Consider the following 53,177-nt stretch of genomic DNA (forward strand, 5'->3'; position numbering starts at 1 on the left):
GGGGAAAAGGGGTTTTGGGGTGTTTTTCTTGGGGGGGAAGGTTTTTCTTTGGGGGGGGAGTTTTAAAAGTGTTTTTGGGGGGGATTTTTTTTTTCAAGGGGGGTTAAAAGGGTATTTTTGGGGGGGGGAAGTTTGGTTTTTTAGAGGGAGAAGTTTTAAAAGGGTTTTTTTTTTGGGGGGGGGGAAAAGGGGTTTGGGGTTTTTTTTGGGGGGGTTAAAAAGGTTTTCTTTGGGGGAAGTTTTTTTTGGGGGGGGAAGGTTTTTGGGGGGTTGAAAGATTTTTTTTTTGGGGGGGAAGGTTTTCTTGGGGGGGTTAAAGGGTTTTGGGGGGGGGAAAAGGGGTTTTGGGGTGGTTTTGGGGGGGGAAGTTTAGAAAAAGGTTTTTTTTGGGGGGGGAAAGGGGGTTTTGGGGTTTTCTTCTTGGGGGGTTAAAAGGGTTTTTTTTTTTTGGGGGAAAAAAGAGGGTTTGGGGGGTTTTCTTCCCGGGGGGGGGGAGGAGGGGGGAAATTGAGTCGGGAAAATGGAAATGAGCAAAAATTAAAAAAAAAAAAAAAATTAAAAAATAATAATAAAAAAATAATTTGAGGCCCAAAAAGGGGGTTTTGGGGTTTATTCTTGGGGGGGGGGAGAAAAGGCTGGAAAATTGAGGGGGGGGGGGAGAAATTGAGGGGAAAAAAGGGCGTTTTGGGATTTTCTCCTCGGGGGGGACGACGGGGGGGGGAGGCTGGAAAATGGAGCCCAAAAGTCCCAAAATTGAGGGAAAAACCTAAAAAAAAAAAGAAGCGGCAAAAGCGACAAAAACCGGAGGCAAAAATGAAAAATGAAAAAAAAGCGGAGCGAAAAATTATAAAAAAAAGAGGCAAAAAATGAAAAATTTAAGGCAAAAAAAAAAAAAAAAAAAAAAGTTGTTTTGGGTTTTTTCCGCCGCCCCGGGGCAGCGCCGGGGGGGGGTTGTGTGTGGATTTTTGCCCTTTTTCAGCCTTTTTCACCCCAAAAAAAGAGCGGGGGGGGCCGGGGGGGGTCGCCGCCGGCGGCCGAAGCCGTTTGTTGCGGTTTTTTTCTTCCTTTTTCCCCCTTTTTTCGGGTGTTTTTACGGGAGGGGAAAAAAAAAAAAATAATAAAAAAAAAATCAAACCCGGCCCGTCCCGGGGCGGTGGCCGGGGGGGCGGGGCGTGGTCCTCATTAGCATTAATTAGCATAAAATTAGCATAACGCCGCATAAATTATCGGCGGGGCGGGGGCTCGGAGCCCTAAAGGCTGAATTTAATTAATTAAAACGTTAATGAAGGGGTTGGGGGGGGCGGCTCTGTGCGTGTGTGTGTCCCGTCCCCCCCCCCCCCCCCCCCCCCGATGCCCCACTTGTGGGGCAGGGACCCCCCAACCCCACTTGTGGGTCGGGATCCGGGTCCCGCGGCTCCTCCCCCGAGACCCCCAACAGCCCTTGTGGGGCAGGATGTGTGGGGCAGGTCCTGAGACCCCCCAACCCCACTTGTGGGTCACAGCAGGGTCCCAGGTCACCTCCCCGAGACCCCCCAACCCCACTTGTGGGTCAGGCTCTGTGTCCCCTATCCCCCCCAAACCCCACTTGTGGGTCACAGCAGGATCCCAGGTCATGTCCTCCAGACCCCCAACCCCACTTGTGGGTCGGGATGTGGGTCCCGTGGCCCCTCTGAGCCTCCCAGCCCCACTTGTGGGTCAGGATGTGGGTCCCGTGTCCTCTATCCCCCTCCAACGCCACTTGTGGGTCAGGCTCCGTGCCCCCTATCCCCCCCCAGCCCCACTTGTGGGTCGGGATGTGGGTCCCGTGGCCCCTCTGAGCCTCCCAGCCCCACTTGTGGGTCAGGATGTGGGTCCCGTGTCCTCTATACCCCCAACCCCACTTGTGGGTCAGGCTCCGTGCCCCCTATCCCCCCCCAGCCCCACTTGTGGGTCAGGATGTGGGTCCTGTGGCCCCTCTGAGCCTCCCAGCCCCACTTGTGGGTCAGGACGTGGGTCCCGTGTCCTCTATACCCCCAACCCCACTTGTGGGTCAGGCTCCGTGCCCCCTATCCCCCGCCCCCCCCAGCCCCACCTGTGGGTCGGGCATGGGTCCCGGCCCCCCCAGCCCCACTCACCGGCCGCGCCGTGGGTCCCGGTGCCAGGTGCTGGGGGGGGGCAGGTGGCGGTTGGTTTTTTGGCGGTTTTTCCTGCCCCGCGGAATCACGGAAATTACAGAATTCCTGGTTTTTGGTCATTTTTTTTCTTTTTTTTTTTTTTTTCTTAAAAAATCCGTTATACACAATAAATACAGTACAAAATTATTTTATAGTACTATATTTCCAACGGCGGGGGGCGAGGGGGGGGGGGGAGGGGGGGGGCAATTTTTTTTGGGGGGGCCACCCATATTTTACCTTCCCCCCCCCCCGCCCGCAAAAAATCCAGGATTTAACCAATTTTAACCAATTCCCCCCAAATTCCCCCCCAAAATACGTACGAAAACGGGGCAGAAAAGGGTTAAAAAACCCTCCCGCTGGCCAAATCGGGGGGGTTCACCCCAAAATTGGCGGGGGGGGGGGGTGTGTGGAGAACTGACCCCCCCCATCATCATCACTTCCCCCACCCCCCCCAAGGCCTTTTTTGGGGTGAAAAATTGGGTTTTTGGGAAAAACAAGGAGGGGGGGAAAAGCCCCCGACCGGGCGCTGCTTTTTGTTTTTTTTTTTCCGGGGGGGGAGGGGGGGGGGTGTGTGTGTGTTTAAAAAACGGCAAAACCCCCCCCAAAAAATCGCTGGTAAATGAAAAAATAAAGTAATAAAAATCCCGACAATTTCGTATCCATTTTTTTTTTTTTAATATATATTTATATAAACCCCCCCCCCCCGCCCCCCCCCCCAAAAAAAAGGCCCAGGATTTGAGGCCGGGCTTCGCCGTCCCTTCTCACGCCCCCCCCCGCCCCCCCCCCCCCCCCCCCCCCCAAAAAAAGGAAATAAAAATCACTGTAAAAATAATAATAATAAAAATAATAATCCCCCCGCCATTTTTTGGGGGGGGGCCCCAAAATTGCTCCATTTGGGAGCAAAAGGGGACTGGGGGGGGGGGAGGGGGGGGGGGGTTGTGCTATTTTTCCCCCCTTCCTGAAATAAAGAGGGATTTGGGGGGTTTTTGGGTTGAAAAAGCGGGATTTTGGGGGTGGGGGGGGGTGAGGGGGGGGGTGTTCCCAGGCCCCCCCCCCCCCCAAAAAAAACACCCAAAAAAAAGGCGATTTATGGGTTTTTCTTGGCAAACCGCTGGCAGCGACGGCGGGGGGGAACTAACGCCAGCGAGTGCCGGGGGGGGCGGCCAGCCCCGCCCCCCCGATTTGCCCTTTTCCCAAGTTTTTTCACCCAAAAAAAGTCCCAACAGAATAAATCCCACCGGGGGGGGGGGGGGGGGGGGGCTCTGCCTGGAAATGTCAGTTTTGCGGCGTTTTTTTGGGGGGTTCGGGGGGGTTCGGGGGTTCCCGTCCCTGTTTCTCCTCCCCCCTCTCTCAGGCGGCGCTTCCGAAACGGGGGAAAAAAAGAGCGAAATGGGGCAAAAGGGGCCAAAATGAGGCTTTTTGGGGCGTTGCGCGGTCCCTGCCCCCATCGGCAGCGTTTGGCCCCAAAATCGGGGGGGCGGGGGGGCGGGGACACCGCGGGGGAAAAAATGGGTAAAAATAATGAAAAAAAGGGAAAAATAAAAAAAGGGGGGGGGCAAAAAAGGGGGGGAAAAACCAAAAAGAGGGAAAAAAAAAAACAAAAAAAAGGGAGGAAAAGGGGGAATAAAAAACGAGGGGGGGTTTAAAAAAAAGGGGGAATAAAGAAAAAGGGGGGAAAAATAAAAAAAAGGAAAAAAAAAACCGGAAAGGGGGAAAAAACTAAAAAAAAAGGGGGGAAAAGGGATAAAAAAAGGGGGGAAAAAAAACAAAAGGGGGTAAAAAACCACCAAAAGGGGAAAAATAAAAGAAGGGGGAAATTAAAAAAAAAAAGAGGGAAAATAAAAAAAAATGGGGAAAAATAATAAAAAAGAGGGAAAATAAAAAAAAGGGGGGGGGGACAAAAAAGGGGGAAACTAAAAAAAGGGGAAACTAAAAAAAAGGGAAAATTAAATAAAAGGGAAAAATAAAAAAAGGGGGGGAATAAAAAAAGGGGGGGGATAAAAAAGGGGGGGGGGATAAAAAAAGGGGGGGGAAAACGGGAAAAGGGGGGGGACAAAAAAGGGGGAAAACACAAAAAAGGGAGGAAAAAAAACCCAAGAAAAAGGGGGGAAATAAAAAAAAAAGGGGGGAAGGGAAAATCCACAAAAAAAAGTGGAAAAAAACAAAAAAAGGGAAAAAAAAAGGGGGGAAAAACCGAAAAAAGGGAAGAAATCAAAAAAAGGGGAAAAAATAAAAAAGGGGAAAAAATAAAAAAAGGGAAAAAATAAAAAAAGGGGAAAAAATTTAAAAAAGGGAAAACATTAAAAAAAAGGAAAAAAAAACAACCCAAAAAGGGAAAAACCGCCCCCAAAATCCTGATTTCTGGCTTTTTCGGAAGCAAACGCCCCCCCCACCTTCCCTGCCCCCCCCCCCTCGGCCCTTTTTACCCTTTTTCTTTTGCCTTGCTCTAATTTGGGGTTTTTTTTCCCCCGTTTTCCGCCGCGGGTGGGGGGTGGGGGGGGGTGTGGGGGTGGGGGGGGTCTCAATCTGAAATAACTTAAAAAAAAGCCAAAGATTAATTAAAAAATCCCGGGTTTTTTTGTGGGTTTTTTTCTTTTTTTTGGGGGGGGCGGAAACCGGTGCCTTATGATTTGGGGGGGGGATTTGGGGGGGGGGGGGGGGGAAGGAGCCAATAACCCAAATATTCGTGTTCTTTGTTACAGAATCGGAACTCACAGGGATGAGAACAGCCGGGGGGGGGGGGCCTCCCCCCCTCACCCCCCCCCCGCGGGGGTTTGGGGACCCCCCCCACCAACAATTTGGGGACACCCCGCCCCCCCCCCCACAGTTGAGGGACAACCCCAACAATTCGGGGACAACCCCCCCCGGGGGTTCAGGGACTGTTTCCCCCCCCCCCCAATTTGGGGACTCCCCCCGGGGGGTTTGGGGACAGCCCGCCCCCAATTTGGGGACCCCCCACGGGGGTTTGGGGACACACACCCCCCCCCCCCCCCGCACAACTCGGGGACTTTCCCTCCTTCGTGGTTCAGGGACGACCCCCCCCAATTTGGGGACACCCCCCCCACACACAATTTGGGGACAGCCCCCCCCCCCACATTCAGGGTGTGTGTCGGGGGCGGGGGGGGGAAGGGGGGGGCACGCGCGTCAAATCCGTCCTCACCGTTCGCCGCTTTTTTCACCCCAAAACCTCTCCGGAATCGACCTCTTTGGGGAAAAGGAAGAGAAGGGGGGGGGGAGGGGGGGGGAATAAAACCCCCCCACCCCCCTCCAATTTTTCGATACCGCGGTGTGTGGGGGGGGGTGGAGGGGAGGGGGGGGGGACGCACACGCACACGCACGCGCAGGGTCTCTGGCGAGCGCGGCGTCGGCGTTATCTGTTCAACGTCCTGGCGCCGAGGCCGCCGTTGTGGTTGGGTCGGCAGGGTTCCGTGGGGGGGGGGGAGGGGAGGAGGAGGAGGAGGAGGGAAAGGGGAGGAAGAAGAAGAAGAAGAAGAAGAAGAAGAAGAAGAAGAAGAAGAAGAAGAAGAAGGTGGGGGGGGGGGGCGGGGGTTGCCGGGGGAGGCCGGGGGGCCCCCCGGGGGGTTGCTGGAGGTTGAGGATGCTGTCGATGGCGCTCTGGAGGTGCTCGGTGAGGGAGTCGTCCTGGGGGCTGTCGCTGGAGAAGCTGGCGTTGTCCATGGCCTCCGAAGATTCCGAGCGCCGACGTTTGGCGGGGGGCAAAGGTACAACCCCCCAAGTCAGTTCCGGCCCCGAGCTTACGTCGGGGGGGTCGGGTTTGATCACCCCCCCGTAAAACTCATCCTCCGCCTCCGCCAGCTCCTTCATCAGCCCGCCGGCGGAGTCTTCCTCGGCTTTGGCGGCGAAGAAGAGGAGTTTGGAACCTTCCTCCGGTCGGTTCTTCTCGGCGCCGGGTGCCGGAGGCTCCTCCTGGCCCCTGGGGGCGGCCGCGCCGCCCCGCGCCCCCTCCTCCCCCTTGGCGTTGGGGGGTCTGTCGCACTTGGGGGGGGGGTTTCCCTTGGCTGGGGCGCTTTTCTCCCCCGCCGTCGAGGCCTCCACGTTCTCCCGGTAGGTTTTCCTCAGGGGGAGGCGGCAGTAGGTGACGGGGGGTTTCTTCTCGGGGGGGACGTGGTCGACGGTGCCGTTCATGGTGGCGGCGGCGGCGTGGGGGTCGGAGGCCTTGGGGAGGCGGGAGACGGGGGGGCGGCGGGGGGTGGTGGACGGGATCCAGCGCCGTGTTGTGGACCACCTTGCTCAGCCCCGCCTCCTGTTTGATCTTCAGCTTGAGGCCGATGCGGCTCCGGGCCTCGTAGGTCTTGATGGGGGGTTTGCTGCGGGAGGGCAGAGCGTCCTCGTCCCCCTCGGGGACGGGGGGCGCCGCCGTCGCCGTCGTCGTCGCCGCCTTGGCCCAGGTGACCGAGGGGGACCCCCCGCTGTGCTTGATCACCAGCTTGGTGGGGTGGAGGGGGGGAACCGGAGGAACCGGGGGCGACTTCAGGCTCTCGGGGGCCGGCGGGACGGCCGGGGCCGCTGAGGAGGAGGAGGAGGAGGAGGAGGAGGCGGAGGAGGAAGAGGAGCAGAGGTTCTGCGAGCGGGAGGAAGAGGAGACGTACTCGTCTGGAAGGGAAAGACGGCAGCGTGAGCGCCCAAACCCTCCTTCTTTTGCCCAATTTAACTCCCGTTTCTTCCTCGTCTTCCTCGTCTTCTCGTTACCATCATCGTAACCACCTCAGCTCAAAATAGCTATTTTTCAAAGTTGCCCGTTTTCTGCCTTTCCCTCCCCAGCCCCCCCCGCCTTTGGAGGAAATTTCTCCCTTTATTACCTGCCCCCCCGGGAAAACGCCCCCCTTTCCCCGCCCCCCCACCAAGGCCAAACCCCGCCCGCCTTTCGCCAGAAATCCAAGATTTTGGGCCTCCGAGCTCCCCAACGTCAACCTTCGCTCCGATTTTCAACAGGGTTTCCCCCCCCCACCGCCCCCCCACCCCAAAATCCCCGCCGGAAGGGGCCGCCCAGCGCAGGGCGGGGTACGGAGAGCTCTAAAACCCTCCAAAAACCCCCAGGACGCGGGTGCAAAAAGGGGGATAAAAAATAGCGATAATTGGTCTCCCACCTGGTTTCTCCTTGGCCAGCTGCTTGTCGAGCGCCAACATGGTCTTCTCCTCCTGGATGAACATGCGGTCGATCATCACCATCTCCGCGGAGGGGCTGACTCGCTGAGGAGGAGGAGGGGGAGGGGGGATGGGGAGGAAGAGCGGCTGCCGTTACACGTCCCCATGGGATTTCTCCCTTCCCCGTCCCTTACGAGCAACTCAACGAGGATTGGAGATGGCTAAACACAAGGAAGACTGAAGATTTCCAACTCAACCCAACCCAACCCAACCCAACTGGACCCAACCCAACCCAACTCGACTGGACCCAACCCAACTCGACCCGACCCAACTCGACCCAACTCATCTCAATGTGACCCAACTGAACATGACCCAACTCAACTCAACCCAACCCAACTCAACTCAACGTGACCCAACTTGACTCAACCCAACTCAACTCGATCCAACCTGACCCAACCCAACTCAACCTGACCCAACTGAACATGACCCAACTCGACCCGACCCAACTCAACTCAACCCAACTTGACCCGACTCAACTCAACTGGACCCAACTCAACCCAACTCATCCCAACTCAACCCATCCCATCCCAACTCAACCCCATCCCATCCCAACTCATCCCATCCCATCCCATCCCAACCCATACCAACTCCTCCCAACTCATCCCAACCCAACTCAACCCATCCCAACTCAACCCATCCCAACTCAACCCCATCCCATCCCATCCCAACCCAACCCATCCCAACCCATACCAACTCCTCCCAACTCATCCCAACCCAACTCAACCCATCCCAACTCAACCCCATCCCATCCCAACCCAACCCATCCCATCCCAACTCAACCCCTCCCAACCCATCCCATCCCAACTCAACCCCTCCCAACCCATCCCAACCCAACCCAACCCATCCCATCCCAACCCAACCCATCCCAGCCCAACCCATCCCATCTCAACCCCTCCCAACTCATCCCATCCCAACCCAACCCATCCCATCCCAATCCAACCCAACTCCTCCCAACCCAACCCAACCCAACCCAACCCAGCCCAGCCCATCCCATCCCAACCCAACTCAACTCAACTCAACTCATCCCATCCCATCCCATCCCATCCCATCCCACCCCAACCCCCAGCCGAGGGCAGGGAGAGAAAAACATCCCCATCTCCATTGACCCCAGGACGGACCCTCGGAGACGGAACCGGGATTGCAGCCCCCGTGACTCACCCGCGACTCCTCCAAGAGCAGCAGCCGGTATTTGTTGAGCATCGCTTGGGTGCGCTTGAGGAGCTGGGTGGACACCGCCTCGAACTCTTCATCCACTGCGAGGAAGAGGAGGGAGAACAGAAGAGTTTCCGGCTCTTTATTAGGAATTTTGTCAGCCGGGGCAGGGGGAGCCCCTCTTGGGGGGTCATTTTTAAGCGTTGGGATCGTTAGGAACCCGCTAAGGTTCGTTTTAAGCATTTCTCAAAGCTTCGATGGGACTTCGGCCCATCCCGGCGGAAAACCTCCGACAATACGTTGTCTCGGGGATGATGGGGTTTTTTTTTTTTTTTTTTTAAAGCGCTAAAAAGCCACTTTTTTTGGTTGAAAAGGTGCCGGCGGGGCGGGAGGACTCACCCTTGCGGTAGTCCTGGGCGGAGGGGAGCACGCCCTGGTAGACGTGGTAGGGCAGGAGGCGCTGCAGGGCGTCGTCGAAGGAGCGGAAGGCGGTTTTGTAGTCAGGGTGCAGCACGGCGCCCTGCTGCTTGTGCAGCTGCTCCAGGAAACTGCACGGAAAGAGGAAAAACGCCGGGAAAAACATCAAGGAAAATAAAACCTGCCCGTTTCCAGCGGGAAACGAGAGCCGGGGGGGCAGAGGGGGGTTGGGATTTTGGCGCGGGACTCACCAGGCTTCCTTGCTGGGCTGGAGCTGGGGGGCCTTCTTCAGCCCCAGTTTGCCATCGTACTGGGGGGAGAGGAGAGGAGAGGGGGGGTGAGGGGGGAGGCCGGCCCGCGCCGGGGGGATCCCCCCTCTTTTCAGGGGGATTCCTCCTCTTTTTGGGGGGGGGATGCCTGCTTTTGGGGGGGGATTCCTTCTCTTTTCAGGGGTATTCCTCCTCTTTTGGGGGGAGTCCTCCTCTTTTGGGTGGGATTCCTCCCCTTTTGGGGGGAGTCCTCCTCTTTTGGGAGCAAGTCCTCCTCTTTGGGGGGGATTTCTCCTCTTTTGGGGGCGATTCCTCCTCTTTTGGGTGGGATTCCTCCCCTTTTGGGTGCAACTGCTCTTTCAGGGGGGGATTCCTCCTCTTTTGGGGGTGATTCCTCCTCTTTTGGGGGCATTCCTCCTCTTTTGGGTGGGATTCCTCCTCTTTTGGGGGCAATTCTTCCCCTTTTGGGGGGGATTCCTCCTCTTTTGGGGGCGATTCCTCCTCTTTCGGGGGGTGATTCCTCCTCTTTTGGGAGGATTCCTCCCCTTTTGGGGGCATTCCTCCTCTTTTGGGTGCAACTCTTCCTCTTTTGGGGCGATTCCTCCTCTTTTGGGGGCGATTCTTCCCCTTTTGGGGGGATTCCTCCTCTTTTGGGGGCATTCCTCCTCTTTTGGGGGCAACTCCTCCTCTTTTGGGGCGATTCCTCCTCTTTCGGGGGGGGATTCCTCCTCTTTTGGGGCAATTCCTCCTCTTTTGGGGGCGATTCTTCCCCTTTTGGGGGGATTCCTCCTCTTTTGGGGGGGATTCCTCCTCTTTTGGGGGCGATTCTTCCCCTTTTGGGGGGATTCCTCCTCTTTTGGGGTGGATTCCTCCTCTTTTGGGGGCGATTCTTCCCCTTTTGGGGGGATTCCTCCTCTTTTGGGGGTGATTCCTCCTCTTTTGGGGGCGATTCCTCCTCTTTTGGGGGCGGGGAAGCGGGGAGGCCCAGGGCAGGAGGCAAATGGATCAAACTGGTTTAGAATTGGGGGGGAAAAGGAGAAAGCGGGGACGGCCACGGGCTGTCACCCTGGAGGAAGAGCTCTGCCCGGACAAAGGCGTATTCGAAATCCCCGTCTAGTTCTCCACCATCTATAAATCGACCGATACACACCAGAATCCCTCATATTTTTCACTTTTCCACACAAATCTCCCAATTAACGTTTAAATTTCGGTGTATTTCGAGTTCCCGCGCACCAACGAAGGAGGCGGGGGAATCTCGTTTCCTTCACCGGCCGAACCCGACGGCCTCCGGCCCTCGCGCCGTCCCCACGAGACGCTTCCTCCGCCGGGAAAAAATACGCCCCAAAAACCTGGAAAAGCTCCGGGAGGAGGGGGAAAAAAAAAAGGCACGTTCCCCCCCGGCTTTTCCCCCCCCCGGGGACGGGGACGAACTCACCAGCTGCTGGCCTTGGCCGGGGAGCGAGGGCACGAGCTGCGGCAGCCCCTTCCCCACCACCTGGATCTGCAGCGGCCCCTTGCCCAGGACGGAACTGATCACACCCGGCTTCGTCTGCGGGAAAAACAAAACCCCCCAAAAAAAAACCCACCCCCAAAAAAATCACAAAACCAGCATTATTTAGTATTCCCAAGCGATTTTATCAAATAACCATGAATCGCCCCGAAAAAGCCGGCCAAGACAACGGCGGTTGAGGGCGGAAAGAGCACGGGGGCGGCTTCCTCGTCGCCCGATTTGAAGGTTTTTTTGCATAAAATTGGAATTATTCCGGTTTTTACTTCCCAAAATCCCCACGGAATCCTGTTAAATCATCGCTGAGGGATCGATTCTCCGGAAGAGGTGGAAGAAGCGCCCTCCCCCTCCCCCCCCAAATCATTAATTTTGGTGAGAATGGGTCATTTTCTACCAGCTTTAGTTTTGCAGCACTTTAAAAATGTGACAAAAAAAAACCCCTTTTGGACATTAATTCTTCCTTTTGGATAAAAAAAAGCGGAACGTGGACAGTTTTTTTTCCTCCCAAGGTGGAAAATTTTGGAATAAAATGGGAAACTGGGGGCGGGGGGGGGGGGGGGGAAATGCCTTCCTCACCTGAACGGGCTGCTGTATGGCGAGCGGCGTTCCCGCCTTCCCCGGGGCTGCGGCCCCTTTCCCGGCGGGAATCGGTGTGGAGACGCCGGAGAAGGTTTTCGTCTCGGCGGGAACGGGGGCGGTAATACCTGGAAAATGCCAAAACCGACGGGATTTATCCTGAAATTGGAGACTAAATGAGGAATAACAACTCCCTGGGTTCCCCCAGCACTTCTCAGCCCAAGGGACAGGTTTTAGCCGAAAAAAATGAGTGCACCGGGATCCTTGTGGTTTGGGATCCCCGTGTGCCGGGATCCCCGTGCGCCAGGATCCCTGTGGTTTGGGATCCTTGTGGTTTGGGATCCCTGTGGTTTGGGATCCTCGTGGTTTAGGATGCCTGTGTGCCGGGATCCTCGTGGTTTGGGATCCCTGTGGTTTGGGATCCTCGTGGTTTGGGATGCCTGTGTGCCGGGATCCTTGTGGTTTGGGATCCTCGTGGTTTGGGATCCCTGTGGCTTGGGAGCCCTGTGTGCTGGGATCCTTGTGGTTTGGGATCCTCGTGGTTTGGGATCCCTGTGGTTTGGGATGCCTGTGTGCCAGGATCCTCATGGTTTGGGATCCCTGTGGTTTGGGATGCCTGTGTGCCGAGATCCTCGTGGTTTGGGATCCCTGTGGTTTGGGATCCCCATGTGCTGGGATCCTTGTGGTTTGGGATCCTCGTGGTTTGGGATCCTGGTGTGCCGGGGCCTCGTGGTTTGGGATGCCCATGTGCCGGGATCTCCATGGTTTGGGATCCCTGCGTACTGGGATCCCCGTGTGCTGAAGTCCCCGTGGTTTGGGACACCCGTGGCCCGGCATCCCCATGGTTTGGGATCCACATGTACCAGACCTTCCTGGTTTGGGACACCCGTGTTCCAGATCCCCGCAGTTTGGGATCCCCGTGGGTTCAGGATCCCCATGTACCCGATCCCTGTGGTTTGGGATCCCCGTGGTTTGGGATCCCCGTGGTTTGGGACACCCGTGTACCAGACCCCTGGGGGTTTGGGGTGCCCATGTACCTGATCCCTGTGCTTCAGGATCCCCGTGTGCCAGATCCCCGCGGGTTTGGGATCCCCGCAGTTTGGGACACCCGTGTACCTGATCCCCACCATTTGGGATCCCCATGGACCAGATCCGTGCGTTTGGGATCCCCGTGTACCCAATTCCCACGGTTCGGGATCCCTGTGGACCAGATCCCTGCAGTTCGGGATCCCCGTAGTTTGGGATCCCCATGGACCAGATCCCTGTGGGTTTGGGACACCCACGGACCAGATCCCTGTAGGTTTTGATCCCCGTTTACCTGATCCCCACAGTTCGGGATCCCTGTGTACCCGATCCCCGCGGTTCGGGATCCCTGTGTACCCGATCCCCATGGGTTCAGGGATCCCCGTGTACCTGATGCCCATGGGTTTGGGATCCCTGTGGGTTCGGGATCCCTATGTACCCAATCCCCGTGGTTCGGGATCCCTGTGTACCTGATCCTCATGGTCCAGAATCCCTGCGGTCTGGGATCCCCATGTCCCCGGGATCCCCGTGTCCTCGATCCCCGTGTCCCCGGGATCCCTGTGTCCCTGATCCCCACAGTCCAGGATCCCCATATACCCGGGATCCCCATGCACCTGATCCCTGCAGTCTGGGATCCTCGTGTTCCCGATCCCCGCGGTCCGGGATCCCCATGTCCCCGATCCCCACGGATCAGGATCCCCATGTCCCCGATCCCTGCGGTCTGGGATCTCCGTGTACCCAATCCCGATGGTCTGGGATCCCCATGTCCCCGATCCCCACGGTTCAGGATCCCCGTGTTCCCGATCCCTGCAGTCCGGGATCCGCATGTATCCAATCCCCGTTGGTTTGGGATCCCCGTGTTCCCGATTCCCGCGGTCCGGGATCCCCACGTATCCAATCCCCGTTGGTTTGGGATCCCCATGTCCCCAATCCCCACGGTCCAGGATCCTCACGTATCCAATCCCCGTTGGTTTGGGATCCCCGGGATCCCCGATCCCTGCGGTCCGGGATCCCTGTGTCCCCGATCCCTGCATCCCCAGGATCCCCGATCCCTGCGGTCCGGGATCCCCGTGTCCCCGATCCCTGCATCCCCGGGATCCCCGTGTCCCCAATCCCTGTGGTCCGGGATCCCCGTGTCCCCGATCCCTGCATCCCCAGGATCCCCGATCCCTGCGGTCCGGGATCCCCGTGTCCCCGATCCCTGCATCCCCGGGATCCCCGTGTCCCCAATCCCTGTGGTCTGGGATCCCTCTGTCCCCGATCCCTGCATCCCCGGGATCCCCGTGTCCCCGATCCCTGTGGTCCGGGATCCCTGTGTCCCCGATCCCTGCATCCCCCGGATCCCCGATCCCCGCGGTCCGGGATCCCCGTGTCCCTGATCCCTGCATCCCCGGGATCCCCGTGTCCCTGATCCCCGCGGTCCGGGATCCCCGTGTCCCCGATCCCTGCATCCCCGGGATCCCCGTGTCCCCGATCCCTGTGGTCCAGGATCCCTGTGTCCCCGATCCCTGCATCCCCAGGATCCCCAATCCCCGCGGTCCGGGATCCCCATGTCCCCGATCCCTGCATCCCCGGGATCCCCGTGTCCCCGGTCCCCGTGGTCCGGGATCCCCTGCCGGGGCTCGGTGGGCACCAACCTGCGGTGGAGGGTGGGATGGCGGCGGGCGTGTGTCCGGGGGCGGCCGTCACCGTCGCCGCCGTCGCCGCCGTCGCCTGCCCGCTGAGCAGGCCGGGGGGGGCTGTGCTGCCGAAGGGGGCGAGGGCGGGGGAGGCCTGGCTGCTGGGGGGGGGGCGGCTGCTGCTTGGGCTGCAGGATGATCCCCTGCGGCACCTGCAGGAGAAACAGAAATAACCCAAAAGGTGAAAACGGGCCCTAAAAGCGTCGGTTTTTCACCCGCAAGCGGCGCCGGTCGGGGAGGGGGGAAGGAAGCGCTCGCTCCACCGCTTCCAGCCTGTCCCAACCCCCCCAGCACCGGGAAAGGGACGCGGGGCCTGGAAAATAGGAGCCCGCCGAGCGCCCCCGTCCACCCCCCCGTCCATCCCCCACCTCCGAACCCCGGGAAAGGGCCCCCACGCTCAGGAAAAAAGGCAAATTGTGTCTTTCGTGGGAGTTTGCTTCGAATTAAGACGCAGCGAAATAAACCCAGCGCCTTTTTCACCCCCCCCCCAAAGTGAATAGAAAAGAAATAATTACAGATTAATTTTAGAAATTAATTTTAGTTGGTCGTCGTCCCCCCCCCCCGCCCTGAAGTGAAAAGAAGTAATTACAGATTAATTTTAGAAATTAATGTTAGCTGGTCCCCCCCCCCGCCCCCCCCGTTCTGTTAACGAGCGATTCCGGCAAGATCCCACCCCTTCCCCGGGCCGGAGGGGTCCCGGGATGGGGGGGGACACATGTCACAGTGTGGGGGGGCCACGTTTTTATTCCTGTCGCCGCAAACGCTTTCTGATCTTATTATTTCCAAACCGAGATATAAACGGCGCCGGTGGGAGACGCGACCCCCCCGCTCCACCCCGCCGGCAACACCATACTTTAAAGTACGAAACAGGCGGCAAAAACGGACTCTAAACCGTGCCCCCCCCCCGCGGGAAAAAACCCAAGGGGGCTGCGGGGAGGGAGCGGCACCACAACCCCCCCCATCGTCGCCGGGGGAGGGGACACGACACACCAGCTGCATTTCGCTTCCCGTTTGGACTTTAATCCCCACGTCGGGAGGTCGGGGGCCGGGGAGGGCTGTGTTTTCCCATGCAAACCCCACCTCTTTCTTTTTTGTTGTCCCCCCCCCCTCCGCCCCCCCTGGTGAAAACCCTTAATGGTCCTTAAAATTTTACCTGCTGGAACCTGTCCAGTATTTGCTTCTGCTGAGGAGCGGGGCTGGGGAGGGCCGGGGGGGTCGGGAACTGGTTGGGGGCGAGGGGGAAGCCACGGGGGGGCTCCCCCGTCAGGTGGAGGGCGTGGGTGGGGGTGGGGGGTTTGATCTGCCCTTGGGGGGGGCCAAACTGGAGCTGGAAATGGGGGGACTGGGAATGCTGGACCTCCGCCGGAGCCGGGAGCTGGACCTGAAGCTGGGAGGGGGGGGGCGGCTTCGGCCTGTTGGAAAGGCGTTTGGGGCTGGGAGGGGGGGCGCAGGGGGTGCTGCCCCCCCCCGAGAGGGGAGGAAGCCAACTGGTTGGGGACGACGTACAAACCGGGCCCGGGGGGGGCCTGGGGGGTGCAGGAGCGGGAGAGGGGTTCGGAAGGGGGTCGGGAGAGGGTCTGGGGCTGGGAAGGGGGTCGGGAATGGGGCCGGGAAGGGGGTCGGGAGAGGGGCTGGGGTTGGGAAGGGGGGCGGGAAGGGTGGGGGGACTGGATTTGGGAGAGGTGGGCGGCCGGGAGCTGCGGGGCGTCCCCCGGGGCGGGGGGGGGGCAGCGAAGGGGACGGGGAGGCTCCAGGGAGCTTCTGCTGCCCCGCGGGTAACTGCAACAGAGAAGGAAAGAGGAAGAAGGTTAGTCCGAGCTCAGGAAGGAAGGGGGGGTTAATTACTACCGATTCATCGATTAATTGATTATTTATCGATCAGCGGCTTCATCCAGCCCTCGGGGAGCTCCTGCGCTAACGAAGCGCCCCCCCTCCCCCCCCCCAAAACCATCCGCTGCTCCCCAGGACCCTCCTTCCGGCAGCTCCCGTCCCCAAGGTCGCTTTTAAAAGCATTTTTTTTTGGAGGGGGGGGGGGAAGAAGGTGAGACTGCGGGGAGGGGGGGAACGGGGCTTCCAAAAGCGGGTCCGGGCCGTGGCCACCTCAGCCGAGGCCGGGTAGCCACAGGCAGAGGGATGGCGAGCCCACGGGAGCCGGGGGAAGAAGCGTTTTCTAGTTTTCTTCCCCAAAAAACGCTGCCTGGAGCGGTGCTGGGACACCCCCTGCCTGTTCCGCTCCCCCCCCACCCCCCCCTCCGTCCCTTGGGCAGGGGGTCAGCGGCCATCGGCCTCGGGGGGGGGGCTTAATGAGGACGGCCCTAACGAAGCGTCCCCCGTTAATTAAACAGCCGGGGAGCTGCGCTCTCCACATCCCTCGATTATCGGAATTAGGGAAATATAAAGAATTTGGGGGGGCGGGGGGGGGGGACGCAAACGAAGTAGCGAGCGCGAAGGGAGAGGAAGAGGAAGAGGAGGAGGGGGAGGAAGAGGAGGAGGAGGAAGAGGAGGCAGCAGCTCCGGGGGTTAGTGAGCGGGAAGCGAGCGGGAGCAGCCGGAGCTCGGAGCTGGGAGGGACGGATGGTGGAAGGGGCGGTGGGGGGGGTTGTGGTTTTTGGGGCGTAAAGGGCTGAAAATCCACTGGAATTAAAAGCGGGATGAAAATCCAGCCAGGCAGATGGTGCGACGGCCGCCCAGGCCGCTCCGGAGCGGGGTTTTTCCGCCGGCGGGATCGGGTTTTTTTCCCCATGAAAACCCCGTTTTCCACCGTTGGGAGAGACGGGGACGGGCCAAGAGCTCTCTCTGGAGGTGGGAAAAGGACTTTGCACCGGGCCCCCCCCTCATCCCGCTAACAAAACCGCGGTACTAATTAGCGCAAAGGCGGATCGAGGGACAATCCGGTGGAAAAGCACCGTTTCGACGCGGATTTAACACCCTCCCCGGCACCGAAACCCGTGAGAAATGGGAAACGGAGAGAAAAAACGACGGAGCTGGGGCACGTCGCCTTCCCCCAAGGGCCGGAGGGGGGTTCCCGAATTCCAGGAAGGCTTTTCCCTAGTTCCAGGAGGGTTTTTCTCATTTCCAGGAAGTTTTCCCCATTTCCAAGAGAGTTTTCCCTGTTTCCAGTAAGCTTTTCCCTATTTCCAGGAGTCTTTCCCCATTTCCAGGAGGCTTTTCCCCATTTCCAGAAGGATCTTCCCCCTTTCCAGGAAGCTTTTCCCTATTTCCAGGAGCCTTTCCCCATTTCCAGGAGGCTTTCGCCCACTTCCAGGAGGGTTTTCCCCATTTCCAGGAAGGTTTTCCCTATTTCCAGGAGCCTTTCTCCATTTCCAGGAAGGGTCTTCCCCATTTCCAGGAGGCTTTTGCCCACTTCCAGGAGGGTTTTCCCCATTTCCAGGAAGGGTTTTCCCTATTTCCAGGGTTTTCCCCATTTCCAGGAGGGTTTTCCCTGTTTCCAGGAAGGTTTTCCCTATTTCCAGGAAGGTTTTCCCTATTTCCAGGAGCCTTTCTCCATTTCCAGGAAGGGTCTTCCCCATTTCCAGGAAGGGTTTTCCCCATTTCCAGGAGGGTTTTCCCCATTTCCAGGAGCCTTTCCCCATTTCCAGGAAGGGTTTTCCCTATTTCCAGGAAGGGTTTTCCCTATTTCCAGGGTTTTCCCCATTTCCAGGAAGGGTTTTCCCCATTTCCAGGGTTTTCCCCATTTCCAGGAAGGGTTTTCCCCATTTCCAGGAGGCTTTTACCCATTTCCAGGAAGGGTTTTCCCTATTTCCAGGAAGGCTTTTCCCCACTTCCAGGTGGCTTTTCTCACCTTTCCCCGCTAATTCCGGGACTTTTTGGCTGACGGACCAGTATCCGCCTCCACGAATAGGAATTTCGGAAGGAAGGAAACCCGCTGCGGTTCCAAGCCGGCATCCAAAAACGTCACCAAACCCTTTTCCGCCCTAATTCGGAGCGGAAGAGTCGCCCGCAGCCCCCGCCTCCCCCTCCTCGTGCCACCCAGTCCCCGACGCGGACACCCTACAGCCGCCCGATTAATTTTCCAGCCCTAACGAAGGTGGAAAAACCCTGAGCGGGAAAAGACAAGGTCCAACCCAAGCCGTCGCCGAGGAGGTGGCCGCGGTGGTGGCTTTGGTGGCCCGGCTGGACCCGCCACCAGCTTCTCCTTCCAAACCCAAGGTGGTGGCACCCGATCGCGCGCCATCGGCTCGTTGCTCCGGGCAACTTGGAGTTTAAATGTCTACAAGGAATCGCCCCGCGGCGGGGAAAAGACGGAATTACAGCTCCGCAGGAGCGATTCCAGCGGATACGGGGTGTAGAGCGAGCCCAAAAGCGGCTCTTGGTAGCCCACCGGCCTCCAAACACCCGACGGGCTGCAAAGACGGGGGCCACCAGCCACCGGGGCTCTACTTACCTGCTGGAGGAACATCTGCATGGAGTCCTGGTTGATGACGGCTCCGGCGGCGGCCGCTTGCCCCAGGATGATCTTTTCCGGGCTGGAAGCCAAACTGGGACTGGGCTGGGAAGCGACGGGCTGCTGGGAGGAGGGCGGGGGCGGGACGTTGAGCTGGAGCGGAGCCGGGGGCTGGGAGGCGGTTTGGACGGTGAGGATGGAGGACTGGTCCGTACTGGGCAGCAGGTTGGCCCCCGAGGCAGGCTGGGGCTGGACGAGGCCGGGGCTTTGGCTACTGGTGGCGGCGGAGGCCTGGATGCTGACGGCCTGGCCCAGGTTCTCGGTGGCGTTGAGCATGGCCACCTGGTTAGGCAACGTCACCCCCCTGGATGACCGTTTGGCCCGTTTGGCCTAACGAAGCGGCCACGGAAGGTTGGCTCTGGGTGGTCAAGCTGCCGGCTAGCGAAACGGGCATCTGGAAAAGAGCCGGTTGCCCCACTTGGCCGGGTTGGAGCTGGATGGGAGCCGAGAGGATGTGAGCGGTGCCATGGGCGTTCTGCGAGGTGAGGACCTGGCCCAGGTTCAACTGGCCGGCGATGTTCTGGTTGGTGAGGATCTGGGCCGGCAAAGCTTGGTTGGTTATCAACTGTCCGCCCGGCCCTTGGCTAGTTATGATATGGGCTTGGCCAGCGGGGTGGGAGGTGGTCAAGATCTGCCCTCCCATGTTGGCCTGCAAGGCCGAGAGCTGTTGGGGTATCTGGACGGCGGAGGCGCCGGCCAGTTGCCCGGGGAGGAGGAACTGGTTTTGGCCCTGCAGCATGGCCTGGGGGACGTGCTGAGCGGGGATGACGATGCTGCTGCCCTGGTTGAGCAAGTGGACGCTCATGGGCTTGCTGAGGGCCTGCTGCTGCGGCGGCGGCTGCTTGAAGACGTTGGCCGGGAGGCCCTGGGGGAAGCCCGAGAGGACCACGTTCTGCCCGGGTTTGCCGGCCATGAAGGTGAGGTTCTGCTGGGCCTTCTGCTGCTGCAGGGCAGCTTCGTTCTGGATGGTGAGGGTGGCGTTGTTGGAGGCGAAGGGTTTGGGGGTGATCTGGTAGAGCTTCTGCTGGAGGACGCCGGCGGGTTTGGGTTGGATGGGGGTGGGCGTGCGGTGGATGATGACGTTCTGGGCCTGCACCAAAGGGCTGCTCAAGTTGGAGGTGACGGTGAGGGGCTGGGAGCCTTGAGTGCCGGCCACGCTGCCGAACATGGAGTTGCCGTTGAGCGTGGTGGTGGCCACGGCGGGCAAGTTCTTTTGGATGACGAGACCGGCACTTTGCGGAGAGACCCCCGTGGAGGCCAGGGTGACCTGCTGTTGCTCGGGCGCTGACTGGGTGATGTAGCTGCCGACGGGCATGGTGGCCACCTGGGAGGGCTGAACCTGCTTGGCAATGATCTGCTGCGCCGACTGGTTGATGGCCATCACTTGTTGCCCCACCACCTGGATGGGCCCAATCCCCAGCGTCCCGCCGGGGCTCCCGTTGGGCAAACCCTGCAGGTTGGAGATGGGCTGGATGGTGACGTTCCCCAGCCCGACCTGCTGGAGGAAAGGCTGGACGCTGATGGCCTTGTTGACCACGTCGGCTCCCACCGGCTGCTGCACCAAGGCCTGGTGGGTGAGGACGGCGGGTTGCTGCAGCCCGATGAGGTCGGCCCCGCCGGAGAAGATCTGCGGGGTGCCGTCGGACGCCGTCTGCACCACCGGCTGGAGGGTGGGAAGCTGGAAGGAGCCCAGGTCCAGCTCGGCCTCGGCCTCCAACGTCTGCTCGGTGATGTTGGCCTCCTGCAGGCTCTGCTGGAGGATGTCGCAGGGTTGGTCCGAGTTGGGCAGGTTGGGCCCGCCGCCGGCGGGGGAGCCCAAAATGTCATCTTCTAAAAAGTCCAGGTCCACGCTGGCGGTGGGCTGGCTCTGCTCGCTGCTCAGGTGGTTGCCGGAGGACTCCTGGACGTGCAGCTGGGAGGGAAGGGGGAGGAGAAAGAAGACGACATTGAGCTCCGGCGCGGCGCGGGGTTGGGGGGGACGGGAAAAAGAGCTTCCACTCAACCCCTCCACCGCTTTGGCTAGCTGCCGCCCAGATGTGGTGGCCCAACGCCTCCGCTCCTCCAGCGGCGAGAGGGTTGCGGCGCCTTAACGAAGGCGCGGTGGCGTTTGAGAGCAGGCGGTGCCACCAAACGAGCAGCGGAGCCAATTAACGGTGCCTTGGGCCACCCTGGGCACCACCGAAGGGAAGAATCCTGAGCACGTCTGACTCCTAAAAGTCGGGATCGGAAGCCTTTTTTTTTTTTTTTTCTCCTACAAAAAAGCCTAAAAATGCCAGGAAAACCCAGCCCTTTTCTCGCAGGAGCCGGCCCACTGCCCTACAGCGAGGGCGACGCTGCGCCGGGCACAGAATTGGGGAAATAAAGGGAAAAAGCAACATGCAGCCGAACCTGGGACATTCTCCCTCCCTCCCCCGGCCCCGGCGCTTCTGTAAAACACAAGAAGTTAAAAAATAAACTAATAATTTAAAAAAAAAACCAACCACCAAACTATAAAAGAAGTAAATCTCAAAGCATCGGCGGCTTTACCCGAAGTTTGGGTAAAAAGAAATAAAGCGCAACGGAGGGAAAAAAAGAAAAATGAAAAGAAAAGAAGATTCTTACCACAACGCAACTGGAAATGGCGAAAAAAAAATAATATAATTCATGCTTGAACGTTACCCATGCAGAATAACTCATGCTTTTGGGGGAAAAACCAAAAAAAAAGAAAAAAAAAAAGAGGATTTTTTTTACAACCTACTTGGCAATATTTCACCTTCGCTGCGGCAGCGAGGGGAGGGCGTGCTCCGGTCCAAGGAGAGGGAGGGGGGCGGCGGGACGGAAAGGGGTTGTTTTTTTTCCTTCTCACCACCTTTTTTTTTTTTCAACTTTTCGCCAAATAATTCCCCAAATTCCCCCCCCCCCCCCAACCCCAACCCGTTTTCCAGCCTCAAAGGTTAAAAAGCGGATTTTTTCCATCCGCGCGGGAAAAAAAGAAGCAAAAAAAAAAAAAAAAAAAGGGCAAAAAAATAATAAAAAGGGAAGGTTTCTAAGCTGGAATTCCCCGATTATAAATGAAAAATAAAATACCTACCCCAGCACCTTCAAAAAAGGCACTGGCTGCATCTCCTGTGTTGTCCAGGAGATCATCACTGTCAATCTGTAATTAAAAAGATTTTCATTTACTTTCTTTAGATATAATATGGCAAAAAAAAAAAAAAGGGAAAATATATATATATATAAAAAAAAAAAAAGAGCGGTGACGGGCAGCCCCTTGGCCGAGGTCCCTCCCCGTCCCCGTTTCGGCTCAAAACGCCCCAAAACCCCCAGAAATTGTCCCGGTTGCGCTTGGCCGGGGAGGTGAAAAAAAAATCCTTAAAAACTCAAAATATTCCAAATTTGGGGGTGGGGCTGGGGGTGTGTCTTTGGAAAAACCGGAAAAAAAACCACCCAAAAAACCCCACTCCACCACCCCCACCCCCCACCGCCCCCCGGAAGTTTGGGTGGAAGTTTTTGGGGAATAAAAAGAAGCCGTCGCTCACCTTTTCGGATCCATGTAAAAAATCGTTCAAGGCCTGAGGGTCGCTGCAAAACAAGAGAGGGAAGCGTTTAGGGCCGGCTGTTAATTAGTCCTGTTCTAATTAACGCGTTGATGCCCCCTTCCAATCGGGCGGGGACCGGTTGATATTCCCACGGTTGCGTTTTAGTAGGGATATAAATTAAGGCGGAGGCGCTCCGAGAAGGTCGATATTCTTCTCCGCCACCTTATTCCCCCCCTTCCCCTCTGAATTCCGCAAAACCCCAATTACCAGCCGTTTCCTAATTGGGATTTTACTGGAAAACAAGCCTGCTTCGGCTGTGGAAAAAAAAAATCATCATTTGGGCCACCGGCTAAGGAACATCCCCAGCCCGCTGACGGGTCACAAAACCCCCCCAAAATGCGAGATTTTGGGCAAAAACGGGGAGGGATGGGATTTATCGGCGTTACGGGTGCGAGGAGGACGGTTTTCCTCGTGTAAAATGGTGTAAAATTCCGCCCCAGAGCACTCCGAGCCACACGGGAGGAAGCAAAAGCCCACGCGGGGAAGGATTTTGGAGTTCGGAGACCCTCCGGGATGGGTTTTGGCTCTGGGAAGAGCCGGCCCGGCCACCGGAGAAGCTGCGGTGAATCCACGGGGATGCGGTGACGGATCCAGGGTGGCCCGAAGTCCCTTCCCGTCCCTCCGCTCTTTCCCGGAAGAGGAGGAACCCTCCGGCTTCACTCACCAAATTACATCTAGCAGGCACCGGCCGTCTTCATCATCCATGTCAACTGCAAAGAGCGGAGAGACATCACGTTACCCTCCGGAGCTTCTCCTCCTCCTTCCCTCCATCCCCACCACCGCGCTCTGTTTCGCCTCCCCATCCCCAAGCGATGAGGAGGAGGAGGAGGAGGAGGAGGAGGATGCCCCGATGGCAAGGGACAGGAGCGGAGGGCAGCCCCCAGAGGAGCGTCCGCCACTCCTGAAGCCCCGTTGTGGTGGTTTTGGCCAAGCTCAAGGTCAAGCTTGGGTTGATCCCAACTGGGGCTACCAGCCTAAGCAGCGCCCCAGCTCGACGTTGGCCAACTGAGGCCAGAGGAGGGTGGACCAGACGGCCTGGAGCGTGGCGCGAGGTTCACGGCCAGCAGTAGGAACACCGGCCCCTCCACCAATATCACCCTGCGCTGGACAAGCCGATGGTGGCCACCCATCACCACTGCTCCTTGAGTGGTGGCTACGGGTGAGACAACTGGGAAGCCAAAAGTGTGGCCAAATGAGCCCGTGACCAGTGGCCAAGGGATCTGCTTGTCCTTCCACCATGCTCATCCCTCCATCGTGGTTGCCCATCCCTCCATCATGGTCACTCGTCCCTCCACCGCACTCAACCCTCCATCATGGTTGCCCATTCCTCCATCATGCTCATCCCTCCAACATGGTCGCTCAACCCTCCATCGTGGTTGCCCATCCCTCCATCACAGTTGCCCATCCCTCTACCACACTCAACCCTCCATCATGGTTGCCCATCCCTCCATCATGCTCATCCCTCCAACGTGGCCGCTCAACCCTCCATCGTGGTTGCCCACTCCTCCATCACGGTCGCTCGTCCCTCCACCACACTCAACCCTCCATCACGGTTGCCTGTCCCACGCTCATCCCTCCATTGTGGTTACCCATCCCTCCATCACGGTTGCCCGTCCGTCCACCATGCTCATCTCTCCACCGCGCTCAACCCTCCATCATGGTTGCCCATCCCTCCACGACACTCAACCCTCCATCATGGTTGCCCATCCATCCATCATGCTCATCCCTCCATCGTGGTCCCTCCACCATGGTCAACCCTCCATCATGGTTGCCCATCCCTCCGTCGTGGTTGCCCATCCCTCCACCATGGTCAACCCTCCATCATGGTTGCCCATCCCTCCACCATGGTCAACCCTCCATCGTGGTTGCCCATCCCTCCGTCGTGGTCACTCATCCCTCCACCACACTCAACCCTCCACCATGGTTGCCTGTCCCTCCACCACGCTCATCCCTCCATCGTGGTTGCCCATCCCTCCATTGTGGTTGCCCACCCCTCCGCCACCTCCCCAGGGCGGCGCTCTGAATTCTGACCCCAAATATATGATATTTCTTAAAGATCCGCAACAAACCTGCTGATTTTTATCAGCAGAGGCCAAGCAAAGGGCGCTAGGGAGGAGCTGCGGGCGACGCTCTCAGGGGGAGAACGAGGGTGATGTCACGCCCGGCGAGTGACATCATCACGGCAGCGCTGGGAAGTTGTGATGTCAGCCCATGAAATGTGGGCGAAGCCAACCAAAAGAGAGGACTAACAGATTTCCGAAAGGATGCGTTTTGCTGCCGGATTTGTGGCATCTTCCTTATCGTTGGGGTAGAACACCACCAAAAAATGACGGTAACACCGATCGGGGACCCGAAACGACCCGTTTTCCCCCTTTTTAACCCAGAAAATAACACGCCTGGGTTGGTTTCGCTCCTCAGGCGCGGAGCACTGCCCAGCCGCAAACCTGCAAGCCCAGAGAAGCCCTGAAGACTTTAAAAATTAGAAATAAATGTCGCCGTAAGAACTCACGGAGGTTATTTCGCGCCCAAGTCGCGCTCGTAACGCTACCGTCGGGGCAGGAAGTCGATTCCCGCCGCCATGAAACGCGTGTAAAACACCCTGGCGCCGTTTTCACTCATCTGAAAACGGCCATCGCCGGAGTTTTTCCCAGTGTTTTCCCAGACCTCGCGCTCCTCTTCCCGAGCCGCCAAACTCCGCCGCGATTTTCTTCCCACATTTGCATCTCCAACATTCAAAATGACGCCGGCCCCGAAATTAAGGACAGACGGAGACGGATGAGGGGGGGGAAGGCAGCCAGGAATCGGCGCTTTTCGCGGGACGCCGCTGCCAAAAAAGCGGAAAAACCCCAGGGAAAGGCAACGAGGAAACTTTCTGCTGCCCGGAGATCTTTTACAGCCCTGTTTTGCTTCTGACTCGATTTTATTCGCCGACGAGGCTCCATCTCAGCCTATTTTTAGCTCGCAACGCCGGGAACGGTGGCGCGATGGAAGGAAAAGCCTTTGGCCGGGAAGGGAAACACCGAACTTTACATCCTGAGCTCTCGAAAAAGAGGGAGAAAAAACCCACTTTGTAGAGTTTAGAAGCAATTAAGAGGGAACAAACCCCTATCCCAAATTCCCAGATTATCCTGGTGAGGAAAAGAAACCCAACCCTTATTGAACACGGAAGAGATGACGGCGCAGCCCAAAAGAGGAAGAGGGTTTAGTTATTTCCCGCCCGCGGGAAAGAAAAAGAACCTCCCTCGTCCCGAAAGCGCAATTTCCTCCTCAGATGTGCCCAAAATTTAGGGTTTTGGTGGTAAAAACCACCCCCGGAGCCGGGTTTCGCTTTCGGTTTGACCAGTAGCCCCAGTTGGGCCGGCTGCCTTCGGAGCGTTACCTGCAGCCTGCTCCTTAATTGCTAATTATTCTTTGTTTTATCATATTTAAGCCGCTCCAATCGTTAGCCCTCGGTGGTTTAAGCTTCCCTTTGCAATTAGAGATAACGATGAGAATATATTTTGGGTTAGGGCGGGAAGGTTTGGGGATAACTCTCCGGACACCCCCATGGCCCCAAGACGATGATCCGAAGGAAGAGCCGGTAAAACACCGGAGCTGGCACCAAACCCACCTTCCAGCCCCAAATTGCTTCCATAAAAAGTGGGGAAAAGGGGTTTTTCGGCTCAGAAGTGGGTGAGAAAAGGGCTCATCCTCCAGACGAGAAGTTTCTAGAAGCGGATAGAAAGAAGCCTCAAAAGCAGCCGGACACGCGGCGTTTCTCCCGTGAAACGAGTCGAGGGCAGAGTTGTCCAAAGCTGGTCGCTTTTCCCCCAAGGGAAATGTCACTTTGTCCCCAGTGTCGCGGTGTCTGGGGGGAGCAGGGGGCGCCAAGGAGGGGTGGAACCCCCAAACGGGTACGGAATCGCGTTTTATTAATTACCGAGAGTCCTACCAACGCTCCGCTCCGCTAACGCACCGTCGCCTCGCGGGGCGTTTTACCCTGCCCGCGCTCTTAAACCAAAATAAACAGAATTTTAAAAATACGTGTATTATGACTTAAAAGCCTTAAAAAACGGCTTGCGACAGGGGAGCCGAGAAATCCAATTTTCAGCAGCCGCGGAAAAGCCGCGCGGTCCCTTCGGAAAGTTTTCCTCCCGTCGAGCAAACACTTCTCCCTTCCGGAAAAGAAAAATAAAATCAAATAAATCCCTTTTATTTCAGTTGCGGCGACCGCAGAGCGAGCTCCGGTTACACCTCGACCCCAATTCCCTGCTTTCTTTTCGGGTTTGGAGGTTTTTTTCTCCGCCGTTTCCTTTTCTCCCTGCGATTTCCCTCAGGTTTCCTCTTCCCGAGGTCATCGATCCAATGGCTCTGCTAAAAACATCAGCCACGCTTGAAAAAAACTGAAGTTTTTTTCGAGGGAGGAAACCCAAATTTTGCGCAGAATCTATCAAAAAAGCAAAGGTGGGGAAGGAAGTCCCAAATATTCCCTCTTTCACGGCAGCAAGAGTTTATTTATCAGCCTGGATTTATCACCCCGGGCAAGAAAGTGAGCGGGAAAACTTGGGAAAAGCGAGTTTTTCAGTCCCAAAATGGGTTGTTTTGTAAGGTTTTGTGGCCAAATTATCCCCGGGACCCTCGGAAAACCCCTCCGATAATCACCGTTAATTCCAATGGTTCCTGCCGCCGAGGGACGACAGACTCGACTGAACCAAAATCGAGGGATTTCCATTTCTATCAACCCAAAAGGCAAAAGCTGGCAATGACAAAAGCGTCTTCCGGAGGGGGAAAAAGCTGGAAATTCTCATTTCCCCCCCCCCGGGATTTGGGGAGCATCAAGGAAATGTCCGTGTCCACGCGCCGCAGGAACGCGGCGTCCCTCTCCTGACGGCATTTCCCTGGGATTTAAGGAAAGGATTCCTGCAGAAATCCCGTTTCTAAGCAAACAAACCCCCAAAACAGCAACTAAAAACAAGAAAACAAGCATTTTATTTTGGCCGTACTAATAAATATTTGAAATATAAACACTTACGGGTGCGGGGTTTTTTTTTTTTCTAGGAGAAACATAAAAGGAAACAGCCCAAATTCCGAACATACCAATGATAAATGTCTATTTTTAATGGAGAAACTCGGAATTAGCCACAATTTGCCATTCTCCCGTAGCGTTTCTTCGTTTTATTTTCACCGTTTGGGACAAATCTTCCGGTCGACGCCATAAATCCCATAATTCTGAGGCAGCCGGCACAGCGTTAGAGGAGAAATTAATACCTCAAAATAAGAAAAACTCTTTGGAATCGTTTCGGAGCCGATGCCTAACGAGCAGCTCCAAGGAACGAGGGCAATACTCAACGTACACCCCAGCCCAATCAGCGTAATTAGGGCCGGAGACGTAATTACAACACCCTTTTGACCCACGGCGGAAAGAAAATCCACCGCTCCGGGTCGAGATTTTTTTTTATTATTCCCCCAAATATCAATATCCCAAAAATATGAACCCCAAATATGCCCCAAACACAGGGCTTTTAGGAGTGATTTTAAGGGCTAAAGAGCACATTTGAAAAACCAAGATGGAATTTGAGCAGAAATCCCGGCATTCCAGCCAGCGCCACTGTCCTCAAAACCAACCCCCAAAACCCGAGCATTCCCACATTCGGGAATTCCTTAAAAAAACCCGCATTTCCTTAAATTCCATTTTGCGAGAGGCGCAAGTGGATTTTCGCAACACAAATCTTTAAAAAGCACCAAATTCCATGGAAATTTAAAGCATTAAAGGGCCGGTGGCGTTTGAGGTGAATTAAACCCAAATTCCTCCGTACAGCAGGAATATTATGCCCATTTTACAGCTTATAGTACTTTCCCAATTCCAGCTGGAAGGAATTTACGTTCCCCATTTTCACTGAAAACAGGCAAAAACCCCAATTTTTATCACATAAAGGGCGACTCCGGTATTTTTGAACCAGCTCCCGGAGTTCCAATCCCACGGATTTCCCGTAGATACGTCAAATTTAAGGTGATTGAGGTTGAATTTTTTTTTAACGGAAGGAATTCCGTAGACGCTTCCCACCCAAGGAGCGGTGAAATGAGGAGAAAAACGCCCGATTTTGGGTCCCTGGAGGCGGCAGCCACAGGTTGGGGCTGCTCAAGAACAACCTTGGACGTTTTCCTACTGGTAAAAACAACGTAAAACCACTTTTGTACCGTTTCTAGCTTAAATACGGCTCCAAAAAACAATTAAATCCACCAAAAGAAGTTCTCCTCCTATCTCGCCTTGCCATAATTCATTCACTCTTGATCTTCATTTATAATTTTTTTTCCCCAACTCTTCCCTCCGCTGCCCCCTTTTTTGAGGCAAAACGTCCTGTTTTTGGGTTTCCTGGCGGGGACTCACCCTCCCCTCCCCCTGCGCAGGATCGACTGGGAGCTTTTCTCGGGTTGGGTTGTTTTTTTTTTTTTTTGGCTCAAAATCATTTCCAGACTCACATTCCCTCGACCGCAGCGGGAGGAGGAGGAGGAATACAATGGGAGGCAAAGTGCTCTTTTTTTTTTGGAGAAAGAGGAGGAAAATTTTCCGGGGGGTGGAGAGGGGGGGAAAAGAGGAAAACCACCGTTCCCTGTCTGGAAACGCTGCTCCCCGTTTGCCGACCCCAAAAAATGGTGGAAGGGTGTTTCAGCTTCTTTTTTTGGGGGTCAAACTTCCAGATAACGCTCATCCGGCGGATGCGAAAGGTGGTTTTTCCTCGCTCGGGAAAGGTGCGACAGCCTTGGGAATCCGCAGGAGAGGGAAAAGGGGAGAGGGAAGCAGGTCCTCGCCGCCTCCGCGGCACGGATTTACGAGCCCCAGACACAAAACCAGACAAATTAACGCCGGGGGGTGCTGCGTGGTGGGGGCTTTTTATTCGAGGGGGAGCAAATATCAGCAAGAAATAAGAAAAGAAAAGGAGAAACGCGCTCAATTACGTGCAGTCCTAGAGGTGCGAAGGCCGAGGCCGGCCGAAAAGCCCTGGGTGGCCCCCGCTTTTAACGACGCCCGATAAAAGCAACTAAAACCTCGACGGTTTTCTGAAGTTCTCCCGACAATTTCCCAGCTCCCCCTTCTGAAAATGAGCCAAAAAAGGAGCTTTTTGCAGGTGAATGCCTCCTCGGGCGCGCATCGGCGACCTTTCCGGCCAAAGCCCGGCGAATGTTTCGACTCCTTATGGAAGCAGAAACAACTTCCAAACACGCGCTGAATGTAAACTGAAATATTTTCGGCCTCCGCCGGCAGCCAGCCCGGCCTCCCCTCAGCCCCAGGCGGGGTTTTGCGACCCGTTTTCAGTTTTCTCCAGAGAAAAATGACCAAAAATGGGGTCAATCCGCCAACGGAGAAGGAGCAAAGGGGGGAATAGAGGAGGCAGGGCTCAAAGAAAACACCTTGGGAAGTTGACAGGGAGTTTTGGATTCACCGTAACGTTATTAAACTCCAGTTTTTAGATCACCGTGGGGAGGGAAAAGGTTTCTTTTGCCCAAATAAGCTCGGGAAAGAGGTAACCGAATTTTTCCAGCTTTGTCAACTCCCGGGAGGATAAAAAAAAAGCAAGCGATCGCTCCGGCTTTAACTCCCTTTTTGAGGGTTTTCAACTATTTCAGCGATATTCCAGACAAATCCGCACCCAAACGCAGCCCGACAGCTCCCCGCTACGTAGCAAAACCCAAGCGCGATTAAGGAATTTCGGCTCATGGCAACCTGCGGCTGTCAGGCGTCGAGTATTATCAGAAAAAATTCCAAAAAAAAATAAAAAAAAAATCAAATCACATTTCTGTTAGCCAGACAGTTTGCCGCGTTTGGAGTCTGCTTACGCCGGGATGGGCGAGAGCAGCTCCTCTGGGCGCCGTTTATTTGACGGAACAGGTAGAAAAAGGGGTAAAAAGAACAAGGAAATCTTGGCCAACGGGAAGAAGCACCTCAAGAGATGAAACGATGGCTCGGTCGCCATAGCAATCCCCAGCTCCGCCGGTGTCACCGACACAGGGACGGCTCCAGCCAGGCTCGCACCGGAGGGTTTTGGCACGAGGGAGCTATTTTCCTGGTGAATTCTGGCAAAAAAAGGGCAAAAATCTCCCCTTCCTCCACACCTGGAGCGGGTCTGAAGCCGTTTCTCACCCCGCTGAGAACGGGCAGGGCACTAATTCTTATTATTCCTACTTATTCTTCTTATTATTCTTATTTATTACTCTTATTATTCATATTCATTCTTATTATTCTTACTATCCTACGCTAACTTTTAGCGCCAGGGGGCCATTAATGAAGAAGCAGCGCTGGTCAACTCAACGACAGCCACGCAATTAGCCGGCCGAGGTCTCACAGCTCGTCTCCCCCAGCCATTAAGGGACAAGTTTCCAGTTTTAATACCCAAATTACGGCCAAAAGAGGGAAAAGGGCCCCGCGAAAAGACCGGGACCGAACACGAAACCATTGATGGGCGATTTCAAATCCAGCTGGATTTTAACGGCGCGTGTTTTGACGTTAATACACCAATTCTGGTGAGAACGAAGGAAAAACCTTCAAGCCAAAATTCCACTCTACGACAGGACGAAGTTTTGAGAAAAACCCTCCTCTGTTCCTGCCAGGATTTGGAACGTTTCTCTGTCCTATCGAGGCTTTAAATTTAGCCTTCGGTCTCTCGCACAGCGAAAAAGAAATACCGAGTCACAAACCGGTTTAAAAAAAAAGAAAACTTGGGAAAGAAAAAGTGCTCCCAAAGTCCAGCTTCATCCCCACGACGGGAAACACAAGATAAAGCCCGCGAAAAAGCGTCACGTAAAACGCCGCCGCTCCCTCTGTGCCCCCCAGAACGTACAGAAATAGGCTCTTTCTCCTCAAAAAAAAAAAACAAAACCAAAGGTATTTTGGGGAGAAGCGTGAATCTGCACAAATAGTGGGTTTTAGGGGAAAAACTCCGGCTCTGTAAAAAACATACACACCTCAAGCAGACTCTACCCCCAGCCAGGCAGGGACCGGACAAGCTCATCGCTTCAAATTCCATGTATTTATACTCCGAACTAAAGAGCGGGTTTGGCTTTAAAGCCGGGGACGCCGCCATAATTAAGACCCCAATAAATGAATGAGGCTACCATGTTTTAGGGGTGATCCGGCCAAGCGTTGCCAGAGAGGAGAAATCGGTGGCCGAGAGTAAAAAGCAGCGGCGAAATTCCAGCTCCCGGCCGGGGGATCGTCACCGAAGCACCACATAACGAGAATATTTGGTAAAAGGGATGGAGTCGTCTCCTCCTTCCACCCTCCTCATCCTCCTGCTAAAATAAAAAGAATGGGAAGAAACCGAGGACGGAGAGACGGCAACTTGACGGCCACAAGTCCCCGCATGGGTCTGGGTTGTACTGGGAGGAGCAGCGCAGAAACCGGCGGAGGAAGTTGATAATAAAGGAGTTTTTTTGGTAAAAATCAAGAGGTTTCTTCCTGCAAAACACCGGCCACGTTTTGAGAGGGATCATTCAGCTGCCCCTCGTCTTGTAATTAAACACCAAAAGGTGTTGGATAACGATCAGGGTAAAGGTGCCCCTATTGCCTTGTCCCCTCATTCTAGAAATAAATCCTAATAATCATCATAATCACCATAATAATCATCATAATATCAAAGAGCAGCACAATTAGTTTACTCGGCGAAGAACCGACAGTGAAAAAAGTGGAATATTTTATAGGCTTCAGATGTAAACAGAAAAGTGTCCCCCCACAGACGGCAGGGGACGAGGAAAAGGCACAAAAAATGACATCGTTACGTCAAATCCTCGTCCCGAGGCCGGCACAGCCCATGGGTGCCCCTGGACACGGCACCGATGGGTGCCACGGCCACAGGAATCCCGCTAGAAAGCAGGACTTTGGCACACGAGTCGGCGCTCGGTATCCAGTCCTGCTGCACCTGAACTTGGGGCGGGGGGGCAGGGGGGAAGACAAACCCCGAAGCCTCAGTTTCCCTTTGGGTCAAAATACATCTTCCACCAGAAAAAGTTACGCCGGCGAACGAGACGTCCGGGCATCCAGAGCCTGAAACGGTACCAGAAATCCACCAGAAACGAGGAATTAACCCCAAAAAATAAAGACGCATGGGGGGAAAATCCACCCGGCGAGGAGAGCCCGGTGCGCTGTGTTTCGAGTACGGAGCAAACTACGGAGCCCGCAGAAACCAAAACCGCACGCCCGGAATCGGTCACACAAAAAAAATAAAAAAAAAAAAAATAAACAAAGCCAAAACACTTCATAAACGGTAAATACATCTGGAAATGAAGCTGTGAGCGGCAGGCGAATGAAAACTAGAAGAGAACCTGAAGAGCAGCGCACCGTAGTTTTTATTCAGCTGATGTGTTTTTAGGTGTTTTTCACGCACTGAGGACAAACTTGGGAGCTGGAAGGCGTCGCGGGGCACCCATTTGATCCCAAAAGCGGCCTCTAGTTACTTTTACCAGCAGAACATCCCCCCCCGCAGGATGTTTTCCCCTCAAAAAGGGCTGAACCGGGGGAGCAGGGGGTCGCAGCCGCCCGAGTTTGTGTTGCCGGCGGGTCCGGAGGTTTTTAATCCCGACATTGCAAACCCTTCGCTTCCAGGGCCATCCCTGCCTCTTCCAGGGAGGAGGAGGAAGAGGAAGGAGGGGGGACACACACATACAGAGAGCAGCTCCGCCACCGAGACAGCCCCACAGAACCGGCGGCCTCTCCCCGAGCCCCCCCCCGCCTCGCCCGGGAGGAGGTGGGGACGAGCAGGGCGCTTCCCGGAGGCAACGGAGGGGGGTGTGTGTGTGTGGGGCGGCCTGGCCGCCGGCGCCCCCTCTTTTGGGCCTGGGGTGTGTGTGTGTGGGGGGGGTCTGGGGGGTGGCGACCGTGGAAGGCGACGTCTCCTTTTTGGAGAGGTACATTGTATTCCGGAGACGTGACCCGCAGCCGCCGCACCGGGAGGGCTGTCCGGGGGCGGCGGGGCCGGGCCTCGGGGAACGGAGAGGAGGGGTGGTGGGGTGGAGGGAGAGAAGGAGCGGCCGGGCCGGTGTCCGGGGAGGGGGCAGCCCCCCCCAGCCCCGCCGCCGCAGGTAGCGGAGTTAAGCGATTTAAAGCGAAATTGCTGCATTGTAAGAAACTCACCGTGATGTTTGAGCAGCAGTCGGCGCGGGGTCTCCCAGACATCCCCGCACGGGCTCCGGAGGCAGGACCCCGCCAGGCACCGACACATAGGGGTTCAGCGCGGTGCCTGATCGCCGCCCGCACCCCCCCCGCTCCCCGACACCGGGGCGGGGGGAAACACACCGAAAGGCAGGGGGGGAACGGGAGGGAGGGGGGGACGCCCCGGCCCGGTGCGGGCGAAAAATAACGCACCCCCCCACCCGGTCTGCCCTTCCCCCCCCGCAACCAACAGGCCCTCATTTGCATAGACCACGCCCCGCGCTAACCCCTGTACGGTAGATTTGCATACGTCACGCCTCAACGTAGTATTTGCATGCGCCACGCCCCTACCGCTATCTATTTGCATACGCTGATCCACGGCCGAGTATTTACATAGACCACGCCCCCTCTCGATACATTTGCATACTCCACGCCCCCACCAGCCACTCACATTGCGTATTTGCGTACGACACGCCCCATCACCCAATATTTACATAGGCCACGCCCATTCCTTGTGTTTATACACCACGCCCCGTCTCGCTGTATTTGCATAGACCACGCCCCAAAACGTATTTACATACGCTACGCGCCCCACCCCCCCCCCCCCTCCGCGGCTCGCAGAGGCGAGTCGGCCCCGGGGCTCGGAACGGGGCTAGCAAAAGCCGGCAGCAGGCTAGTGAAAACCACAGCGGGCCCGAGGAAGGCAGGACCGGCCCCCCAGGAAGGGCCAGGCCGCCGGTTCCTCCCGGCTGGGGCTCGGGAAGGCGGCGGGTTCGGGGGAGGCCTCGTCGACGTGCCCTGGACCGACCCGTTTTTGCATGAAACGGCACCAAAATTTGGGGGTTCATGGGGTGGGGTTTTTTTGGGTCCCCCCCGCAACAGGGTGTCACCTGCTGGGGGAGAGGAGGTCACCCCCTCGCCTCTGTCGCGGGATGGGGCCCTGCGGGGAGGGAAAAAATGGGGGTTTAAAGGCAATTTTGGGGATGGAATCCACCCAGAAGTCTGGAAATATTTTATTTTTAGGGTGTTTTTAGAGGGATTTGTGGAAAAAGCTCAGAACCGGCACCGATATGGAGCTGGTGGGGATGAAAACACCCCAAATCAGGCCGGAAGAGACCCTCTGCGGCCTAATTTTTTATTAATTACAGCTCCCTGAGTTATTTTATAGACAAATAAAGCCACAAAATCCCTATTAATGCGCTGGGGACTGCGTCGCCCAGGCAAAAAACACCACGGGACCCCAAAAATATTATTAACGAAATATTGTCATCCAGCAATTAACGGCTTTCTGCCCCCAAAAATCACTCAGATTCCCCACGCCTTCCTCAAATAAATGCCTCTGAATCCTGGCTGGAAAAAAAATAAATAAAATAAAATTAAATAACTGGGGAATAAAAGCAGGAAGGGAGGAGCACGTTTGCCTCCTTCTAGTTGGCTGAAAGCGGTGGTTTTAAGCCCAAAAATAAGCAGCGCTGCAGGGATTTAACGCTTATGAAGACGCTAGGAAAAATATCTGTATTTATTCGGTTACAAGGAGGAAAATTGTATTCAAGGAAGGGTAAAAACCGCCCCAAAGAGGGGTAAAAAAAACCCACAAAGAGGGGTAAAAAAACTACTCCAGGAAAGGTTAAAAAAAAAAAAAACAAACCAAAGAGGGGTAAAAACTGCCCCCAAAAGGGGTAAAACCCCCCAAATAAGGGGTAAAATGCCCCAGAGAGGGGTAAAAATCTACTCTGAGAAGGGTTAAAAAAAAAAAACAAAACAAAGAAGGGTAAAAAAGGGCTCTAAGAAGGGTTAACCCCCCCAAAGAGGGGTAAAAATCTGCCCCCAAAGAAGGGCTAAAAACTGCTTTAAAAGGGGTTAAAAAACCTGCTTTAAAAAGGGCTAAAAACTGCTTTCAAGGGGCTAAAAAACCTGCTTTAAAAAGGGTTAAAAACCTGCTTTCAAGGGGTTAAAATCTGCTTTTTCTCCAGGGATCCGTGAAAAAAAAACCAAACCATTTCCCCTATTTAAAACCAGCTTTTTTTTTTTTTTTTTCCCCTCCAAAACCCTGTGTAAAATTTGCCCAAATTTGCCCGTATTTTTTTTGGGGGGTGGTTGGGGGGGAAAAGGCTGGATTTTGTCGGTGACCGGCGCTACCGGGCAGCCCAACGGCCGGGCCCAGCCCAGGGTCCTCCAAATCCCAGTTCCAAACTGGTGGCGATTGGTGAGATGTGGGCGGGGGGGAGGAGGGGGGGGGCAGGGCCTGGCACCCCAATTAGGCGGGTTAAATATGATTGACCAGCGCCGCTAATTAATCCGCGAGAGGCCGGGCTTGGGGCTTTGTTTATACCCCTGGATTGGCTGGATTTGAATCGCGATTTACCTTTTTTTTTTTTTTTCCATGCCGTTGGGTGGGACCAAATGGGTTTATTTTGGGGGCGTTAACGCCGTAAAAACGCTGCTCGTCGCCGTCATCTTCGTCTTCTACGGCGCCGGGACTCCAGGCTGTTCTATCGGGGGGAGAAAAAGGAGATTAACCCTCAAAAAAACCCATTTATGCCACACGACGCACCCTCCTGCTCGATTATTGCCTTTATTTCTAAATAATTTCCGATTTCTAAATGCCTGTGTTTCACCCCAAGCCCCATTTAAGCCACGCGACGCGCCCTCCTGCTCAATTATTCTGTATTTCCAAACAATTTCTAAACACCTACCTTTCACCCAAAAACCCATTTAAGACACATGACACGCCCTCCCACTTGATTATTTTTATTTCTAAATAATTTCTGATTTCTAAACACCTATTTTTCACCCAAAAACCCATTTAAGCCACACAACGCACCCTCCCACCCAAGTATTACCTTTATTTCTAACCATTTCTAATTCCTAAATGCCTGTTTTTCACCCAAAAGACCATTTAAGCCACCCAACGTGCCCTCCCGCTCGATTATTGCCTTTATTTCTAAGTAATTGCCAATTCCTAAATGCCTGTTTTTCACTCGATCCCACCACGCCTAAAAAAACCACCCGCTTTCTAGCAATAATTCCGCTAAAAGACACTATTTCCCTCAAAATGTGTTGCCATCACCTACAATTTCCACCTGGGAAGCGTTAATGACATCATCACAAGGATGATTTTTCTCTCCAGCAACTTTATAATGGATAAAGCAAAAAAATAATTAACTTTGAGTGTGGCTAAACGAGGGGAAAACACAAGGCGTTTGGCCACGGACGCGTTTCAGCCCTGGAAAAAAACAGCCTTTAACAGGCAAAATCCTTCCCTGGAGCGAAATGACCCGCTCGAAGCAAGCAAAGTTGGGTAAAAATCCCATTTTCTTAAGAAATAAAGAAATAACAAGTGCAAAACCCGTGTGGATGGGAATATTCAGTGAGAGGAACCGGGCGTAGCAGCGCAAAAAGAAATAAAAACCCCCGAACGCCGCTATTTTTAGCTTTGCTTAAAACACCCAGCCGATGACTCAGAGAATGACATACCCTTTTTTTTATGTAATTATACCCCAAAAACCACTCACGGGTTTGCTCAGCTCCTCGCAGGCGATTCCTGCTCTTGCCACCAGACTGCAGTAGCTTTCCCATTCCAAAAAACAGAACTTTATTTACTTCCAGGCGAGGGTTTTTTTCCCCCCCAAAAATTGCTTTCCTGGCATCCAGGTGTCTGCGTCATCAGCCAGCCCAAGAGCAGAACATTAATGAGCTTTTTAACCGCTACAATTAAAGCATTATTACAATTAAGGATGCAGCGTGGGCCTGACAGTTCTGCGACAGAAGGCTGTCCTGCCTTATGTAATTTCCTTAAAATCCTAACATTAAAGAATTAAGTTGTGGAGGAAAACAACCCAAAATGTACTAAAACCAGCTTGAGCTACAAGACCCTGCCTTTATTCATTTTAAACACAAGTTTTTTTGGTGGTTTACAGGCACCGGTTATGGAGAGGTACCAGCCATCCCGGGGAAGCGAGATTCCCATTCCGCGTGGGAACGACCCAGTCCGGTAAATTAAATTATTATTACCTAAAACCAGCCCGCAAAACAGCCAGGGCAAGGGGCACGTCTGGCCGCCGCGTGCTTGAAGATCCGCTAAAACAGTACGCTCAGATTATCCCTTTCCTGCGCCCTTTCCCAGGGTTTTGCCCCAAATCGGTGCTTTCCAGCCCTTTCCCCAAGCCCCCACCCCTCTGTCCCCTGGCTTTCTCCCTTTATTTCACACAAAAACCCCTTTAAACTCACCTCCCGCAGGGGCAACCTCTCACCGGCACCTCCGGGCCCTGAAACCGCCTCCCCCCCACATAACACCCATTTTCCCCCCACCTAACACCCATTATCCTCCCTTTCCCCTCAGTAACACCCGTTATCCTCACTCCCCCCTCAATAACACCCATATCCCCCCCTCACGTAACACCTGTTTCCCTCACTCCCCCCTCAATAACACCCGTCCCCCCCACGTAACACCTATTATCCTCACTTTCCCCCCCAATAACACCCATTCCCCTCACGTAACGCCCATTACCCTCGCTTTCCCCTCAATAGCACCCATTCCTCCCACTACCACCTATTCCCCCCTCAGTAAAACCCATTTCCCTCACTTCCTCCTCACACAACGCCCATTTCCCTCACTTTCCCCCCACATAACGCCCATTTCCCTCACTTCCTCCTCACATAATGCCCATTTCCCTCACTCCCCACTCACTATCACCCGTTATCCTCCTTCTTCCCCCACACACAACGCCCATTTCCCTCACTTTCCCCCCACACAACGCCCATTTCCCTCACTCCCCACTCACTATCACCCATTACCCTCCTTCTTCCCCCCCACACAACGCCCATTTCCCTCACTTTCCCCCCACACAACGCCCATTTCCCTCACTTTCCCCCACACAACGCCCATTTCCCTCACTTTCCCCCCACACAACGCCCATTTCCCTCACTTTCCCCCCACACAACGCCCATTTCCCTCACTTTCCCCCCACACAACGCCCATTTCCCTCACTCCCCACTCACTATCACCCGTTATCCTCCTTCTTCCCCCCCACACAACGCCCATTTCCCTCACTTTCCCCCCACACAACGCCCATTTCCCTCACTTTCCCCCCACACAACGCCCATTTCCCTCACTCCCCACTCACTATCACCCGTTATCCTCCTTCTTCCCCCTCACATAATACCCATTTCCCTTACTCCCCCTCACTGACGCCCATTTCCCTCACTTTTCCCCCACACAACGCCCAATTCCCTCACTTTTCCCTCACACAACGCCCATTTCCCTCACTTTTCCCCCACACAACGCCCATTTCTCTCACTTTCCCCCCACACAACGCCCATTTCCCTCACTCCCCACTCACTATCACCCGTTATCCTCCTTCTTCCCCCTCACTGACACCCATTTCCCTCACTTTCCCCCCACACAACGCCCATTTCCCTCACTTCCTCCTCACATAATGCCCATTTCCCTCACTCCCCACTATCACCTGTTATCCTCCTTCTTCCCCCTCACACAACACCCATTTCCCTCACTTTCCCCCCACACAACGCCCATTTCCCTCACTTTCCCCCCACGCAACGCCCATTTCCCTCACTCCCCACTCACTATCACCCGTTATCCTCCTTCTTCCCCCTCACACAACGCCCATTTCCCTCACTTTTCCCTCACACAACGCCCATTTCCCTCACTTTTCCCTCACACAACGCCCATTTCTCTCACTTTCCCCCCACGCAACGCCCATTTCCCTCACTTTCCCCCCACACAACGCCCATTTCCCTCACTTTCCCCCCACGCAACGCCCATTTCCCTCACTCCCCACTCACTATCACCCGTTATCCTCCTTCTTCCCCCTCACATAATACCCATTTCCCTTACTCCCCCTCACTGACACCCATTTCCCTCACTTTCCCCCCACACAACGCCCATTTCCCTCACTTTTCCCCCACACAACGGCCAATTCCCTCACTTTTCCCTCACACAACGCCCATTTCCCTCACTTTTCCCCCACACAACGCCCATTTCTCTCACTTTCCCCCCACACAACGCCCATTTCCCTCACTCCCCACTCACTATCACCCGTTATCCTCCTTCTTCCCCCTCACTGACACCCATTTCCCTCACTTTCCCCCCACACAACGCCCATTTCCCTCACTTCCTCCTCACATAATGCCCATTTCCCTCACTCCCCACTATCACCTGTTATCCTCCTTCTTCCCCCTCACACAACACCCATTTCCCTCACTTTCCCCCCACACAACGCCCATTTCCCTCACTTTCCCCCCACGCAATGCCCATTTCCCTCACTCCCCACTCACTATCACCCGTTATCCTCCTTCTTCCCCCTCACACAACGCCCATTTCCCTCACTTTTCCCTCACACAACGCCCATTTCCCTCACTTTTCCCTCACACAACGCCCATTTCCCTCACTTTTCCCTCACACAACGCCCATTTCTCTCACTTTCCCCCCACGCAACGCCCATTTCCCTCACTTTCCCCCCACGCAACGCCCATTTCCCTCACTTTCCCCTCACACAACGCCCATTTCCCTCACTCCCCACTCACTATCACCTGTTATCCTCCTTCTTCCCCCTCACATAATACCCATTTCCCTTACTCCCCCTCACTGACACCCATTTCCCTCACTTTTCCCTCACATAACGCCCATTTCCCTCACATAACCGCCCATTTCCCTCACTCTCCCCCCTCACAGACGCCCCACTCCCCTCCCAGCCCCGCCATTCCCCCTCCACCCACCTCGTCTCTCCCCGGCTCTCCCGCCTCGGGCCCGCGCGACTCTCGCCCCTCGCCCTCTCCCTCCCCTCCACAAAATGGCGCCGCCCCTCCCTCCCGCCTTCGCCCGCCACGAGGGGAGGTGGCGCCGGGGACGGCGCCCCCCCCCCGCTCTTCCCGCCGGTCTCCTCAGGCTGCGGGTGAGGAGATCTCCTCCGCACGGCCGGCTGGAGACCCCCCCTCTTCCTCTCCAGGAGGGGCCCCGGGCCTGGGGCAGCCCCCGCCTCCCGCAACCCCCGGCCCGGCCCTCTGCAGCCTCCTGCCGGGCAGGCAGCAGCGCTTCCCGCAGGGAAGGAGCCCCCCGAACTCCCCCAAACCCAGCCCCGGGGTGGCCCCACGGCCTCCTGCAAGGCCGGGAGCTGCCTTTTCCTTATGAGGAACCCCCAAATCCATCCCTAGGGTAGCCCCACAGCCCCCTGCGAGGCCCAGAACAGCCTTTCCTTCATGGAGAGGCCCCAAACCCATCCCTAGGGAGGACCCAGAGCCTCCTGCGAGGCTGTGAGCAGCGCTTCCCTCAGGGATTGAGCTCCCTTCACCCCAAAATCCATCCCTAGGGTGGACCCAGAGCCTCCTGCAAGGCCCGGAACAGCCTTTTCCTCATGGAGACCCCCAAAATCCACCCCTAGGATGGACCCAGAGCCTCCTGCAAGGCCCGGAACAGCTTTTTCCTCATGGATAACCCCAAAATCCATCCTTAGGATGTACCCAGAGCCTCCTGCAAGGCCCGGAACAGCTGTTTCCTCATGGATAACCCCCAAAATCCATCCCTAGGATGGACCCAGAGCCTCCTGCAAGGCCCGGAACAGCCTTTTCCTCATGGAGAACCCCCAAAATCCACCCCTAGGATGGACCCAGAGCCTCCTGCAAGGCCCGGAACAGCCTTTTCCTCATGGAGAACCCCCAAAATCCACCGCTAGGATGGACCCAGAGCCTCCTGCAAGGCCTGGAACAGCCTTTTCCTCATGGATGGAGCCCCCAAACTCCCCTTAAACCCACTTTCTAAGAATCGGGATTTCTTCTCCCATCAGGTAAGAGTAACGCCAAATCTTACTTAACTTTCCCCTTTTTCACGTTCGGTTTCAGGAGGCTCGTTGGCCTCGCGCCCTCGGGGTCAAATTAAGCCCCGTTTAATTGGCGGGCGACGAAAAAAACGTTTATTTTGAGATGAATCTCCCTGGGGTTTTTTTTCCAAAAACTGGGGGGGGGGGCAGGTCTGTAGTGAGGCCCTCAACCCCGATTGTTGGCTTTTACCTGTAAAATGAGGCAAAAAAAGTAAAATAGGCTGTCGAAAATGGCCGTAATTATAAGACCTCTCTTTCACAGGAGTTTCGCTTCTGCCCTATTTTCATAAAATTGTACCGTAGATAAGAATGTATTTTGTTGCTTGTTTTATTTTTTTATTATTATTATAAGAGTCCTGGCAACCTGCTCTCCAGCCGGAAAACGCGCAGGCATTAAAATGATAAATTTGCTAAATGCGTTGCAAATCGCTCCCCGAAGCGGGGGAAAGACGTTCGGTTTAATTCTTTTTGCGTTTCTAATTCTCTGCGAAATGGATTTTTATTTTTGTTTTTTATAGGCTTACCCCCCCCCCCCCCCCCAGGTCTGGCGTGGAAAGGAGAGCGTCTTTCGGAAAAGGCTCTTCTGGATGGAGAAATTAATCGCTAATAATATTGTCCGATTAATAATGGCTCGTTAAGGGCTCGTTCCTTACCCAAAGTTCGAGGGGAACCTCGAATTGCCTCCCCAAAGCCAACCCAGTGCCCGCGTTATCACCCGCTCTGATTGCTGTAGGGAAAATAGCCATGAGCAAAGCGGTTTGGAGTTGTCCCTTTCCCCAAGAAAAAAGGGGGGAAACGGTAAAATTCGTTACGAGGAGGTTGAAAATGGCCAAGAGCGTAATTTGGGTGGGGGCGGGACGTGAGTGAAGGTGTTGGTGGAGACCCCAGAAATCAATTTGGAAGAGATGGAGCAAATTTGCGGGGCTTTTGGGCTTGTTTTTGTGCGGGTGTTTAGTTGCTTGAGGGCCGGAGCCCTCCAAGAGAAGCGTTATTACAAAAAAGGTATTTTTATTAATCCTAAAGCGAGAAGTGTAGAGTAACGCGAGTAATTAAGCGCGTGCTTTTTATTAGCATCCACGGCTGTAGGTTCGCCACTAACAGCACTTCAGAAGCGCTCGCGTCCAGAGCGCTCTGTAAACCATTAACTAATTAATCCAGTGCCAAAGGTTGAGAAATTATTTCAGGAGCTCAAGTCTTGGGATGTTTAATAACATGAGACGGAGCCTTTCGCTTGGCTTCTGGGCCGGGCTGGCGCCCGGGTCAGCGATAATCTGGAGGGGAACCGCTCGCTCCGGTGGAAATAATTGGTGTGAGTGGAAATAATTAGTGTCTCGTCGCCCGTGGGAGGGAAAAGGGAGATCAAGAGTCCGCCTAAACGAACCTTGCGTCGTTAAGAGATCGTCAAAATTATGTTTCAGGGAAGCTCGTCTTACCAAGCAACGTGCTACGGCCGGTTTGGGGACTCAATATCCCCAAAGTTTGGGGTTGGTTAAGTGCTTTTTTGGTTATTTGTTGGATAGCTTGGGGTTCTTTTATTTTCCCTATTTACTACCTTTTACCGCTAAACGAACCACAAAGATTTCCCAACTCGGCCCGAAACGGCGGATCGAACGCTGAGGGTGACGAAATGATATTCTTAAAAAAAAAAAAAAAACAAAAAAAAAAAGCGGTTCAACTTCCTCCCGTTAATTTTCCACCCCTTTATCTCCATTGTTTTTTTTTTTCTTGTCCACTTTTCCGCTTTCCCCCAAGAACTGCCTCGGGGGGGGTGGTTTTGTAGCGAAAAAGGTCGCCACCGGGTGTTTTCGCGGGGAGCAATGGCGCAAAGCAAGGAGGGAGCGGCAGGGAAAGGGAAGCGGAATCCTTGAGTGCTTGTTATTTAAGGGCAATTCTCGTTATTTTCTTCAACGGAGAAACAGTTCGGAAGGGACTTGGGATGTGAAAGACTTGGAGGCCAGAAAATACCCCCCGTGCCCTCGTTGGTGCCCAGAAACCATCGCCGGAGGACGCAGGAGATGGAAACCGTCCCTCCAAAGCTGGGGTGCCTTCAGGGGGACGTCGCGGTGGCTCCACCAGCTGATTCCCGTCTCGGTACCGGCCACAGCCATGAACTCGCCGGCAGGGAACGAGGGAGGTGACGATTCTAGTGATTTATTTTATTATTTTTTTTTAGTGTATTTAGCAAAAATCCCGTGCTGGAATGGCTTGTGTGAGCCACTGGTCACCAGTTTAGGAGCTCAGCGTCACGGCTCCCTTAAATCCCCCCAATTCTATTCAAATAACACGGCAGGAATGGGCTTGGTGGTAATTAACGCTATTGGTAACGGACTCGGTAAAGGTTCCAGGGGCCCTTTGGCGGAATTTATGGGAAATACGTAACCCGTTAATCACTTTGGAGTTGCGATTTGAGTTCCTCCTCAACCCACGACCTGATTTGATTGTGCGAGTTCGGGGTAAAAATTTAATCCGAGCATTAAAAACACGCAATTAAAAATATGTGAGGATGGCGAGGAAGGCTAAAGTATGGTCTTGGCGGAATGATTTTTCTCTCGAGCATTTTTTTTCATGCCTTCCAGGCAGAATGGCCGGGGATTTTGGGGGTTTTGGCTCATGAAACAGTAAAATGTGCGCCCAGCCGTCGGAAGAAGAGCAAACTCTGGGAAAAGGGGGGACGAGGGAACCGCCGTGGAGGAGTCGGCGCATGGTTGGTGCAAGGCCCGGGACTGCGCAGGCCCTCGCCGTTGACATTGACCTTCTTCCAGTGGCTCGGCCGGTCCTCAACGGCGGGTTTTTTGACCCGAAGTTGGCCAGAAATGCGTCGAAATGCCCGGCCAAGCGCTGTTGTGGAGCGTTGTTGGCCTCCCGCGTCCTACACAACATTCCGAAGCACTTGGTGCTCGGCGGTGGCGGCTCTCGCAGCTGGCGGCTCTTCTCGGAGTGAACCTCACCACTTGGGACAGGTTTTGAGGAGGAAAAAATCCCCAATTTTCTTGCCCGATGGGGCCCGAGAGGCCTTGGGAGGCAGAACGGTACCGTGGTGGTGCTGGAGAAGTTGTTAGAGGAGAGCGATTTGCGCTTTCCTGGGAAATAGGGGCCGTATTTATTGCAGCTCCTCATGTATCCGTGCGTTTCTCTTGCCGGAGCTGTTCCCCGCTCGCCTTCCTCACCTCCTCTTCCTCACGCTTTCAGGCGCGTCAACGCTGGCAGCCAATTCCAAGCAGAGCTTCCCGACCTCCAGGATCCGACCCATTTGGAAGAGGAGGAAGAGGGAGCGTCGCTGGTCTGGAAACCCTGGGGCGACGTGGAAACCAACCCCGAGATGCAGTAGAAAGGTGGGGTTTTTCTTTTTGTTTTTTTTTCTAACGCTTTTCTTCCACTTTCACCCCACCCCGGGATACGACGGGTGGAAAATTCCACCTTTTTGGGCTTCTCTCCCTCCTTTTCTTCACGTTCGAGCGAAGGGAGATGGCTGGGTTTTGGTGGGAGAGGGAATAAATAATAACGGGTGGCGCTCCCGGCAGCGTCTTCCGTCAAAAACGGGCGTTTGGAGCCGTCCCACCTCATCTGCGGCGCCCTCGGGAGAGGGGAGGTTTCTCGCTGAGCTTTTAAAGTAGAGATATTTGGGATATCGGACTTTTTTCTCTGCCTTTTCCTGGCCTCCGGCCTCTGCTGCCCTCGTCCTGTTTTCCCGCCCTCTCCTATCGCCCCTTTTCTCGAGGAAAACTTGACTTTTTTCTGGGTTTTTGTTGCGCTTGTTGTTACAAACCTGCTCCACTTGGCTTCTCCCAACGCCGGGCTGGGGTGGACGGGTCAACCCGGAGCTGGCTCTCCATTGCCTGCGCGAGGCTCGAGGCGACGTGCTGGTAAGAAGCGGCAGTTCCTAATTAAGAACGGGCTTCGTTACTGTTTTGAGCTGGGAGTCGCTCCGAGTTTTCTATTGCGCCGGCCGGAATCTCTTTGCCGAAGGCGCCGGGAGGTTCTTGGGTGCCGCCTGTCGCTGCGTTAACGTCTCTTGGGCTTCCCGAGCCCTCTCCTGGTGCATCACAAAGAGTTTGGTTTGATTCTGGGAGGATTTGGAGAATAGAATTACGCCTGAATGAAAGGGATGTTAGAGAAAAGCCGAGGTGTGCCCTCGGTGAGCCCGGAGCGGGTCCGCTTTGCTCCCCCTTCTTCGAAGACGGGACTTAACACCCCTCGGTGCCTGCTGTGTCGCCACGAGGAGCGAGAATTTCCCTTTTGGCTCCTCCTCCGGAGGAATTTACGTCTTTTTTTCCCTATGAAATCTGGCAGGAGGCGGCGGAGATGCCGCGTGCTGGGCCGCCTCGGAGACCCGAATCCCGTCCCCTAGCTGATTATTGTTACCCAGGTAGAGGAGGAGAACGGATCCCGCCGTTCCCTTTGCTCTGATGGAACTGAGTCTTAAAAATGTTCTTTTTGGGTGGGGAAAAGTGTAGTTTTAATCCCTTTCTGGGGCTTTAGGAGGCGGGGGATGCTGATTCTAATAGTTTGCGTGTCGCTGGCTCGGATGTTTGGATGCCGGTGGAGGAGCAGCCGTTCAAAGAGGCTTTTTACACCCATAAGAAGAATTTTCGCCTCATCCAGAAGCAGGTAAAGCCGTTAGAGCGAGGCGCAGCTCGTTAGCGCGGGCAGTTTTAACCCAGAAAGTCGTATTTTGAGTTGCGTGTTGGAATCCTGCTCTTAGGACACTTCTTGCTAAAAAAACCCCACGGGTACAAGGCGTGTTTTTGCCCGAATGTGTGATTACAACGGAATATTTAATATCTCTGGGAGAAAATACCAGAGATATTAAAAGAATAGCAACGGTTTATGGCGTGAAACAGAGAATTCTGCCCTGAAAGCGCTTCTTGACGGCGTTTTTCAGCAGGTGAAGGTTTATTTTCTGTCCGACCTCGCCCGGACGTTGCGTTGCGAGAACCGGAGGAGAGAATCCTCCTCCATCTGCCCCTTCGCTATTTTACTGCCGCCTTTCCCTTATTAAACGGCTCCTGGTTTTCCTCCCGGTGGATCCAGACTGAAACCGTGTCTCAATGCCTCGAATATTATTACGCCTGGAAGGGAAAAAAAAAAAAGTGTTTCGGTTGCGCTCGGCCTCGCCTGACGCAGAAAAAGCGCCCGAGACGCCCGGAGGAGGAGGAAAAGGCTGAAGACGAGGTAGAAAAACTGCTGGGGGAGGGATTTTTGTGCCGGATTCCGCTCCTCCATGAACCCGTCTGCGAAAACATTCCTTAAAAAACAGCGGATTTGGTTCACAGAAATACTGGTGATTTTTTTTGGTGGTAGAAACGGGGCCGCCGTGTTGCTTCGGTGCTTCGGAATTCCACGGTTTCAACCCGTTGGGATAGATTTTTGCGGAGGAAAGCGCTATTCCGCTTAAAATAGAGCAATAATACGGTTTTTCTTTCAAGGTCTGGGCCTCCCAGTCGAATTCAAGTGGTTTTTTTCCGCCTGTTTCGTGTCCAGAGTCCACCCGGGCGGGGTTGGGCTGATAAAACGCGGTGCCTCCGGCGCAAAAAATCTAATTCCTTGGCCGCCCGCAGCTGTTTCGAGCTATTTTTTTACCCGATTTACAGCGCAAAGAAGAGGCGCCGCGTCGTCCCCAAGGAAAATCCAAAGCCGGGGAATCGGGAAGAGAAGCCCCGACGGTGATGGCAGCTCCTCCGTCGATCCCGGTCCTTCCTGGTGCTGGGACGGCGCCGCTGGAGATCCGTTTTTTTTTTTTTCCCCTGCGGCGAGCGTGGAAGGTCAGCTCTTCATTTTTCATCTCAAAACCGGCTGTTTTGGGGCTCAAAAACCACCCGGGGGGGCAGAGGGGGAGGGCAGCTCCAGGATTCCCCTTGCCCCGGGGCCGCTTGGCGGTTTTATTTGACTTTCAACCCAAAAAATCCATGTTTTCGGAGTCCGGGAGACTCCCAACCGAGCCCTGAGGTTCAGACCGGCCCCTCCTCGCGCCGGAATCCCGGCGTTTCTTCTTTTTGACCAAAAAAAAAACCCCCCCTCAAGTTCTGTGAGGATTTGCGGCCTGAGGCTTCCCCGCTCCACTCGCCCGCGCCGAGCACGATCCCTCGCGTTTCGATTCAACCTCATTTTAAGCGATCGCACAATGAATCCTAATCTCTTTAATCCCCCACGATCCGCCTTGGCGAACCGCCGACGTCAGAAACTCTGTCGTTACCGCGCGGCGAAACGCGGGAATTTAAAAAAAAAAAACAAAACAAAAAAACCCAAAACCCAAAACAAAACCAAAAAACAAAACCCAAAAAATTTAACGAAATTAAAAAAAAAACAAAAACAAAAACAGACTTAAAAAAAAATCCCTTTCTTTCCTAACTTTCAGGGTGTTTGGGGAGAAACGCTCGCGTGAGACTCCACCGCCCAAAAGATGCTTCAAAGGTCCCCGGGAGCGTTTTTAAAGGGCGGCGAAGCCGCAAAAGAAACCCAAAACCCCCCAGATTGGGCTGATCTCCTCCCGGGACACCTGGGAAGTGACACCAAACCAACCACGAGGCCAGTTTTTACCATTTTTATTGGAAAAAAAAAAAAAAAAAAAAAAAAACCAAACCAAAAAACCCCAAACCCACCTTTTTCTCCGCGCCCGGCTGGGCTTTGAGGATTCAAGAACAACGGGGTCGCTCTAAAAAGGGACGGAATAGGGGAAATGGCCCCAAAATGGTCGTCACGTTTCACACGTCGTTTTTCCCTGACGGTGGCGCGCGGCGTTTACGGTCTGGACTGTGGCGGCCTTTCGAGAAGAGGGCAGGTTAGTTTTCGTGTGTGTGTTTTTTGGTTTCCTTATGAAATTTGGTGAATTTTTAAAATTCTTGCCCCGCTCTTGCTCTTTGCGCCCTAACGAAACGATTTCGAACTCGTTCCGCTGGTTCCGGGGCAGCAGAATCGGGTTGGTTAAAGGTGGTGGGCGGCCGTGGGGCGTCCGGGTCATATTTAAAGCGCCCCTTGCGTGTTTATTTTATTAATCGGTGCTTATTTGCATAAATTAACGCGGTGTTTGGGGAGGGAGCGTGGAGGGTTTGGTTAGTTGAAGGAAGGGAATGGAAAGAAAGGCGTCTTGTCTCTACCGACAGTATAAAAAAGGCTGATTTATTTTTTTCTTTTTTGTTGCCGGGCCGCCAGATTTTCGTGATTTTCTTTAATTTTTCTGACTATTAATGCCCAGTAGAAAAAAAATAAAAAAAAAATTCTATATTTTGGTTCTGTTTTTCTCTTTAAAGGCCCAATCCTCAGGTCTGGGCCTCTGTAAACTCCCCAAAGCAGGAGGCCGGGGAGGGAACGTTCTCCTTTTGGCTTCTCAAGGCTCGTATTTTTAAAAATAAACCTCAAAGTGACGTTTTTCTCTAGCCCTTAACGATTCCAAAGGGAAACCGGCTGCCTTCCGAAATCGAAGACGGGCCTCCCAGTAAGGCCGGAGTCGGCGGCAGCCCTGCCAGCTGGGAGGACTGGGAGTTTTTAACCAAAAAAATAAACCCTGGGGGCTGTTTCCTTTTAAAAAAAAAAAAAAGAAAAAAAAGAGGTGGGATGTTGCAGCGCTGAGTGACTTTTTTTTTTTTTTTTTTTTAATTCCATCGAAAGGGATGAGTTTTGAGCAGTTTGGCTCCGGAGGCGGGGTGAGAACGCGAGTGCCGGGAGGCAGCGGCGGCGCGTTCACGCCTCCTCGCCGCCAAAGCCGCGCCGAAACCGCAGGAATTTGGCAAAATACTCGGCGTCCCGAAGCCCCGCCGCGGGTCTGGATTTAAACCCCCACCGCCCCCCGGAAAGGCTCGGCGTGGGGATTCCTGCTCCGCGCCTCGTTGCTGTTCCTGATGGATTCTAAAAAATCGAAGTTTTGGTGCAAGAAGAGAATCTGGTCCAGGTTCTCCGGTGCCAGGACGGCTCGCCGATGCTCCAGGCCGCTCTCGTCGGCGGCGAAGGCCTGCTCGGGCGAGACGGCGGTGGCCGGGATGGCCAGGTACTGCCGGCTCAGCCGCGCCACGGCCGGGAAACGGTGCTCGTTGCTCTTCCACCAGTCCAAGGGGTCGGTGCTGCGCTTGCAGAGAGGCTCCACGATGTAATTTTCCAGCTGCTGGTGGATCTCCGGCATGTTCTCCGTCGGGTCCTTCCCCAAAAGGACGTCGTAGATGCTCTGCGAGGCGGCGCCGGAGCAACGGGACTTGTGAGCGGGCAGCTGGTTGCCCCCCTGGCCGCTTTCGGCTTTATAATCTGAGTTGGGCGCCCAAAACTGGGCGGCGGGGGGGGACTGGGGGCTGCAGACCTGCGACAGCATGTTCTTCACGCGCTGGTGGAGCTCGTTTCTCAGGCCGGGGCTGAGGAACCGCATCTCCTTGAAACGCGGGTCCAAAAACGAGGCAATAACGGCCGGACTTTCCAGAACCTTCTCCTCCTCCGCCAGCCCCCAGCACCGCCTCAGCTCCGTCCTGATGTTGGCGACGACCGTCTTGATGACGGCGCCGGCTTCTTCCGCCTGTTGGCCGATGGCGGCGGCGACGCCGTGGACACACGGCAGCAGGGAGGAGACGGAGGCGTTCTGCTCCTCCCGCAGGAAGGCGGTGGCCAACTTGACGGTCCTCATGACGGGCAGCAGGTCCTGCAGGAGCTTCCACTGGTGGTCGGCCAAGTTCTGGACGCCCGTCGCGCCTTTGGGGTGCTCCTCCAGCACCGACATGATGGCCCACTTCAGCTCTAAGAGCCTCTCGCACATCTCGATGGTGGTGAGCCAGCGCGAGCCCGCGTCCATCACCAGCTTCAGCTTGGATTTGTTGATGGCTTCCAGCTTGCCGTTCAAGGAGCGGGCGGCTTTGGCATCCTGCTGGAAGTACCTAACGATGCCGCGGGCGATATCCAGGGCTTCTCCCACCTGCTGGACCTCCAGCCCGGCTTTGACGCAGAGGTGGAGGCTGCGCGCGGCGCAAAAGACGTTGCTCCAGCCCTGCGGCGCCAGCTGCGGCGCGGCGGCGCCGTCGTGCATCACGCAGAAGACGGATTTGCCGGCTAAGCCGAATTCGGCCAAGAGGGCCACCAGCTTCTCCCCTAAACCCTCCTCCGCTTTGGCTCGTCGCGTCTCCAGCAGGCACCGCGCTCGCCGCCACTCCCCGTCGATGAAGTTGGCCGTGACGCTCAAGTAGGTCTGGTCGAACTGGGAGACCCACGGCTCCGCGCAGAGCACGATGGCCTGCGCCGTCTGCAGGTAGCGCTCCAGGTGTTGCTTGACCGCGTTGTAGCGGTGCCACAACATGCCGGAGAGCTGGACGGGCGACGGCAGGGTGAAATTGGGCTCTAAGTAGCCCAGGAGGAGCCCAAACCCTTTGTCCTTCACCATGGAGAGAGGGTGCAGGTCGCGGAAGATCATCTCCAACACCAACTCCATGATGACCTCGCTCCTGGGCTCCGAGCAGGACGCCGGGTGGTAGAAACCACTTTCCGGCGTCATCTGCCGGCACCGTTTGCCGGCGTTTTCCGGCGTCGCGTAGTCGCCTTCGGCAACTTGGTCGTCCTTGAGGTGGGACAACAAGGTGTCGCGGATGCCGTGCTTCCTCACCAGGTGCTCCCGCATGGTGGTGGTGCTGTTGTGGAAGGAGAGCTGCTTCTTGCAGATGTTGCACTCCACGTAGGCGTCCCCCAGTTTGGCGTAATAATTCCACACCTTGGATTTGCGGCGGTCGACGTAGAGCGCGGTGGTGGTGCCGCTGCCGCCGCCGCCGCTGCCGTCCTGGCCCCCGCCGCCTTTCTCCCGCTTCCTCCGTGCCGCCGGCGCCACGTTGTAGGTGTTGAAGACCATGGGGATTTCCTCTGGGGGAGGGGACAAACGCGACACAACGCGGCCTCAATTTTTAATTTGCAACCTCTTGGTGGCTGCCGAGTGCCGCGTTTTGACGTATTTATGGGGTTTTTTTTTGGGGGGAAAAAAAGGCCTAAACGGCACACGTACCTTGCACCGTCGGCGGGAGGAGGGGGAGAGGCGGCTCCTCTGTCACCTCCTCCTTCGGCTGCGTCTCTCCGCCCGTCTCCGGCTTGAGGCGTTTCGGCAGGAGCTGGGGGTTTCCCTCAGCCATCGCCGCCTGGGTGGCAGTTTGGGGAGAGAAAACGAGGACGGTTACGGTAATTGCCGACCGGCTCGGTGTTTTGGCGAGGTGTTGCCAAAACAAACCGGATTGGGCACGAGGAGGAAACTTCCCGCCGGACACCACGGAACGGGGGGTTCTGGGCCGTGACTCACCTCCTCGCCGCGGTGCTGCCGGGCCCGGAGATCAACCAGGAGCTCAGCGAGGCGCCGCCGGCCGCGCCAGGGAGCGGAACCGGTGGTGGTGGACCAGTGAAGGTGACCCTGGTGATGGTGAACCCAGTGGAGATGAACTGGTGAAGGTGAAGCCGGCAACGGTGACCCAGCGAAGATGAACCCGATGACGGTGAAGCTGGCAAAGGTGACCTGGTGACGGTGAATCTGGTGAAGGCGAACTGGTCAAGATGACCTGGCGATGGTGAACTGGTCAAGACGAACCCAATGAAGATGACCCGGCGATGGTGAATCCGGTGATCGTGAACTGGTCAAGCTGAACCCAATGAAGACGACCCGGCGATGGTGAATCCGGTGATGGTGAACTGGTCAAGCTGAACCCAATGAAGACGACCCGGCGATGGTGAATCTGGTGATGGTGAACTGGTCAAGCTGAACCCAATGAAGATGACCCGGCGATGGTGAATCCGGTGATGGTGAACTGCTCAAGACGAACCCAATGAAGATGACCCGGCGATGGTGAATCCGGTGATCGTGAACTGCTCAAGATGACCCAGTGATGGTGAACCCGGTGAAGAGGATCCCGCTGAAGACGATCCCGGTGATGGTGACCCAGTGAAGACTAACCCGGTGATGGTGTTTCTGCTGAAGATGGTCCCGGTGACGGTGACACAGTGACGGTGCCCCTGGCACAGACGATCCCGGTGAATGGGAATCCCGGGGAGGAGGATCCTGGTGATGGTGACCTGGTGACGGTGATCCCGGCACAGACGACCCCGGTGAAGACAATCCCGGTCACCCAGTCATGGTGAGCCAGCGATGGTGAGCCCGGCACAAACGATCCCGGTGACGGGGATCCTGGTGACGGTGACCCTGTCACAGACGATCCTGGTGACAGTGACCCGGTGATGGTGACGCCGGTGAATCCCGGTAACGGGGATCCCAGTGAAGAGGATCCCGGTGACAGTAACCCAGTGACGGTGATCCCGGCACAGACGACCCCGGTGACGGTGACGCCGGTGACGGTGACACCCCGGCGCTGCCCCCTCGGTTCCAACCGTCACCGGTCAGGGCCACGTGGCCGGCGCCGGGGTGGCCGGTGGGGCGCCTTTCGGGGGGACACCATCACCTCCGTCCCAGTGCCGCGGAGGCGGAGGTCGCCGCGCCGCTGAGGTCACCTTTCGGCCCCTTTTTCAGGGGGTTTCACCTCAAAAACGTTTTCTGCCTCTACCCATCGGCCTTCGGCCTCACCGGCTCCCAGCCGCCGCCGTTGCGTCCGCCACGTTCCCCGCCAGAGCTCGGAAGGGGAAATGAGCTTGTTAACGAGCGGCGGCTCGTTAAATACTCACGCCTTCGTCAGCGAGGCCGCGGGAGCCGGAGCGCGACCCTTTCCCCCGGGAAGTAATTGATGGAGGGTTCCCTGTTCCGGCTCGGGAAGCGCCGACCTGCGGGTTTCACCCCCCCACGTCACCGGAACGCGTCAAAACGCCCGAAAAAAGCCGAAACCGGCCCATTTTGGGGGCTGCAGGTTTACTGGCGCCCGCTCCTCCCGCCCGCCAGGGGGCGCTATGGCGAGCTGACGAGGGGCTGACGAGGCGCCTCCCCGCGACCGCCTCACGTGGGCGCCGCTCGGCCAATGGGACGTGGCGCCGGCGTCACGTGAGGGGGGCGCAGGGCGGCGTCGCTGCGGCGGCGGCGGGGGGGGGAGAAGGAGCCGCCATGGACCAGGCCGGGAAGGAGAAGGAAGCGCTGCAGCTGCTGGCCGAGGCCGACAAGAAGGTCCGCGGCTCCCAGTCCTTCTTCGCCGGCCTCTTCGGGTGAGCCCGGCCCCGGATCGGCACCCCCGCACCTTCCCCGGGGGGAATGTCATGGCGGAGGGGAGACTCTGAGGGGGTGTCATGGCGGAGGGGGAGACTCTGAGGGGGTGTCATGGCGGGGGGGGGAGGCTCTGAGGGGGTGTCATGGTGGGGG

At 55.6% G+C, this 53,177-nt stretch overlaps 2 protein-coding genes and 1 long non-coding RNA gene across 4 annotated transcripts; 1 reads left to right on the forward strand and 2 right to left on the reverse strand.

The window, feature by feature from the left end:
* Window positions 1-3,503: 3,503 nt before the first annotated feature.
* BICRA (BRD4 interacting chromatin remodeling complex associated protein) lies at window positions 3,504-33,333 on the reverse strand. The gene is given in 17 exon segments (XM_054187643.1): window positions 3,504-3,513; window positions 5,707-6,353; window positions 6,355-6,767; window positions 7,262-7,364; window positions 8,478-8,572; window positions 8,871-9,019; window positions 9,140-9,198; window positions 10,593-10,706; window positions 11,241-11,368; window positions 13,901-14,051; window positions 14,053-14,094; window positions 18,348-18,710; window positions 18,712-20,319; window positions 21,478-21,543; window positions 21,926-21,968; window positions 22,650-22,695; window positions 33,090-33,333. Coding segments are annotated over 17 exon segments (4,125 nt in total). The 5' UTR covers window positions 33,178-33,333.
* Window positions 33,334-44,683: 11,350 nt separating this feature from the next.
* LOC128903630 (uncharacterized) lies at window positions 44,684-47,060 on the forward strand. The gene is made up of 3 exons (XR_008464137.1): window positions 44,684-44,805; window positions 45,233-45,550; window positions 46,534-47,060. It is a non-coding gene; the product is annotated as an uncharacterized LOC128903630 (long non-coding RNA).
* A 642-nt stretch (window positions 47,061-47,702) lies between these two features.
* LOC128903629 (E3 SUMO-protein ligase ZBED1-like) lies at window positions 47,703-52,999 on the reverse strand. 2 transcript variants are annotated; one of them, XM_054187641.1, is made up of 4 exons: window positions 51,457-52,999; window positions 51,189-51,413; window positions 50,901-51,030; window positions 47,703-50,761 (listed from the first exon to the last, which is right to left on the reverse strand). In XM_054187641.1, the coding sequence occupies exons 3-4, from the start codon at window positions 51,022-51,024 to the stop codon at window positions 48,708-48,710; spliced, it is 2,178 nt and encodes a 725-aa protein (XP_054043616.1). In that variant the 5' UTR covers window positions 51,025-51,030; window positions 51,189-51,413; window positions 51,457-52,999; the 3' UTR covers window positions 47,703-48,707. The 2 variants fall into 2 exon arrangements, with proteins under 2 accessions (XP_054043616.1, XP_054043615.1); XM_054187640.1 differs by having other exon boundaries at window positions 51,189-52,999.
* Between the last annotated feature and the right edge of the window lie 178 nt (window positions 53,000-53,177).

This window comes from Rissa tridactyla, unplaced genomic scaffold (assembly GCF_028500815.1).
Source record: "Rissa tridactyla isolate bRisTri1 unplaced genomic scaffold, bRisTri1.patW.cur.20221130 scaffold_535, whole genome shotgun sequence".
Taxonomy (NCBI): domain Eukaryota; kingdom Metazoa; phylum Chordata; class Aves; order Charadriiformes; family Laridae; genus Rissa; species Rissa tridactyla.

What these genes read in the sequence shown, in the direction of transcription:
- LOC128903629 (XM_054187641.1), bottom strand. Translation starts at nt 51,024, where the DNA reads ATGGCTGAGGGAAACCCCCAGCTCCTGCCGAAACGCCTCAAGCCGGAG. An exon ending in CCTCCCGCCGACGGTGCAAG is followed by an intron (nt 50,762 to 50,900) that starts GTACGTGTGCCG and finishes CCCCTCCCCCAG; the next exon opens with AGGAAATCCCCATGGTCTTC.